General features: G+C 37.5%; 1 protein-coding gene across 1 annotated transcript; it reads left to right on the forward strand.

The window, feature by feature from the left end:
• The first annotated feature begins 7805 nt into the window (after nt 1-7805).
• Nucleotides 7806-38720, forward strand: FH (fumarate hydratase). The gene is made up of 10 exons (XM_036756176.1): nt 7806-8004; nt 13248-13382; nt 18233-18343; nt 19450-19626; nt 21664-21846; nt 24495-24660; nt 25810-26013; nt 27227-27354; nt 29724-29877; nt 38512-38720. The coding sequence occupies exons 1-10, from the start codon at nt 7891-7893 to the stop codon at nt 38652-38654; spliced, it is 1515 nt and encodes a 504-aa protein (XP_036612071.1). The 5' UTR covers nt 7806-7890; the 3' UTR covers nt 38655-38720.
• Nucleotides 38721-72089: the final 33369 nt, after the last annotated feature.

Consider the following 72089-nt stretch of genomic DNA (forward strand, 5'->3'; position numbering starts at 1 on the left):
AAATACCAGAGAGCCTATGCTGCATAAGAGAGGTATGTTCTGCTAGGCTCCAGAAAGCAGAACTAGGAACAAAGGGGAAAGGTTGCAGAGATGCAGCTTGATGTAAGGAAAAAAATCACCTAACAATTGCAAAGTGGAATGAGCTTACTTAGGATGAAGGTGGTATGATCTCCTCTACCTGTAGGTTTTCAAGAGGAAGTTAGATGACACCTGCCAAAAGTGTTGTAGACAGAATTACAGGTTTTGTGATTCTGTGAGCAACGTTTTTAAGGGAGAGTATATAGAAAGTGATGAGAAGACAGCCAGATAGATCCTTTCAGAATATCCAATCTTTGTTGTTGTTCAATTGTGGCCAACCCTTTGAGACCCCATTTGGGGTTTTCTTGGCAGAGATACTGGAGTGGTTTGCCATTTCCTTCTCCAGCTCATTTTACAGATGAGGAAATGAGATAAACAGGGTTAAGTGACTTGCCCAGGGCCACACAGCTAGTGTCTGAGGCCAGATTTGAACTCACAAAAATGAATCTTTTTGATTCCAGGCCCAGCACCCTACCCACTCACTGTGCCACTTAACTGCCACAATTAATGTCTTAGGTAGAGGATAAGGAACCTATAAGTTGAAAAAGAGGAGCACTTCAAGAGATAAGAGAGCCAAGAGAGTATGGTTTCTCTGAAATTAAAGAAGAAAATACCTAGTAGGAGCAGGTAGCAAAATATTGTCACAATTTTTAATTTTTTTATAATTTTAGACTTAAATACACAATAAGGAAAGAAGAAAAGCATTGCCATGTGCACAGTAGAACATAAGAGGATTCAAAATATATAGCAATAAATTTCCATTTCAAGAAAGACTATGTAATAAAACTACACATTGTGTTGAGAGCTTTCCTTTGCTTCCTTGTTTAAGCCACCTTTTGTTCTCAGCTGCGCGTTACTGTCGCAATTTGTAGAGAAGTCAAGGAAGATGAGGATTGAAGAAAAGGTCACTGGATGTATTGATTGTGATTTCAGTGGTGACTTTTAAGAAAGCAGTTTAAGTCAATGACAGAAACAAAGATGCTTCATGTGACAAAATATCCATAGTAGTCACTGGTAGCAAAAAATTGGAAAGAAAATGGTTGCCTATCAATTGAGGAAATGGCTAAAAAAATTATGACATGAATTAATTGAATGAATATTATAGCACCCTAAGAAACAACAAAGAGGAGAAATTCAAAGGAACATGGGAAAACTTACAAAACAATTCAGAAGGAAGAAAGCAAAACCAAGGGAACAATATCCATGATGTCTACAATAATGTAAATGAAAATAACAGTAAGAAAATGTAAATCTTGGTTCCGGAGAACATAGGACAAGACACACTTTGCTTCTCTCAGAAGAAAGGTAAAGGACTACAGCAGCAGAATGCTGAATCAGCATATGTCAGACCTGGACAGAGTTAAGGAGACAGCGAGGAGTGAGAAGGAGATTTATTGGGTACAGACAGCTTGGGCAAGAAATTTAGGTATAAAGAGCAAGAAAAAGAAAAATAGCTAAAAATGTACATTGTGGAAAGGCTTTTATTTTTTCCCCAGGATTGGAAAGGTCTGAGCATGTGAGTAAGCACTTGTATTAAAAAACGAGACCTCAATAAAGAGCCAGTGGAAGAGAGACTTAAAATGTTAGGCAAAGTCCAGTGTACAGTGGCTAGGATGGAGGGAGTCAGATAGGTAGATTAGATTTATTGAGGGGCAAGAACATCTTTTCTGTTGTTAAAGAAAAGGAGAGAATGGATGATGATCTCAAAGAGCCAATACGGCTTCAGCAAGAATAGGTCACATCAGATGAATTTTAGTTCCTTTTTTTGATAGTTGTTACTAAACTGGTAAATCAGAAGAATGCTATAGATGTGGTTTACCCATATTCAGCAAAATGTTATATAAATTATACCATGCTTTTCTAAAAAATGAAAAAAAAATGAAAAAAAATGTGGACTAAGGTAGTGCAATTGGGTGTATCTGGAAATATTTAAATGGCCTGACTCAAAGAATATTCATTAATGGTTTGATATAAACTTGGAAGGAGATCTCTGGCAATACGCCATCTGGGATCTATGCTTGACTCTTTGCTTTTTTATCAATGATTTGGATCACCTCAGAGATAGATATCCTTATCAAATTGTCAGATGACACACAGCTAGTAAGGATAAGTAGTAACACACTAGTTGACATCGGGATCCCAAAAGACCTCAAAAGTTGAGAACATTGGACTGAATCCAGTTGTGAGTTGCAATAGGTATAAATTTAAAGTTTTACAATTTACAAATACAAGATGAGGAAGGAATAGTTAGATAAAAATTTGTTTGAAAAAAAAAGTTGGAGGGAGTTGGATGGTTAATGGATTTACAAACACAATGAGTTCACAGGCTTCTAGGTGGCAAAGTTGGTAGAATAGGACTTGGAGTCAGGAAGACCAAGTTTAAACCTTGTTTCAGACACTGACTGGCTATGAGATCCTGAGCAAGCAAACTTTCTGTGCTTCGGTTTACTCATCTGTAAAATGGAGATAGAGTTCTGACTTCATAGGGTTGCTATGAGGATTAAATGAGTTGATAGATGTAGAGAAATTTGCAAATCTTAAAGTACTATATAAATACTAGCTATTGATTTTATTATAGAATATAATATGATTTGGAATATTCTATAATCATTATAGAATAGAATGTCCTATTACAACCCATAATATAATTGTAGTATATTCTAAATTATATTATATTTGCTATATATTATAATATAGAACATGCATATTATATACAATAATATGATTTAGTATGTAAGTTAAAAAAACGAATGTGATCTTGGGCTGCAATGAGAGATATAGTTTCCAGTAACGAAGGAGTGAAAGACTGACCGTGCTTGACTGAGTGACTCTGATCCTGAGCTTTAAAGAATGGAGGAAGGGAGCCTAAGGAAGCCCATGTCAGATGGCCTTATTCTTTTCAGGATAGGTCATGTTAGCAAAAGATCATAGGGTCAGACTTAACATTGCTGTTGGATGTCATCTAGTCCCACTCATCTTAACAGATGAGGAAAAGAAAACTGAAATTAAATAACTTTCCCCAAATCACATATCCCAGATTTTCTGATGACAAATCTAAGGCTATTTCACCATGATATGTAAAAGGAGGTGGTTCATATGTGAGCAAAAGGAGAAAAGAAAGGTTTTGGAACAGTCATTGGGGACTGAGATAGGAAGCCACAAGGTAGAAAGAAACAATTGTCACATAGGCATCTTGGAGGCAGCTAGGTGGGGTAGCACAGTGTACATAGAATGCTGGACCTGGAGTCAGGAAGATCTGAGTTCAAATGTGACCTCACATAATTATAGCTATGGGCAAGTCATTTAAGTTTGCCTCAGTTTCCTCATCTGTAAAATGGAGATGATAAGAGCACCTACCTTGCCGGTTGTGAAAATCAAATGAGATAATATTAGTAAAGTGCCCGGCACATAGCAGATGCCATCTAAATGCTAGCTATCATGGAGGCTCAAAGGAGGCAAGGTACTACAAATTTATAGTAGATGTATTCACTTTGATTTCATAACTTTCTTCAGCAATGTTCAATAGCTTTGTGGTAGGAATTGAGAGTGTAAGATAGTAAGGTGGACAGCTGGAGTTTCTTGAGGATGGGGATTCTCCAAATTCTAGGGGAGTCACTACTGAAACACTAAAGTGGCTGATCATGAGGTCAAGTATAAGTATGGAGGAAAATGACATCAGAGTGGGAGAGATGGACTGGGAGAACAGGGATGGTTCAACAGACCAGAGTTTGAAATAATGGCAAAGAGTAAGTTTAATGTAAGTGAGATAGTGAAAGAGGTGGAAAGATAAGAGTTTGTACTTAGATAATAGAACTTCAAAGTTGTTGTTGGTCCTTTATGTTTGAAGAAGAATAGATTTGATAAGTAACACAGTTCCAAGAGAGAGTGAAGCATGAAGTGTGACAATACTAGTGTATGCCTAAAATGGGTTGAAGAAGGATATAATCCAAGTTGAAATGTAGGACTTTCAAGAGAGATATCATCAACATGAATACTGGAGTCCCAGAGGATTACTGCAGGGCATAGCTGGAGACAATAAATGGTGAGCTAAATACATAAATTCCATATCTACATTATAATTAAGATGAACAGGATAAAATTCAGTATATATTCATCAAAATCTTTTATACGATTGACCAGTTCAGTATTTTGCTTCTTTAAAAAAAGGGAGGGGAGTAACCCTAAGAGTCAAGTCAATACCACATGTCAATAAAAGATAGCTGTGTCTGACAGGGTTCACTATACTCCAAGAGAACTGTTAAACATTAAATAATGACGTCAACTGATGAAGTCAAAAGACTCAATATTGCAATGTAGTAAGCTAATTCCTAACTACTTAGAAGGCCATGGTACTAGCTATTCCAACCAAGATTTCTGGAGTTCATCTACTACCATGGGTAAGAAGGAAAGATCCAGAAACAACCTGGCCATCAAAGTAGGCACACATTTATTGTTGCACTTACTGCATTAATCTGAAATGATTGAAATAGATTGTCAGCCCAGACATATACAGTAATAGGTGTTCCCTAAAATTCTCAGCTTTATACACATCTATTTTAAATCACCACATTCCAAAATAATCTACTTCCTGCCTTCATTTATCTCTTCATGTCACTTGGCAAATCCAATGACCCGAATTATTTGCTTGGCTCCAAAGCATCAGCCATGGTGTCTTACTCATTTCCAGGGCTAAGATTTTGGTATTCCGCCTTTCTTTCTGAACTAGGATAAATGATTTGGCAGTACCTCCTCAGAATATGGAAAAATATAAGCATTGAAACAATCTCCTTCCCTCACCCCACAACAAGCACTACAAGTGTGCTAAGTACTACAACAAGAAACTACAAACTACTGCTGGATTATCCTATTTAACACCTGCTGACTCTCTATTCCATTTCCCATGACAACCATTCTAAATTTGTTCTCTCCTCAAGCTCCCAATTACACCCTTGCCTTGAATACTCACAGCAAATGATCTTGCTTCTTAATTCACAGAGAAGTTTGAGACCATGTTGTAGAAGCTCCCTCATTTTTCTTCCTAAATACTTTAAAATATCTTAAGGTCTATTTTCTGCTCTTTCCCTCTGTTCTCAGAGGAAAATGTATTGCTACTACTTGTCAAGGCTAATCTTTTTACATTACTCTTGATCCTCCTGCTTCCTCAAGGAACTTGCTCCATTAAATATCCTCTCTCTGTCATGCATCTCCAATCTCTCCAATCCACTTGCTCTTTTCCCTCAGCCTACAAACATACATACACGTACCCAGTCTTCAAGTTACCAGTGGCATTTTAATTGCCAAATCTCAAGGCCTTTTCTCACTTCTAATCCTTCTTGACCTCTCTATAGCATCTGACAGTTTACTACCTTCTCCTCCTGGAGTCTTAATCTCTACTCTCTGGCTTGATGAAAACAATGTTAAGTTTGTCACATATAATAACTCATATTTGCACACTTACAGAACTTGGAAACATACATTTTAATCTATTTAATAATCTTCCAAATGAAGAATTTTGGTGGGTTTTGAACCTATTTGTTAAAAATATAAAAATGCAACACCTGCTGAAGTTTATAGGAACAATTGATAGACATCAGGGAAGAAAGAAATTTGCAACAAATTTACAACAAAAACCTTTACATAATGGAAGGGAAAAAATTGAGTATCATGATTTAGTAAGTGCACTTATTCCAAAGATCTGTGTATCTTTGTGAGGCATATTTTTCAACTATTATTAACCAATAAGATCAAAAATAAAAATAAACTGAAATTTGAATCAGACCTTTGGATCACTATACCATAAAGTATTAAACCAAGATTTTAAAAAGTAATGAATGAATAAAAAAGCATATATTAGGTGCTTATTATATATCAAGTAATATGCTAGGCATTAGGGATACAAATACAAAAAGGCAGTCCCTGCTCTCAAGGAACTCATACTCTAATTTGTGAAGACAACACACTTAGGAGAGTTCAGATGCAGGGTGGATGAGAGGGACACAACGTCTTGTGGATGCAGCTACTGGACCACTGACGAGGCACTTAGGTATCAGGATGTCTGGCCCCCAGGAGTTGCCTACCACCATTGGGAGTGGGGAGGAAGAATATATCTAGGGGTCAGAGTGCAGAAGGAAGGCATTTTCTATCACACTGTATCCACTAAAAATATCATCATAAACAACATTTTAGTGAGATCAAAATGCTTTTGCATCATTAAAAATTATTTTCTTATACTTTTAAATTCTATTTTTGTGTGCTTTATAATGCACATAATTATTACTATAGTAGTATGTATTTGGGTCATGTACTCGAAAACATCTTGCTGATAGGAGTGCATGATCAAAAAAATTTCGAGATCACAACTCTAAAGTTCCTTCTGGCTTTTAAAGTCCACCATCCTTTGATCTAAAGGGTTGAAGTGCAGAAGTCACAAACAAGGGGAAAAAAGGCTGTCAATGGATTATTAACAGCTGGCCCAGACCCAAGGTTAGTTTTGGAACCTGCTCTCGGTAGATGTGGCTGTCTAGTCTTGTTTTTTTCAAGCATTTTATGTCAGGAAATAGTTGCTGCTGAGAAAAATTCTTAGAGCCAAGATATAAACAAGACTCACTGGAGAGCAACAAAAGGAGAATCATACCTTTGAAGCTCACAGGAATGCCAAACTATTTGGACAGGTCAAGATAAGACAGTCAAAAGGCAAGACCAGAAAGACACAAGAGTCTACTACTCCAAATTTATCTGGGTACATGTATGATTATACCTTTGTGCTTTCATATATACATATGTACATATATATGTACATGCACACTACATGTATATCATATATACTTCTCCCCACACACACACACACACACACCCCTCTACCAGATAGATCAGCAACTCCTCTGCTGAACTGCCTAGAACACTGAGAGGTTAACAATGTTATGAGAGTAAAGGGTATCCTGGACCCTTGCTGGATAGGCACTGGGGAGGGGGACCGGGAAAAGAGATGATTCTAAGGTTCACAGGGTTGGAAGGAAGGTTCTTTAGTAAAAATAAAGTCCTGTACTTCTGGAAGAACTTGGAATTTTAGCTGTGCTGGGCACTGGGAGCTTGTTCTTTAGATCTACCTCCTGTAAACAGCATTAAGATAAATACAGGTTTCCTCTTTTTCCCAACAGTGGCCAGGTCTGATCAGGGACGAGGACAAAACAGTCTTCTTCGAAAGGGCAATTTTAGGTAGGTTTGTATTTTCCCGCATCCCCAACAACGATCACAGTTTAAAAGTTTCAATACAACAAGGCATTTTCATCAACTTCCAGTCAAACAATAAACATTCATTAAGCACCTACTATATGTCAGACACTGTGCTAAACGCTGGGGAGTGTCAAAGACGCTCTCCCCTCACCCCCCAAAAAGCATCCTTTTTCTTAAGAGGAAAACAAAAAGGAAAATGAAAAAGACCATAGATAAAATCCAGTAATAAAAGCAACGAACTGAACAAATTTCCTGAATGACAGGCACCACTTCTAGAGCTCCACCTCTAGTTAGAACTTTCTTCTCCCCTCCCCTCCCCTCCCTTCTCCAACACTACATTTTCCAACTCCCACAATTCCTAGGGCTACTACAGACGCAAATTAGAGGAGGGGAGGGGAAATGCCACTAAACCCGCCCTCTCTCTCAATTGGTCAATAAGAATTAGTCCAGCCTCCCGGCCTGAGACGGGGTTCCGTATTGGGTGACAAGAAGAACAGAGGCGGTGTGGGCGGAGCAGGACGGGCCAGTGGGAGGCGTGGTCCTGGTTCTCTGAAATCGTCCCCTTGCGCGCCCGGCACCATGTACCGTTCTCTCCGGATCTTCGTGCTGCCTAGCAGGCTCTTGCAGCCCTCTCCTCTGGGCCCCGCTTGCGCTGCCTGCGCCCTGCGGCGGCCTCCTATCGCCGCTCGAATGGTGAGGGTCGTCGTCTTCTTTTGTGCTCCGTTCGCTGTCCTCGGGCTTAGCCCGCAGTGACCTTCACCCACTCCCTCGACCCATGGGCTAAGCCGAGCCGAGCCGGGCCGGGCTAGGCCAGGCCGGGCCGGAGTCCTGGGTTTGGCGCTACGAGCTAAGGGAGAGGGTTAGGGTTTCTCTCTGCATGCCTTTCTCACGACCACAGCTGGGGGCCGGTGGGGTCGTTTTTCTCTCGGACACCTTCCGGTCCATGGTCCGAGAGGCCTTAGCAGCGAGGAGTGTGTGCGCATGCGTCGGCGTGTAGGGCCCGCTGCTAGTAGGGCGCGTTAGTGTAGATAGACAGACTCTCGCTGTGCTCTGTCTTTCCTCATCTGTAAAATGGGGATAGATTTAATAATGATGATAACAGCGCTCACCTCCCAGATGTGTTGTGAGAATCAAATGAGATATCCGTAAAGGGCTTTGTGGTCCTATGTAAATGCTAGCCATCCGTATTATTGTTTCTACCAGACTTTTTGCTATTCTCTTAGGGTTTTCTCTTTCCTGCCCAGGCTTGCACACGTCCTTATGCTTTTTCCTGAAAAACCTGAGCTTTTATCTGGATGATGCACAACCAGTTGTGGTGGTTAGGGTTAAGGTGTCCACAGCCCAGGGTCCCTAATTGATGAGAAGAGGATCTGAGAGTCAGAGCCCCTGGTTTGCATCATGGCACTTTAGGGAACTAGTGTGTGATGTTATTACTATTTCGTGCCCTCAATTTTTCTGATCTGAAGAAGGAGGTAAAAAAAAAAAAAAACAACTAAAGGGCTTCATCACTCACCATGCTATGACCTGGATTTAAACCCAAGGATATGTAGAAAAAAAGTATTTTGTGGCCCCTGGTTTCATGTACTCATTAGCTGTGTGATCCTGGACAGGTCACTTAACCTCTGTGCTTCAGTTTCCTCATCTGCAAAATAGGTGTAATAATAGCACTTACTAAGGTCATATTTGTCAAGGGCTACATAAATGCTAGCTCCTGTTGTTTTGACTTTCACAGTATTGCTAAATTTAAAGGAACTTGACTACAATAGTTTTGACTGCTTGAAAGAACTAGTTGTAATTCATAGTGGTCATGTCATGATAGTGTTGTTTTGATCTGTGAGATCATGGAATATGTTTTGTAGTTGTAAAGTTTCATAGGAACGTAAAAGCTGTTACTATTTGGAAGAAAATTCAGTGGAAGAGTATAAAGCTCCAAGTGCAAGCTATAGCTACTTCTGATTTGTTCCAGTGAGTCCTTTTCATTTTTTAAACATACAGAAAGTCCACATCTAATAATTTTGCTGACATTATTATTAGCTTTAAGAAACATAAAACTTTTTAGAGCTGGAAAGGACCTTAGAAATTGTCTACTTGATGTCCTTCTTCATTACGTTTTATACACCTAGAATTTTTATGGGTATTCAAGTATTCAGAGAACACTTATATTTTCCCAGTTTTGAATTTGGAAAACTTATGTGAATGCATACGTGTTTCATTTGTACTATTGAGATCCTATTTTGCATTAGAGTATGTGGATGCTGTTGAACCCCAAAGCACTCAATTTGGACCAGTATAAAACTATGTATGATAAAACATTTGCCCAGTGTTCCAATCCAGCAGTTGTCAGACCTTTTGACCTCAGGACCCCTGTATACTTTTAAAAATTTTTGAAGAGCCCAAAGAGTTTTTGTTTATGTGGATTATATGTACTGATATTTACCACAATATAAATTAAGATGGATCATTTAAAAATATTCATTAAAATAATAAACTCTTTGTATGTTAACATAAAATATTTTTAAGTAATTATTTTAAAACAAAAACTTAATGAGAAGACAGGGTTTTTTTACATATTTTTACATATTTTTGCGAATGTCTAGCATAATACTAAAATTGTTGTATTCGCATATCTACTTCTTCATTGAATCTTTTGCAAATATTGTTTTTTTATAACTTTTTTATTTTTATTTTTTGAAGGGGGGAAGGCAGGGCAATTGGGGTTAAGCGACTTGCCCAAAGTCATACAGCTAGTAAGTGTGTCAAGTGTCTGAGGTGGATTTTGAACTCAGGTCCTCCTGACTCCAGGGCCAGTGCTCTACTCACTGCGCCACCTAGCGCAGTGTTATTTTTTAATAGTATTTTATTTTTTCATGTCAAGACAACTTTTTGCATTCATTTTTACAAGATTTTGAGTTCCAAATCTTTCTCCCTCCCTTCACCTCTTCCTGAAATGGTAGGAATTTTGATATAGGTTATACATGTGCTATCATGTAAAACATTTCCATATTAGTCATGGTTGTGAAAGAAGAAACTGATCAAAAAGAAATAAGCCATGAAAAAGAATAAAGTAAGTGAAAAAAGTATGCTTCCACTCCATTCAGAGTCCATCAGTTCTTTATCTGGATGTGGATAGCATTTCCCATTGTGAAGCCTTTGTACTTGTCTTGGATCATTGTGTTGCTGAGAAGAGCTAAGTCATTCAGAGTTGATCATCACACAGTATTGCTGATACTATATACAGATGTTCCCCTGGTTCTACTCATTTCAATTTGCATCAGTTTATATAAGTCTTTCCAGGTTTTTCTGAAATCTGCCTGCACATTATTTCTTATCACACAATAGTATTCAATTACATTTATATACTGCCGCTTGTTCAGCCAATCCCTAATTTACAGGCATCCCCTCAATTTCCACTATTTTGCCACCACAAAAACGGCTGCTGTAAGTATTTTTGTACATTTAGGTCCTTTTCCTTTTTTTAAAATCTCTTTGGGATACAGACCTAGTAGTGGTATTGTTGGATCAAAGATTATGCACATTATGGTTGCCCTTTGGGCATATGTTCAAATGGCTCTCCAGAATGACTAGTTCGGTTCACAACTCTACCAACAGCACATTAGTGTCCCAATTTTCCCACATCCTCTCCAACATTTACGTTTTCCTTTTTTGTCATATTAGCCAGTCTGATAGGTATGAGGTGTTCCCTGAGAGTAGTTTTAATTTGCATTTTTCTAATTAAAAGTGATTTAGAGTACTTCTTCATATGCTTATAGGTAGCTTTGATTTTTTCATCTGAAAACTTCCTGTCCATATCCTTTGACCATTTATCAGTTGGGGAGTAGCTTTTATTCTTATAAATTTGACTCAGTTCTCCATACATTTGAGAAATGAGGCCTTAATCAGAGATTGCTGTAAAGATTGTTTCCCAGCTTTCTGCTTTCTTTCTAATCTTGGTTGCATTTGGTTTGTTTGTGCTAAAGCTTTTTAATGTAATCAAAATTATATATTTTACATTTTGTAATGCCCTCTATGTCTTGATTGGTCATGAGTTCTTTCCTTTTCCATAGATCCAACAAGTGGACTGTTCCTTGCTCTTTTAATTTCTTATGGTTAATCATTTATCCGGTTTGAACTTTTCTTGATATATGGTATAGTTTGTGTCACAGTGTACTTCTCTTTCTCTTCCCTTAATTATTTTTTATGTCATTCCCTCAAATTCAAAATTCCCTTATACCTGTGCCCTTTGTCTATTTACATGCCTTCTAGCTGCACTATTAATGGTACAATTTTTAAGAATTACAAGTATCATCTTCCTTATGGAGGGATGTAAACAGTTTGGCTCTATTGAATCCCTTATATTTTCTTTTCTCTTTTTAGGCTTCTCTTGGATCTTAATGGAGATCAGTTTTTTTGTTTAGTTCTGGTCTCCTTATGAAAACTTGAAATCCTTCAATTTCATTGAATTGTTGTTTTTCAGTCATGTCCAGCTCTTCGTAACTGCACTTGGGGTTTTCTTAACAAAGATACTGGAATGGTTTGCCATTTTCTTCTTGCAGATGAGGAAACTGAGGCAAGCAGGGTTAAGTGACTTGCCCTGGTCATACAGCTAGTAAGTGTCTGAGGCTGGTTTTGAAGTCAGGTGTTCTTGACTTTAGGCCCAGGGCTTTACCTGATGCCTCTGTGTAGCTCATAAATTTTAAGGCCCTGGAAGTGAAATTATTTTTCTTGTTAAAAGTTACTTTGATAGTCACTGAATCACGTCATCAGATTTATAAACATTAATTATAGACAAGTATGGTCAAGTCAAACATTTATTAAGTTCTTAGTATAAGAAGGGCTTTACAAGTCAAACAGGATTTTATATTTGCTTGTTGGGGCAATAGAAAGATTCACATAGTCAAATCTGAGCTTTAGAAATATCATTTTGGCAGCTGAGTTTCACCTCCTGCCTAGAATGGAAACTAGTATCATATCTGGATTCCAGATTTGTAATTGGAGTCAGAGAGGTGGTATAGTAGATAGAGTGCTGGACTTGGAGTCCCAAAGATCTTAGTTCAAATCCTGCCTCAGAAGCTTAATAGATGAGCCACCCTGGTCAGGTTACTTAATTGGCCTCAGCTTCAGTTGCTTCATTTGTAAAATGGGAATGATAATATTCCTTCTTCCTTTCCTTTTAATTCATATACCTTAGTCCTTAGGAATTTGTGTTGCTTTCTCCCTTGCCTATTCTACCCTCCCTCTCTATTCCCCCACCTCCTTCCCTGCCTGTTTCCCTGTTGGGTTTATTGTATTTCTCTGTGCGTGTGTGTGTGTGTGTGTGTGTGTGTATGTGTATGTGTATTTTCAACCTCCTTTTATCCAATTCATGTGAAATTGGGTTCATGGGATGCCCACTTCTCTCATCCCTTCTCCACATCTGAAAATTCTTCATTTCTATCCTTACTCTGGGAGATGTTGATTTCTCTTCCCTTCTTCCTTTCCTCTGAATTGGAATAATAATGGCACTTCCCTCTCAGGGATAGACTACAACTACACTTTGTTTAAATTCTTAGGAATTTTTTCTGTTTGGGTTTTTTTTTGAAAGAAATAAAGTAGAATGAGAGTCATTTCTCTTCATAACAATTGGTCAAAGCACAATTGATAAGCAGGCTGCTGAAATAAAGAAGTTGACCTTTTTTTTTCCAAAGTGCTTATGCATCTTGTTCTTATTTTATTTTGACATAAATAGTCTGAATGTGAACTTTGAAATGTAAGAAATAGGTCTGAAATTATTCACAAAATGGTAGGCTAGGTGTAAGAGCAAACAAGACAGAATTTAAATGTAATTTCAAGCCTTTTCTGACTTGTAAAAGTGATGTCTTTACTCCTAACAGCTTTATTTTATTATATACAATATTAATCGTGTGCTAACCATTATATCTGATAATTTTGTTCTTCAGGCAAGCCAAGACTCATTCCGGATTGAATATGATACCTTTGGCGAACTCAAAGTCCCAAGTGATAAGTATTATGGCGCCCAGACGGTGAGATCTACGTTGAATTTTAAAATTGGAGGTGTAACAGAAAGGATGCCAGTGAGTAACTTTTGTTGGAAGATTATTATCATAATTTGAACTGAAAAACTATTAGGATTGTTAAGCTTAAGATGATTAAGATCTGTTTCTCTCTGTTCAAATAAAAGAGGTTCGAGCTTTCTAAAATGTAAGATGGTGGTGTTTTTTACATATATGTAATGATGTCAAGATTTATAGAATCTCAAAATTGGAAGAGACCTCAGAGCCTTAGAGGTGAGAATGCATCACAGCATTGGGCCAGCCTGTGCAGAGGCACATTGGCAGGAGATGGCATACCTGCCAAGGTGATACAAATAAAATGGAAAGCGAGTGAAGGATGTTAAGGTAAAATAAGACTGGGAAGGGGCAGCTACATGGCGCAATGAGCAGAGCACTGGCCCTGGAGTCAGGAGGACCTGAGTTCAAATCCAGCCTCAGACACTTGGCACACTTACTTAGCTGTGTGACCTTAAGCAAGTCACTTAACCCCAATTGCCCTGCCTTCCCCCATCCAAAAAAAGAAAAAAAAAATAAGACTGGGAAGATAGATGGGATCCCAATTAAGGAAGTGGAGTTTGTATATTATACTGGAGATAACAAGGAACCACTATAAAGACTTGGTTAAGGGAGTGACAGGGTCAGATCTGTGCTTTGGACATATCAGTATGTTAGCTCTGTGAAGAGTGAATTGGAGGAAAGAAACTTGAATACTGAGGACCCATTAGGAAGCTACAATAGTATAATAAGAGGTAATGACTACTATGAGGTTTTCTGAAGTCTTGACCTTGATTGGCAAGCTGTGTGAGGGAATGGATGTGAGAGTTACTTAGAGATAAAGTTAACAAGACTTTGCAAATGATTTGAGGAGTAAGAAAGGCAAAAGAATCAAAATAACTAAAGTGGCAAACCTCATTGGAAAGATCATGGCACCCTTAACAGATACAGGGAAATTGAGAGGAGGGATAGATTTAGGGGAAAGTATCAGTTCTTTGACATGTTGAGTTTAAAATGCACATGGGACATCAAAATGCTATGGAAGGAGCACTGGGTCTGGAGTTAGAGGAATTGGGCTGAAATCCCAAGTTTGCTACTTACTGTCTAGATGACCTTGGAAAGATAACTTCTCTGGGCCTCAGTTTCCTGATCTATAAAATAAGGAGTTGGCCTAGATGACCTCCACAGTTCCTTCCAGCTCTAAATCTGTGGCCCTAGAAAAAATACACCTAAGTGAAGATGTTAAGCAGGCACTTGGTAATGGGGGACCACTGGATAATGTAAAATTTAAATGATGAACCACATTATAAATGAAACAGGAAGCCAAAGAAGTTGCAGCTGAATGGAAGGATCGCTTACAGGTGTTCTTTGCAGAGGCATGTAAAAGAGTTGGAAAATTTGGTTTCATCATGTGCCCCAGGACAACAAGAAATATTTCCTGAGATACTTGGAATCTTCATGATAAGCCTAAGAGACAAGACCACCAAGAAGCTTGTATGAATGTCTCTTGCAGAGGATAAGAGGTTTAGAAATTCCATGTAGAACTTGACAGTATCTTCCAAAACATGTCAGTACATACATTAATATTCAATGTGTGCTTTGATGGTTTTAAGAGAGGTTACTGTTGGAAGGTAATGTTCGTTGTTAAGAGGAAAAGAGAAACTAAAAACTAGTAGAGTTCTGTTACAATAGCCTTGAGTCTACATGTAACGAATACTCTCTTTTAGAATAGAAATGGAAAGCATTGGATAGAGTGAGCAACAAACCTAACCACAAAACGTGAAATTGACTTATGAAATGACTGAGTAAATGTCAGAATCACTTCTGTGCAAGTCCTGCACCAGTCCTTTGTAGCCATCCACCTAGGCTATCTTGCTATCTGCCCTGCTCTTCTTCTCCCATCTTTACACCTCTTACTGTAGGCATAGTAATCATATAAATTGTAGCATTGCTTCATGTAAAAGTGTGCTAATTGACCACCTGTGGATTACCTCACTACTGCTCTACCCGTATAGACCAAAACTCTTGGCCACCAGTCCTCTGGATATTTTGTCTCTCTTAGTAGATTCTAAGTTCCTTGAGGGCAGAAACTATCTTACTTTTCTGTATTTTATCCCCAGCACATAATATGGTGCTGGGCTCTTAATAAATGCCTTTAAATTTATCCAGCCTATTAAAAAAAACTACCAACACTGAAAAATGAGAAAGAAGTAAGGGAAAAGACATTGCCACTGCTTATCACTATTTCCTACAGAAATTTCACAGATACAAAAGTAATCACCACAACAGGGAAAACAAAACAGCAACAAAACCACCTCAGCTAGCAAATAGTCTCCTCATTGAGAGGAGACATATAGCAGCAAAGGGAACAGTAATTTAGATTGCAGGTTCATTTGTAAAACATGAAAGAGGATTTTTAGATTATAGTTAATGCTGCCTCAAAAAACAATACTCAACATGAAGGAAAAAAAATGAGTCTGTAGAGAGCTTAGTTTGAGGACAAATTAAATCAGATCATTCCAAGACAAAAGTAAAGACTAATAATAAATAGAAAATTTGAAAACAAATCTGTTATGGTCCTTACAGTGGTCTGTTTTCATCATCATGACAATAGAACTGCCCCAAACTAATAGGAATAGTCTAAAAGTATTTGGCCTAATATCAAGGTCCTAAATAATGCTGTATGATGTAACAATAACAATAATAATGACAGCTAGCATTTATGTAGTGCTTTAAAGTTGCGAAGTGCTTTACAAATATTACCTCATTTGATCCTCGCAACAATCTTGGGAGTTAGGGTCTGTTATTAGCCACATTTCACAGATGAGGAAACTAAGGCAGATATGAGGAAATAGAAATGACATTTAGAAAAAAAATTATATCCACAGTTAGCTAGAAGAGATGTCTTCTGGCAACAACAGGCTTTGAAAACATTTTGAAGGATTGATTTTCAACATACTTGAGAAAAGGAACAAGAGGAAAAAAATCAGATTTACCCCACCCCACTGATAGAGAAGGTAACGTCTATCCCATATGTCTTGTTTCTTATCTAGATAAAATTTCATGAGGATGACCATGGGAACATATGCAAAAAGAACAGTCAGACTTTCACAAACAATTTTATGTAGCAGACTACTTCTTCAGTCACACAGTTTACTAAATGTTATAGAAGTTTACAAGATCCTACCATGTGATATTTTTAATGACCAATAACAATAACAAAAAAATTATTTGACTTGGTAGAATAAAATGTATCTCTCCTCCAACAAAGTGTCTCTTGGTCATGTTATGATAACACAAGAGTCATTCATAGGTATGAATAGAGGAAACTTAGTTCAAAGACCCTTTGACTATCATTATCAAATGAGATATAAAATACAAATATATTTTTTGAGATATTTGTCTCTGTAATTGCTGTCTTAAGTGGAGACCATGTGGGCAAAGGGTAAACGTTGAAGTCATTCATATGCTCTAATGGATAGTCTGTTGATTGTACCAAGAACCAGAATGACACAGGATCTCAAAAAAAAAATTAACTACTGCTCAAACTTGGTCAAGGAATAAGGAAAGCCTATTGTATATACTACGACATGGAATTAGGAGTGCAGTCGGTTGAATTTGCTTATCAATACCTTTGTCTCAGACAGACACTGCACGTGGACACTGACATGGACACCAAACTGAATAAAATAAAGAGAAGTGAGCTCTTTCATTTTGGACATTATGCAGTTCTTCCCATTGTGGGATGCTTCTCAAAACAAACCAAAAATAAATACCAGAATTTTCCTGGTAGTGGAAACCAAGAAAAAGTACTCAGAAAGGGTTAAGGCCAATAGTATCAGAAGTTACCAAGAAGTCAAGAAAGATAAGGATGGAGAAAAGACCATAGAATTTAGAAATTAAGAAATTTTTACCTTGGAAAGAGCCATTACAGTGTAGAGGTATCAAAAACCAGATTTTAGGCTGTTGAGAAGTGAGTAGGAGGTGAGGGAGTAGAGACAATAAGTATAGATGGCTTTTTTAAGGACTCCGTCTATGAAAAGGAAGATGAGATACAGGATCATAGCTTAAGGGGATGGTAAGAAACACCATTTTCAAAATCAAAACTGTAGCTCAATAAAGAGATACATAGTGAGCATGAAAAACTATAGTATATTTCTTTTTTTTGAGGGGGGAAGGCAGGGCAATTGGGATTAAGTGACTTGCCCAAGGTCACACAGCTAGTAAGTGTGTCAAGTGTCTGAGGTTGGATTTGAACTCAGGTCCTCCTGACTCCAGGGTGTTCTACTCACTGCGCCATCTAGCTGCCCCCCTATAGTATATTTCCAACAGGGACCTCTTCATAAAAAGTGGCATAGAAGGTGTCATCTGGGAAATGTGTGATCAGGAACTGAAGTGGGTCATGTCATGAGAGACAAGGGTAACAGATGGATAGCCAAAATGTTCCCAAAATATTGAAAGATCTAATAGATCTAATAGATCTAAAAGATCTAGTGTGTTTGGTATGCTTTTTCTGGAGGACTTATGTGAGGATATAGACAAGAATCACCCAGGATGAGAAGGAATGAATGAGTTGAGTTGTGCATTGTTGTGGGCAATAAGTAGTTTGATAGAATCAGCTATTGAAATGTTCAAACAAGTTTTGGGGGAAGCACGTATATTAAATTCTTTTTTAAAAAGCAATCATATTTTGCATACCCTACAAATAAGCTCATTATGATTGATATATCATTGATTATATACCAACTATACTCTTTATCTTCCGAATATATTTGAAATTATCTTGATACCAGTTTTATTACTGGCCTCAGTTTTTAAACCTGCATAACCAATAAACATAATGTGTATTTTGAGAAATATTCTAACTGTAATTACAGGTCCCAGTCATAAAAGCCTTTGGCATCTTCAAGCGGGCAGCTGCTGAAGTAAACCAGGATTATGGCCTTGATCCAAAGATTGCTGGTGCAATTATAAAAGCAGCAGATGAGGTAGGAGGTGCTAAATATGTTCCTTTTATATCAGAAGACCTATACCAGACTCTGTGAATGATTTTTTTTTTAATCTGAATAGATTGGGTGGAGATTGGTGGAAGGCCACTATAGAGCATTAGAGTTTTTTTTTTAAAACGGCATGACTTGTTTTCCTGGGTTAGGACATGGTTTTGCTCTTTTATTTTTGCTTTTTTTTTTTTGTTTCCCAATGGTAGTTTTCCCGAATGTTGTGGTTAAGCTTTTATTTTTTAGCCTCCAGACCTTCATTCTTTAACTTTAAGATCTTAGTGACTATGAAAAAATTTACCTGGATATTGTGCTTTTAATAACAGGTCACATCACATGATATTTTGCAAAAATGCTTTCCTCACAGCAGTGATTTAATGCCATTGTTATCATCTCTTTTACAGATGAGAAAACTAAGGTTCAGAGAGTTTTCTTAGATTGAGTCAGAAAGGTTAAGTGATTGGCCCAGTCACATGGCTAGTAAGTGTTTGGGTGGGGATTGGAGCCCAAGGTTTTCTCAAGTTCAGTGTATTTTTCACTGATAATTTCTTTTTCCTTGTATTTTCTTATCTAAAGACCTGATTGCCTTAAGTAATAAACTTCTCCAATTATTGGTGTTTTTTAAACTAGGAGTGTATAATGTTAAAAATATATGCCAACTCAAATTAATCTCAAGCATGAAATTAAGCTTCTTTGTTTAATGGGCTTATGGTAATTTAAAACACACACACACGCACACACACTTTAAAACGCGCACACACACACACACACACACATACACACATACATTTCTTGTGGTCAAGAAAAAAGATGCATACCTCCAGCTTCCAGCATAGGTAGCTGCCAAATGCTGGGCATCTGTTAAGTGACCCATGAGATGAAGAAATACCGATCCATGAATTACCACTCAAATTACTAGTCCACTTTATGCTGACCCTAATTGATCTATCCATTGGGTTTCAACCTAGCTTACTTATAGTAAATAAGAAAAATTATTATGAATTGTAGTTAACAGCCACAGAATGAAAGATAGGTAAAATATTTGGCATTTAATTTTATTTTTTAAAATTAATCTTTTTTTTTTTAACTTTTTACAGGTAATAGAAGGTAAATTAAATGACCATTTTCCTCTTGTGGTGTGGCAGACTGGGTCTGGAACCCAAACAAACATGAATGTCAATGAAGTTATTAGCAATAGAGCAATTGAAATATTAGGAGGAAAACTGGGGAGCAAGGATCCTGTGCATCCTAACGATCATGTCAATAAAAGCCAGGTTAGTATATAGTTTCAGCTTTTCTCCTTTATTGTAAGATGAAAGGAACAGCACAAATTCTTTGGGAAGCAAAAATTAAGCCTTTTTTAAAAACAAGCTAGGCTATATTACTTTTCTTTTAATAAGATTTCTCATAGGTATCTTTTTTTTTTTCAAACAATAGTCTTGATTGTATTTTTGTATTTTTCTCAGATTTCCTAGAAATCAATTTTAGGAGGGGATGATGCATCTTGCATACAAATCCACCCTCTTGAAGGTGTTCTAAACACAATGAAAAGGAAATTAGTCTTTTAAATCGGTGACAGCCAAAGTGATAGTCAGCCTTGGGAACCCTGGAATTTGTGAGTTCAAGTTATGCTTTTGACCCTTGGTTGCTGTGTGATTCTGTGAATCACTTAGCATTCTTTGCTGTTGCAAGGAAAGGTGCTAACTTCCTCTGGAAGAGGGAGTTCTCTGTGTCAGTGAAACCATAGGTCCAGTCCCTATCCCTTTTTAAATTGTCATTTAAGCAGTTCTTTTCAAATTCCTTACTTTATAGAACTCTACAAAGGAAGCTGTTGTGTTTCTTTTGCAACGGATATAAAATTTAGAAAGGGATGTGGGAGAAGGGGAGGGAGGATAGAAGGAAGGTATGACATTGTCCCTCTTCTCCCTTCCCTTTCTGTTTCAGTATTTTCTGTCTTAGAGTTCTTTGGTTTAAGGGGTTAGGAAGCTGCTATTTTAGGTAAATTGAGTACACTTTAGGGGCAGAACATATTTTCCAAAGCACATGTGGTTTTTTTTGTTAATTTTTTTTCATTTTAAATTTAAATAGAAAATAAGAAAAGATAAAAGAAACAAACGTAAATACTACAACTAAAATAATAAAGAATGAGAAAAAACAAAAGTATTGCCATGTGCACAGCAGAATGTGAGAGAGGATTCAAAATATACGGCAATAAATTTCCATTTCAAGGAAGCCTATATATATAATAAATACTCTGTGTTGTGTTGAGAACTTTTCATCTTTGTTTCCTTGTAAGTTTTCCTTTGTCCTCTGTTGTGCACTTTTTACTTTGGTTTTTTCCCCCTTCCTCCCCCCCCACATGTATTTTTTTTGTTTTTTCATGTATTGTTGCTGATATAAAATTGGTAAAATATTTAATGGGGTTTTAAAATAGAATACCAGTTAAAATGGAAAATGTTATAAAATGGCTAAAAGGCATATACACACTCACCGTCACCCATACATGCATATTAAGGAACACAAGTTTGTTTGGATCAAAAAAGGCAGACCTGTTAAAGTTTAAATATATATACATACATTTCCTTTTCTTAGCTTCTTTTGGTAAAGTACCAGTACAAGAGGCTATGATATAGGTTGGGAAGATTTTCTAAAGTCAGCACTTAGAAACCACCACTTTAGTGAAGACTGTATTGAAGTTAACATATCCCTTGATGAAGGAGCTGGGCACATCAGGTGTATTAAATTGCAAAGCCAGCTCTTCCTTTATCTCAGCTTTGCTTTGGGTAGGTATGGAGATTATTGCTTCCCTGGTGTCGTGATTTTTAATATTCTTTGGATACTTGTAGGATATTTAAAAGAAATCTTTAAATTAAATGTCATAGCTCTAATTTTTAAAATTTAAGATTTGTGTTTGGTATTTTTGAAATAGAATTAATACACAGCGACATCAGCTACTCTTTGTTTCTTTGGTATTGTCTGTTAAATACTTCATTGTGAACTTATCTCACATCTTTCCATTTTACACTTAATTCTAGAGCAGGTAAGTCTTAAGAAGTTGAATTACATAGAAATATAAAAGAAATAGAATCATGTGACCCAAGAAGTTGATAGTGAGTGGTACATGGAAGGAAAAGCACACCAGATTATTCCTTATGTGTTGATCTCCCACCATTGGTAGATGGTTAGTGAAATGTGAATAAATTTTTAGGTGGGCTTAGATTTGTGTAGTGATATATTGCATTTCCTTAGTAACTCAATACTTCAAGTATTTTTTTTTCTCTACTTCTGATTTTAACTTTTTTTTTTAACAGAGCTCAAATGACAGTTTCCCCACAGCAATGCATATTGCTGCTGCAACAGAAGTCCACAAAGTATTATTACCTGGATTGCAGAAGCTTCATGATGCTCTAGATGCCAAGTCCAAAGAGTTTGCCCAAATAATTAAAATTGGCCGTACTCACACACAGGATGCTGTTCCACTTACTCTTGGGCAGGTAAGAAATCATTAACAACCAAAAATGTATTCAAGTTAAGAAGATTTGTAAATGCATCATGCTACTAAGTTATTTTGTACCACTTAGTTATCGCTGTATTTAAGTTAACACTATTTCAGAGGCTTAGTTTATAGCACTTTTTACAATTCATTAGCAAAGAGCCCTGCTTTTGCATTTATAGTCAGTAAGAAGTTCTTAGATATTAATCCATTTGCTACTTGGGACATTTCCATGATCTCTTCCTTCACTGAATAGGTTAAAAATAGGGATACATTTAATGTATATCCTAGCTAAATCTTACTGTGTATTATTCTGGCCACATGTGGAAGGATAAGTTCTTTTTAATTTGCTCAGTTATTATCATATATCTACAAATATTTACTGAATACCTATTGGATATGAGGGATATGAAAGTATAAAGCATGAGCTTCTAAGCTTAAAGATAATTTAGAGGTTAGAATCCTGGTTTGGATGGGCAAGATACTTAACCTCTTTTCCCCCATATTTCCTCATCTGTAAAATGAAAAGTCTTGACAAGACAATCTCTCTTAGATGTCTTTATTTTCATATATCTACAAATATTTACTGAATACCTATTGGATGTGAGGGATATGAAAGTATAAAGCATGAGCTTCTAAGCTTAAAGATAATTTAGGGGTTAGAATCCTGGTTTGGATGGGCAAGATAGTTAACTGCTTTGCCTCCATATTTCCTCATCTGTAAAATGAAAAGTCTTGACAAGACAATCTCTCTAAGATGTCTTCCTGTTCTGTGTTCCATGATTCTTTGATTCTGAAAAACTGCTCTCAGAAGGCTTATAATCTAATTTGGGAAAGAATATAAATATATATACACACACACATTTCACCATATAGTCACATATGTCATCTGAATAACTGGCATTATAAGCTACTATTAGAAGTTCAGAGGATAAAAGGAACAGGAAGGAAAGGAGTGGATGCTAATTGTGAAAGTTTCTAAAAGTATTTCTTTCTCGCCTTCCAGATGGTGCTAAGGAATAGTATATATGAGAGAGACAGAGACAGAGAGAGAGACAGAGAGAGAGATCTCTAAGGAGTTATTTCTGTGCCTAATCATGGCATGGTGCCTGGCAAACAGTGGTCACTTAATAAATGCTTGCAGACTGACTAAAATTACCCTGAGTTCTCAAAGGCTGCACCAGCAGAATGGCAGCTCTGGTAAATCCTACCTACTAGAAAGATTTTGAATATAGGTAGGTTTGTTGCCTTAGGACTAGCTTAGCTAACTGCATAGAGACTCCTTATCCAAAGGTTGGCCACCAGGTGATGAATTTTTAACTGCAGGTGCTTATAAAGATTATTTCCTAAGATATGTAAACAATATTGTTAGAGGATATACCCATGCCAGTGAAATTATGGATCACTGAAGTTTTGAAGTTGTTCTTAATCTTATTAAGTTGAGATTCAGTTCAAGTGGCCTGTGAAGGAACATGTTTTTCTTGTATGTGTCAGATATTGGAGATGCCTATATTAAGAACTCTTCCATTAGGCCATTATTCTGCTTTTTTTGTTTTTTATTAATAATCATCATCCATGTTACAGATTGTACACTACTGTGTATTTGCTGGAATTCTTATTATCAACAGTCTTTCTGTAAATGATTGTGCTTATAATACCTTCTGCTTTTTTTTGAAATACTGTGTATATTATTACTGTGAAAAATAAAATGAAATTGGCAGATGTGCACCAGAAATGAGAGAGTTAAAGTGGCTACCACCTTTACCATACAGATCTGGAACTTACCTCTCCCCACCCCATCTTGTTATATTTTTTATGTCAATTATAGCACTAATTGAGTATTCATACTTGTCTGTGTTTGTTTGAAGATAGAAACATTTGAAAGGAATATGATGGGGGTAACTTTTAGTAGGTAGAGAAAAAGATTGCAAATTCAGGCTGTTTTTCCTCTAATACCAATTTGTGGTGTTGGCCTAGTTATTAAATAGCCTCTCTTTTAACTATAAAAATGTTCCAAGATTCACCAGTTACTTTTTGCTAGTATATATCTCCTGTGCCTAGCAGAGTGCCTGACACATTGTAAATGCTTAAATGGTTTCTTATTGATTGATTTGTTTAACCTAATAGATTTGAATTAAAAATTGAAATGTAGTTTTGTAGATATAAAGAAAAAGATTATAATTTAGTGAAAAGAGCATTGGATTTGCAATTAGTTGACCTCAGTTTATTTTCAATGCCTCATTTTCCTAATCTGCAAAATGAATGGGTTGAAATAGATGATTTCTAAAATTTCTCCCTGCTCAAAATCATATAAACTATTAGCTTATTCGTTTTATTTTTAGTTTCCTATGTCAAGTTTATTTTTGTTCTCTATTCTTTGGACTATGAACTATTTTATAATTTTAGCAGTGAATTTGTTCCACAATATAAGAATTCTTGCACTTCCTCTCTTCCTCATTAAAAAAAAAAAATCTTTACTGATCGAAGTAACCAGAATAGCCTAACTAAGATTTGGCTAGGTAAATTCTGTAAAGTTTGTTTGAAAGCCAAATCTACATATATTACATACTGCATATATCAGGGTGGACTACCGAACGGATTTGGCGTTTATCTTACGTTGTTTCCACCTTGATCTCTCTGTCTTCAAAGGAATTTAGTGCTTATGTTCAACAACTGAAATATGGAATGGCAAGAATCAAAGCAGCTTTGCCAGGAGTATACGAGTTAGCTGCTGGAGGCACTGCAGTTGGTACAGGACTAAACACTAGAATTGGCTTTGCAGAAAAGGTGGCTGCAAAGGTGGCCACCCTTACAGGTGAGGGAATGAATGTGGGAATGAGTATTGGCGTATGTTGTGCCAGTCTGGGTGGCTGTTACTTTTGCTTAGTACATTATATTATTAGTATATCAGTTTTTATCATTTTTTCTTGAATGCTTCCTAATTTCAAGTTCTAATAAATGTATTAAAGACATATCAGCCACCTCAGAAGATATTAATGAGAATCCTCTTCATTTTTAATCTTCTCTTTATGAGTACTTAGAAAATTTAATTAACATCTACTTGTGAAAACCACATTAACTCTATTATAATAGTTATTCAGTCATATTTCCCATGAGGATTTTTTTCCCCAAGTTTCAAAGGATAGCAGGATGATGGGGGAACTTGGAATTCCATTTATATTATAAATGTGGTACTTTAGATGCTAGTTAGTAATTGCTTAGTTTCTTTTCCATATTTTCATCTCATATCTTTAATTTCCTTTACAATGTTATACCCACCCTTGTTAAAGAAAAGAAGGCACTATCAATTAATTTATGCTCCAAAACTCTCTGTGTTCTATCGTTGCTTGTTACTATACTATTCTGTGACAGGCAACATTAAATTCAAAGCCAGCGTCATAAATAAAAGGAATAAAGAGTAGCCATGTGGTACATTTTGCTTTACAGCAAATATTTTCCCCTACTGGCCTTCCTACACTTGTCTTTTTATCAATAGCAGTCTCCAGAGAACCTTTTTTAAAATGCAGGTAGTATTTGGTGGGTTGGGGAAGTATGGAGCATGATAACTCAGGAACCATTATTACCCTTAACAGATGCATTTATCAGATTAGTAGAGTGTAGAGTGGAATTCTGAGGGAAGGACATTTAGTTCAGTTCAGTTTTGAGGGAGGAAAAAGTTAGCAGAAAAGGATTAATTCCAAGGTGAACCCTGGACCTCATCATTCTGATAGATATACCTAGGGTGGTACCAAGCACCTGAGGTATACCTATAACCAACACTGGTTGAAACATATCTCTTTACCACTTGTGTAGCTGTTTGAAATGAGATAATTCTCTAGTATTTTGACATCTTAGTTCTGGTCAGATTTTGACTTTTAAAAGAGAAATTACATTTTGATTTAGCTTGTCTATACTGATTAAAAAGATATTCCATCTTAAATCATTCTTTTTTTCTTCTTCTTAGGTTTGCCTTTTGTTACTGCTCCAAATAAATTTGAAGCATTGGCTGCTCACGATGCTCTAGTTGAACTCAGTGGCGCCATGAACACTATTGCCTGTAGTCTAATGAAGATAGCAAATGATATTCGTTTTCTGGGTTCTGGTCCTCGTTCAGGCCTCGGAGAGCTGATCTTACCCGAGAATGAACCAGGAAGCAGTATCATGCCAGGTAACAAACTAGTGGCAAAATTTCAGTTCAGTTTTTTAATTTGTCTTTTTAGTGGCCCAGATTATTTTTAGAAGCATTAACCATGTTAATTCAAAAGTGGGGAGGCAAGAGATGCTTAAAGTTTCTATTAGGATGTTGTAAGGGTATGAAACTTTGAAAGTAGGCTGTTTGAAGGATTTACTCATTTATTTTGTCATTATGGAAAGATCTTCCAAAAGTGCTGTAAGCCAAGCCTCCCACTGCCTCATGGTGCAATTTATCAAGATACTGTGTAAGTTACTGTTGGAGATTTGTGCATCACCTATAAGTGCAACAGTCTTCACAGGGCTGTGGCAGCTAGGAAACACTGGCTTGTAAATGTCTAAGCTACTGTGCCCCTTAGCCATAGAGTAATACCCTGGACTGATTTCTTGTCCCACAGAGAAGTACTGTTTAAAGCCATTGGCTATTTTCATTGTGTTATTGATTCTACACTAATATGAGGGTCTCATCTTTATTATATATTGTAGAAGTTTTTTTGAAATATGTCTACATTTTACATTTTAAATTACTTTAAAAAAAATCTCTCAACAAATATCAAATAACTGTCCATTGAAAGGTATTATGTGCTATGCCCAGCCCCCAGCCCTCAAGGAATGGAGTACAATCTAGTGAGAAAGGACACAATATGGTACAAGGCATTGTGTAATGGCAGCTAGGTGGCACAGTGGATAGAGAACCAGGCTTGGACACTTGCTGGTTATATGACCCTGGGCAAGTCATTTAACCCTGTTTGCCTCAGTTTCCTCATCTGTAAAATGAGCTGGAGAAGGAAATGGCAAAACCACTTTAGTGTCTTTGCCAAGAAAACCCCAAATAGGGTCATGAAGAGTCAGACGTGACTGAAATGACTCAGCAACAACATGCTGTAATGGGGGCAAAGTAGAACTAGGCGAGTTACTCTAATAAATTTTAGGGAGGAAGATTCAGGGAAGGCTTCATGTAGGAGGTAGCATCTGAGTTGGGCCATGAAGGGGAAGGGGATTTCAACAGACAGTTGGGTCAGGGAAGCTCTTTGAAACATAAAGGAGGAATATGACAAGAGCAAAGGCATAATGAGTTAGGAGAGAGCAAGATAAGAATGGGAATAGCAAAGGAGATAACAAGTAACATAATTATTGTTGTGTTAGAAATTACTCTTTCATTGGCAGCATTTTTCTTTTTCTTTTCAAAGGAAAGGTGAATCCTACCCAGTGTGAGGCTGTTACCATGGTTGCAGCACAAGTAATGGGAAATCATGTTGCTGTTACAGTTGGAGGCAGCAATGGACACTTTGAGTTGAATGTTTTCAAACCAATGATAGTAAGTGTTAAGTTTAATCTTTAATGTATCTTTACTTTAAAGGGCATGTATCTTGGTGTACATCTTTCATAGATTATTCCTGAAATGGCATATTTGTAACTCGGGAAACAAAGACAGCTTGGAGACTAAAAGAGTGTTACCGTTAAACAATTAGTCCTAACTATCAGTGTTGGTGTTTTGTACATAATTCAAGTGATTTGATGATATTTTAATGCCTTGGAAAATGTTCCGGTGCTTCCAGTTAGCATAATTATATTTAGTATAATTTAAAAATATTTTAGATGAGTCATATTCACATCTAAGTTCTTTAAATATTTAGTGCTTTGTATGTTGTATGTGTTCTGTAAAAATGCAGCTCACATTTAAAAGTCTAGTTGATATAAAGATAATTGGCCATTTACATAGCACTTAAGGGTTGCAAATCAGTTTATATATATTTTCTTTTTTGATCTTTACAACAACTTGGTATGTTTGGTCTTATGAGTATTTTCCCCATTTTATGAGGAAGAAACTGAGGCTCAGAGGTCCTGACTCTTATCTCCCTCTTCTGCTGTTGACTTGCTTTGTGATCCCGTACAAGCTATTTCATCCCCTATACCCGGGCTGTCCAACCTTAGGTTTTTATTGAAACAATAGACATTATATTTTGATTTGCCATTTAAGTGAGAGCTCTGCCATAGCTCAGCTTTGTTTACTAAAGCATTTATGTAAATTCCTATGCTTGTAGGCAGGCCATATTTTGGACAGCCCTGCCCTGTACTATTCAATTTATAAAGTGAAAGGATGTTAATGCCAGTCACTACAAGATAATCATGGGACATATCAAATAATATCTCAAGAACCTCACAAACATAAAATAACCTGATATGTTCACATTCTCATCTGCCAGATAACTTGAATTTTCTGCCATAAAGACTTGTATTTGTTAGATATAGAAAAAGTTTTCAATTGAATTACATTGGGAAGCATATGTTCATGGTCTCTCATCAGAGAAGGTAATAACTCAATAGTTTTTCTGCCCTATGTAAAATACTTCAAAAAAGTAAATCACTAAGGGTTTGCCATTAACTCTTTAATTATTCTTTTAGTCTCTGAAAGTGCCCGTATTCAATGCAGTATTCTTTCAAACCATACCTTCTAATAAAGGTTGCTCAGAAAAAAATATTTCGCATACCTGATCTGGGCAAAAAAAGAAAATCATGATCTGTAAGTTTACAGTAGCAAATAGGGATCTGGTGACAAAATCTCAAGTCTTGTTTGACTATTTAGGACTATAATTGCTGTGCATCACTCATTCACTTTTAATCTATAAGACATTCTAAGGTATTTTGTGAAATTCAGTATTTTAAAGATCTATGATTTCATCCATGTGGGTTTTCCTTCTACCATTACAGATTGCAACCCTTCCATATGTAGCAGACAATTTTCTTGAATTTCTGTGGTCAAAACTTTATCATCTTGGGCCTTAGGCAACAGATGTAAATCTGTTATAGGACCTTTAGTAAGACTAAAACTTAGGAGCACTTACCAGGGCTTATGTTTCACTGACATAGCATTTGAAAACCCAGGGGTGCTTTGATACCATGAAGTGGAACTGTAGTAGAATGCTGAAGATTTGTGAAAGATACCATTGTATAAACAGCGTAGTAGTTCTGTTATGTGAATCTGGCTTGGGCCAATCATAGGATGTATTTGACCTGATTTTTTCCAAAAGATTCTGTCAAGGTTTGGCAGCTGGATCCTTAGCTAACAGCACCCAGACACAATCCAGGAGAAAAAGATTTTGACCAAATTCATTCATATAGTCCATTTATGCCTCAGTATAAATTTCATAGCAGAATACATTAAAAACTCCCTTCCTCTCCTAATAATTCAATCAGGTGCACCTCCCCCCGCCAAAAAAAATTTTAATCCAAAGTAAGTCTTTTACTTTGATTCCTTTCTTCTGTCGTGTTTTCTGTTTATTTTGTTTGCCTGCAGTTATGAGGAAACAACAGCCTTTCTGAGTTAGGATTCAGTTGTTTCTGGTCCTTTACAACTTGAAACTGTTTAGGTATCTTTTCAGTATGTGTGTGCCACCTTAAAGAAAAAACATAGTTCTTTAGTTCCCTGAAGGCTTTATATTGCGTCTCTCCCACCAAGGCTACATCTTCTCATGGAGTATATTTTATTAGCCGTTGCCGAATCTCTACCGGAGAAAGCAGAATTTATGAGGCAAAGTAGGATTTCTACTGAAAAATTGCTGTTAGGATTTTATGAAATGAGCATGTGTGTAATATAAACACATATATACACATATATGTATGTATGTATAAAATACTGTTTATGAACATATACTTTAGGCACTTAATTATTCCTCTCTTTTATAGATTAAAAATGTCTTAAATTCAGTGAGGCTTCTGGGGGATGTATCAGTTTCCTTTGCTGATAACTGTGTGGTTGGAATTCAGGCTAACACAGAAAGGATCAACAAACTAATGAATGAATCTTTGATGTTGGTGACAGCTCTTAATCCTCATATAGGTAAGTATAGAGGGAAGAAATGTGTGACTGTAACATTTAGGCCATGATTTAAAAAAGAAAGAAAACAAAGCAGCAAATGACTTTTGAACATTAGATACTTCAGTAAACACAAAATTTTTTGTGCTTAAATAATGAATGCTAAGAATTTATATATAGTATTTTGAAAATGGCATATTTATTGGTCAAAATTCCATTGTTTTCAATCAGATTTTTTTTATGGAACAGCTTACTGAAATTGGTTAAAAACTTTTTATGATTATTTTGTCATAGTTGAATTCATATGGCTGACATTTATGGAAGGATGATTCAGAATAATACCCAGTTGGAAATGTCACTAGGTGGCACTTGTTCTCCATTAATTAATAACTAGATTATTGGCAATATGTGTTTTGTTTGATATTCCTGCTCTTCTCTATTATTTTGATCTTTTCAAAATGTGCTAGTTTTTGTCTAAACTCATTTTCTTCAGAAATTGAATTTTAAAATACTTTCTCCTTTCCTTATTAGGAATAAAAATATGTAAAACATGGTACATGGACAAGCCATATAATTCTTACTAGATACTTGTATTTTGACTTTTATGGGTTTTGTGGATCAGGAGAGAATGTGTTTTCACCCTGATGTGTTGTGGTTGTTAGGGGAATTTAGAAATTTTTTTCTTAGTAATGAGTCTGATCTTAATACATTTTGTTGTGAAAATTAGTATCTAGACTATTTGTTAATATTCTCACCTTTATATATAATACTAAATGAGCTAAGCAGACTATATATTCCATTGATGTCAACTTAAAACTAATTTTGCAGAAATAGGGTAATCTGGCTTAGGCATCTCAACCTAATCTTGTCCTACTTTATTTAAGCTGTTACAGTGGTGATTTTTATCATTTTTAATATTTTCTAACAACTGATATTTTGTTCCTGATCTCACAATCATTAGAAGAATTTAGCATTTTGATGGGTATGTTGTATTTTTATAAGTCTCTCACAGTTTATTTTCTTGAAAGCCTTAGGGTTATCTTTTAAACATTTGACTTTTAGAATCCATGCATTCCAGACTTTTAGGGTTATCATCCCTATATAAGTGACTCCAAAATACAGCCCTAATCTCTCTCCTGATCACTCCATTCCTACCTCATTAACCACCTGTCAGATATCTCCTCTTGAATGTTTCATAGAACTTTCAAACTCAAAATATAAACGACTCAACCCATTCAATCCTCCTCTCCCCCTACTCCCACCCTGCAACCTATGACTCCTCTCAGATCTTTTGATAACAGGCTCATCCTCTTAGTCAATCAGTTTCTTTACCTCAAGACTCTTCCTTTTTCTTTGGTATCTGGTCACTTATCAAGTCGTATACACTTCAATTCTCAAATCCCTCCCTATCTCTCCATTTATGTGGCCCGGCACGCTAGTTTATTACCTCATTGCTTCTTGCCTAGACCACCTCCTGATTGGATTCCCAGTCTCCAGTCTTTTCTGTCATCAATCCATCTTCCACAAGTCTTGTCAAAGCAGTCCTCCTCGTATCTAACCATGGCATCCCCTTGCTGAAAACCTTCAGTGGCTGTTCATTGCCTATAAGGTTAGGGACAGGACTTGTGATTTCACTGCTTCAGAAGAACTCCAGATAAGGAAATTACCTCTACCAGTACCAGTCAGCACCTTTTTTGCAACTTACTGTCTTTGTTGAGGGGCTTCAAGGTAACAGTCAATATGTGTTGACTTGATATAATATACGTTGACAGGACCTTAATCCAGGTCTTTCAGTCTTTGAAGCTGGCTGTCTTTGTATTCTATGTTGCCTGTAGGATAAAATACAAATTTAGCCTGGGCCTTAGTACCCTTCCCTATATGACTCCCACTTGCCTTTCCAGGCTTATTTCATACTACTACTCCCCTTCATGAACTCAAGTTGGAATGAATGACAAAAATATTACTGTGTGCTAAACTCTATATTAAAAACTAGGGGTACAAATAAAAAAGTGAGACAATCCTGTCTCTCAAGGAGCTTATCTTCTAGTTGGCAGAGATAATAAATATTTATAAAGGCATGATGACCTAGGGAGTTTTGGTTTAGGAAGTTACAAGGATGGTGAGTGGAGCCTGAGGACAATGAAACTGGCCTACTCGTTGTTCCCCAAACTCGATATTCCATCCCATACCTCTGCTCAGTTTCATAGGCATTGTCTGTAACTAGAATCCTTTTCTACTTTCAAGACTGACATCATGGGCTCCCTCTTCCATACAGCCTTTTCCTTCTTCTGATCCTTCTGCTGCACTTTCTTGTGTGCCTCGTGTATTATATATGTCACAAAAGATTTGCTAGCTGGTGCCTGTTTTCTTTGTTCTGCATACCCCTGTATCTCTTATTTCTTTGTAAAAATAATGATGGCTAGCATATAAATGGCCCCTGTAAAGTTTGTAAATCTCTCTATATAAGTAGTTGAAGCCAACTGGGAAACAAAGGTCTTTCCTGCTCCAAATTGCACACTGCATGTTGCCTTAAGAAATGGTACAAATTGACATACACTAGCTAAGGATGTATAATGATGGCACAGTTTAATTTAGTATCTCTCACGACCACATTGATCTAGTCTTCTTAAGCCTTTCTTGCTTTTCTCTTTATATTGTTCCTAACATTAAGTAGAAACAAGTCATATCATAGAATGTCAGCATAAATTGCTTATTGTCAGCTTTTTAAAAGGGGGAAAAATCCTAGCTTTTAGAATATTCAATATACAGTATTACCTTTCTTTTACTACTTTATAGCCTATACTTATGTCTGGAAAGATGTGAGTAAATGAAAGAATCATCTCAAAAAAGCATTTATTAAGTGCTTATTACTATATGCTAGGCAGTGTGCTAAGGACTACAAATAGAAATACAAGCAGAAAGAAAGACTGTTTGTACCTTTAAGAAGTTTTCATTCTAATAAGAGAAAACAACACTTTACATGGAAGCCTAAAAGAGGGGAGTGAAGTGGGAAGGTGAGGTGATGTGGTAGAGAAAGTCCAGATAGTCAAAAGTGAAGTCCAGAGAGGAAGTAAAACATGGCTGGTATGGGCATTTTACTTAAAATGGCGGTTCTAGAAGGAATCAGCCAATAACAGAAAGGATCTCCTGGGGTGAAAACCACTTCCACACCCATTGGGGAATGGCTTTTGGTCTTATTTATTTCTATTAGTTGTCTCTGCATCTTAGATAGCATACCTTTACAAGAGAGATTTGATACAAAGGGGTTTTTTTCCCCTTGTTGAACTTCTCTTAACCAAGTATCCATTTTGTTCATGCAAAAGCTTTTCAGTTTCATGTAATACCTCTTGCTCTTGTTTGGTTCTTACCCATAGCTATGAAAATTAATGTGTTCTGCTTCTTTTTTATGGCATAATCTTTAATAAATGTATCCATGTCATGTATCCATTTTGAATTTATTGTAGAGTATCTGGTATGATTTTAATATAAACCTATTTCTTTCCATAACTTTTTCAGTTTTTGCAGAAATTCTTGTCCAATAAAGTTTTTTCCTAGTTAAGTCTTGAAGTTTATCAAAAACTCGATTATGAGTTAAATTATTTTTAATTCTTTGTTGTTTATTCTGTTCCACTGATCTTACTAGTACCAAGTGTTTTTCATGATTACTGCTTTATAATATAGTTATAAGTGTTATTTCCACCTCCTTCATTGCTACCTTTTTCCCCCATTGTTTTCCTTTAATATTCTAGAAATTTTGTCCTTCCAAGTGATTTTTTTTTTGGTTTTGTGTAACACTGTAAAATATCCCTTTGGTAATTTTATTGGTTTAGCATTGACTCTGTAAATAGTTCAGCCAACTAAATATCCCTCTAGTTATTTTGTTTTGTTTTTTCATTGTAAAGGGAATTTTAATCACATTAATGAATCCCAACTTTAGGCCAAAGATGGACTGGTTGCTATGTGGGATAAAAATATAAATATCCCTGCCCTAAGGAACTTACACTCTCATTGAAAAGAAGTAATAAAACTAGTTCTAGATTGTGTGATACAAATATGTACTTTTAGAAATGCTGAGATTTTAGATATCACTGTGGGTGGGGGTGATTGAAAAAACTTTATGAAGGAAGAAAAGACTTGAGCTGAATTTGGAAAGAAAGAAGTATAGAATTTGGATTGGTGAATTTCAGCAGGGATGTGGTGGGGGGCAGAAACAGTATTTTTAAACTATCAAGTCAGGAATTAAATGATGAAGGCCTGTGTATGGGTCCACAATCCACCCATATCAGAGCAGAGCAGCCCTGAGTTAGATGTGGATATTGAGACCCATCAACAGAGTGAAGATAATTGGTACCTTGAGAATCTGAGAATCTCCAGGGTTGGAAAGGAGCTCAGAAACCAAGGACTCCAAGGGGTACTGAAAGAGACTCCCCTCTTTAGCTACCCAAAAATGGTCTTCCAGCTTTTCGTTGAAGATCTTGCATAATGAAGTCCCCTGCCTTCTAAAGTAAATTGGTCCATTTTGGGAGAGTTCTAATCTTTACCAGGTTTTCCCTGACTTGAAATCAAAATTTGTCTCTTTGTGGCTTCCACCTATGGTTCCTATTTCTACCCTCTGGGGCCAGGCAGAACAAGTCTTCCAAAAGCCCTTCAGTGATATAAAAATGTTAAATATTATTTTTTCCTTCCTAGTTCTTCTTCAGCCTAAGCATATCCATGTCCTTATATGGCATGGTGTTGAGGCCCTTTGCTACTCTGATGGCCGTCCTGTGGACACTCATATCTGTTTGCTTCTCTACAGTTGCCCTGGGGAGATGGAAAGACAGTAGCAGCTTCAGTGACTTAGGTCAAAGAGAAATGTTGGCTATAAACTCTGTCTAGAAAGGCACCGATCCTCAGAGCCAGCAGGGAGCTATGCCTAAGGAGAACTTCATAAGGACTCCACAGTTGGAGGAGGAAGACTTTAAGGGCATGTGCTGACAGTTACCCCTTGGCCACATGTGTTTTCTATGAATGTGCTTCAAGTCTGAATGCATTCTCCCCAGGGACCCTGTGTTCAAGTGGAGATTATTTTCTAACTCCTGTTCTTGCTATAACTTTTCAATAAATCTCTTTTCTAAAAGCAGATGGAATTCAACTGGTTGATAGTTTTTCATTCTTTTGATTTTGTTCTATTGCTTCTTTATGTCTCATGGAGTCATTAGCTTCCACTTGTGGGATTCTAATTTCTAAGCGATTATTTTCTTCATTGAGTTTTTGTACTTCCTTTTCCATTCGGCCAATTCTACTTTTTAGGGCGTTCTTTTCATCAGTGAATTTTTAACCATATTTTCCACTTGGCCAATTCTGTTTTTTAAGGCACTTTTTTCTTCAATGGATTTTTGTGCCCAACTTGTCCATCTGATTATGCATCAAGAGAATGAGCCTCGGGCTGTATTCCCTACTCCAATGTCTCATTCCATCAAATCTCAGTGATATATACAGGGAAACAGTTGCCTTCTTGCATTAGAACTTTTAAGTTCTTCTTGCTAATTGATTAACTTGAGTGGTTCCCTATTTCCTCTTAAGAAAACTATTTTAAACTATTCATAATCCGGCTGCAGTTACCATTGGAGGTTGGCTATATATTGCTCCCTGTCACAAATTCTGTCTTCCACCTAAGCAGGTGTGCTTGGCTACTCTAGATAAGACGTGTTATCTCCTGACTTTCAACTCTCACACAAACTATCTCCCATGTCTGAAGTGTTCTTACTCCTTCCCTTTGTCTCCTGCAAGCCCTTATTGTTTGTTTTTTCATTCATGCCAGACTCTTCATGACCCCATTTGGGGTTTTCTTAGCAGAGGTACTGGAGTGGTTTCCCATTTCCTTCTCCATCTCATTTTACAGATTAGAATACTGAGGCAAATAGAGTTAAGTGACTTGCCCAGGGTCTGGATTTGAACTCAGGTCTTCCTGACTCCAGGCCTGGCACTCTATCCCTTGTGCCACCTAGATGCCCCATTTTCTTAAATTCTCAAATCTAAATTTGCTTTTACAACATCCTCCCTTGTTCCAAGTTCTTCCTTGTGGGGCCAAAGTCCTCCTCCTCAGGTCCTTCACCTTCTATTTCTGCTCTTGGCCAGGCCCTTTTCCTCCTCCATCTTCATTTTGCTCAAGTCATACTCCCATGGAAGTCAGAAGTATTTGGGAAAACTTGTATCTGATCAAGTGGTAAAGAAGTTTTAGTCTAGGTGAATTAATGAATTTCTGCCCATTGTGTTTTAGTCAGACCACTTCTAGTTATTTTGGTGGTTCTTTATTTACAGAGAACTAAATTTCCATTTAGTCATTTTAGTTATTCTTTATTTTTTTAAGGAGCATTTTGTAATTGGATATAGATAGGTATTGAATGTTCTTTATTAGACTGACTTGATATACTTTATTGATTTTGTAGTTATCTTGAATGTGATTTTTCTTTATTATTATTGCCCTGTGGATTTGGTTATTGTTTTATAGTAAGTAACACTTTTAATCTTTGTGGGTTTATTTTACAGTAACGAACTTTATTAAAGCTATTAATTGCCTTAGTTGGTTTCTTTGCTGATTCCCCAGGATTTTCTAAATAAACTATTAAGTCTTAAGCAAATAGGGATGGTTTTGTCTCCTCTTTCCCTATTTACGAGTATAATTTCTTTTGTTATATTTCTATTATTCGCATTTCTAGGACTATGTCAGAGGTTGGTGGTAAAGGATTATGCTTGCTTTACTTCTGTATTTTCTGGGAAGGCTTTTAGTGTTTCCCTATTGCATATAGTGCTAGCTTTTGGTTTTAGATAGATGTTTTTTATTTTACTAAAAAAGATGCTATGCCTATATTTTAGGGGGATTAGCATAAATGTTAAAATTATTTAAAGGCTTTTCTATATCGATATAATCATATGATTTGGTATTTTTTTTTAATTTAGTGATTAATTATTCTAATGAATCATCGTTTCATCCCCTGGTATAAATCTAATTTGGTCATACTAATGTTTTGCTGCTGTTTTTGTTTTGAGTTTTTTTTTTTAATATAAAGTACTCTGATTAACTAGCATCTATCTCTCTCACTGTTCTCCCCCACCCCATTAAGCAGTTTTTAAAATGAAAAATAAAACCCTCATAACCAGTGTATTTGTACACAAAACAAATTCCCACATTGGCCATGCCCAAAAATGGATAGATAATTCTGCATCTTAGGTCCATCACTTCTGACAGGAGATGGGTGACATGCTTCAAATGTTCAGTGAAGTGCTCTGGACTCTCGGTTTATCATTGCATCAATCATTTCCTCTCAGAATTGTTTTTCTCTACAACATTGTCATTGTATAAATGGTACTTCTAGTTCTGCTCACTTTACTCTGCATCAGTTCATAGTTACTTCTGAAATTGTACACTTTGTCATTTCTTATAGCACACAAATATTCCAGTATACTCATGTTCCAAATTCTGTCTTTCCCTAACAGGTAGGCACTCCCTTAGTTTCCAGCTTGGGGCTGTGAAAAGAGCTCCTACAAATATTTTTACATATTTAAGTCCTTTTCGTCTTTCTTTGATTGCTTTGGAGGTATTGTCCTAGTAGTGGCATAGCTAAAGGGTGTACACAGTTTAACAACTTTTGCAACATAGTTCCAAATTGTTTTCCAGAATGGCCAGACCAATTCACCACTCCAGTGTACACCAGAATGACAGTTTTCCTGCATGCCTTCCAACATTTTTCATTTTACACTTTTGTTGTTTTTGCCACTCTGAAGAGTGCTGCTATGTTATTTTTGCCAGGATTTTCTTTGAAAATTTCTAACTGATATTCATTAGATTATTCTACTGTTGTTTCCTTGTCTTTATCCTTCCTTGGTTAAGGTATGAGGACTATGTTTGCCTTTTTTTTTTTAAGGGAAAAGACAAAGTTTATTAAGGGTTTGCCATAATAGATTATCTTAAGAAATCCCACCCTTTGTGATGCCTGTTTTCAGAAGCGGGCCAGATTCAATCTGAGCTGAGGTAGATTGAATCTGAGCCTATGTTTGCCTTTTAAAGGAGTTTAGTATAATGCTTATTTTCTTATATTGTGAGAATCATTTGTATAGTATAGGTATTATTTCTTCCTTAAAAGCTGCGGGGAACTGAAAAGAGGAGAGTTGTTCAAAACAGCTTTTAATACATTATTTCCAAAAGCCCTGGGTGAACTTAAGAGTGTGAGGCTTGGACAGAAGCAGGCGAAAGAGAGGCCTTTTGGCACAGCTTATCCAAGAACTTGGATATGGATCTGAGTCCTGGTTCCATTGTTTATCAGCTGTGTATTAAGCTTCCATGAACCTGAATTTCTTCATCTTTAAAACAGGAATGGCAGTATTTGTATTTTCTACCTCACAGTGTTGTTGTGAGAATACAAGATAATATGTGTAAAACACATTGTAAATTGTAAAATATATCTAGAAGCTAATCACCAGTGTCTGGTACTTTGCAACACTGTTAATATAGAATTTGACTTGTGGGTTATTAAAGACTTTATTAAAAAAGTTATTGTGTTTATTTTTTAGATTTACTTTGCTGCATTCTTAAATAGACATTTTTATGATGCCTTGTAGCTGCATTATTTTTTGTGTGGAAACAGCTCTTTATTTCCTCTTTATTTTTTCCTTCAGGATATGACAAGGCTGCAAAGATTGCCAAGACAGCACACAAAAATGGATCAACGTTGAAAGAAACAGCTATTGAACTTGGATATCTCACAGCAGAACAGTTTGATGAGTGGGTGAAACCCAAGGACATGTTGGGTCCTAAGTAATATATTTAAATAAGCATTTGTAAAAAAATATAACAGTAATTAAACTGTGTTGTATTTTGAAAGAAATCTAGCAGCCTCTTTTCTTTGTTGTAACCATCATTTGTCTTTATATCTAGTTAAAATTGTGTGTATTTGTGACTTTAAAAAATATATGCAACCCTTTAAAAAGTTGTAAGTCACCTTTACCACCCCAAAAATATTGGATCCAGATGTACCCCTTTCATTCCCTTCCTACACACTGGGCTATAAGATTGAGTAAACATATTACTCACTTCTCTTTGCCACTTTCAGACCCTCACTCTGCCACCATCATTCAATACTCTCTCTAACTCTTCCTTTGCATGTCCATCAGTATCCTGATAGTGATTATTTACCAATAGAGGTCATTTTTTTTTCTTCCACAAGATTTATTTAGAGAATTGTTATGTTGAATTAATGAACTGTGACTTCAGCCTTATAGATATTAGTAACTTCTAGCATTTTGTATTGAAGATTGCTATTGGCCCAATTTCACTACTTTCAAAAGGAATTTACCACAGTATTGTTTACATACACTCTTTTCTTCTGCCCCAATTGCTACATTGGAGACTTCAGACTTCCAGCCGTGATAGCTGCATGAATGGAGATAGACAGCCTACTTCCCACAGAGCTACTCAGCACAAACCTGAAATTCACAGCATGCCAAATACTTACCAAGAAATCCAGTGAAAAATTGGATGACTTATACCCCTAAAATGCACCAAAAAATCAGCCAGAAGCCCATGGGCAACAGGAAAGGGAGAACTTCAGGGGGAATATAGACCCGAGTGTAGAAAGGTGGTAGAATAGAGGTTTTATATAAATTTATTCAACTGGAAATCTAAAATAGTAATAATTTAAAAAAAAAATTATGCACTAGAGAACCAAAGATGAATAACTGTAGCTTATTTCACAAACACCTAAGTTCATCTTGTATGGTGAACACAAGAAAATATACAAGGTTTTGACTGGAGGCCCAGCTATAGGGCCTCTAGCTGTAGTGACTCGATGTTTTTCATCCTTCAGTTTTGAAGGAGAACAATGACGTCACAATGTTGGAATCAAGGTACGGTGTGTTTGGCTGTGGATGATCTGACCAATATGAGTTTGGAAGGTCCTACAACAAATCAGGCACAAGTGGTGGTTCATTATGACATTTTAGGGGGGAGGTGACTGAATTTGCTTAGCTTGTGTTTCCTTTGTGCTTTGGGGTTCTGCTTTGTTCATGGAGTACAGAGCCTTTTTTGATGCGAGCATGCCATGCTTGGATGGTCCTGTACCAGCATTTCCCATGTCTTATAATCAATACTAAAGTTCTTCAGAGTTACCTTGAGAGTGTCCTTATACTGCTTCTTCTGATCACCATGTGAGCAGTTACATTGTGCAAGTTCTCCATAAAATAGTCTTTTGGACAAGTGTGTGTTTGGCGTTTGAACTACATGGCCTGTCCTAAAGCATAGACCAGACCATGTCACTACCCTCCCCACATAGTTAATAAACAACAGTGGCTCCCTATTACCTCCAGGATCAAATATAAAATTCTTTGTTTAACATTCAAAGCCCTTTATAATCCAACCCCTGCCTATTTTTCCAGTGTCTTTACTCCTTACCCTCATGGCTTACAGACTCAGAGATCCACTAATTCTGGCTGCTTGCTATTCCTCAAATAAGATACCTTATCTCCAGATGGCATTTTCACTTTGCTCTCCCCTGTTCCTGAGACACTCCCCTCATCTCTGTCTCTTGACTTCTTTGGCTAAGTCCTAGCTAAAATCTCACATTCTGTAGGAAGCCTTTCCCAAACCCCTGTAATTTTAGTGCTTTTCTTCTGTTAATTATGGCAAATTTTTTCCTATACACGTAGTTTGACTACACATAATTGTTTACATGTTGTCTTCCCTGTTATACTGTGAGATTCTTGAGAGCAGAGATTATCTTTAACCCTTCTTTGCACCCCCAGCACTTAACATAATGCCTGGTAGTATTAGATGCTTGATACATGTTTGTTTGAATACTAGTGTGATCTTAGGTGTGTCATTTCCCCTTTCTAGGTCTCAGTTTCCTCTTCTGTAAAATTGAGCTATATGATATTAAGATTCCTTCTAATTCTAAATTTATGATCCCATGAGAATATGTTGGGGATGGAGATTCCTACTCAGTTATGAATTATATTGCTTGGGTGGGACATAGGGGGCGGAGGAAATTTCTCTCAATTATGAGACTTTCTGATGCCCAGCCAGCCAATACAATAAGATGACATTTATTAGTCTTTACGTACATATCTCCTTTGGTCTTCACAATAATGCCATGAATTTAGTATTTCAGAGATTATTATCCCCATTTTACACATGAGGAAACTGAAGATTGAGAACAGATAGTATTTTTCCATGGTCACAGATCTGTTAAATATTAGAGGCAGGATTTGAATTCAGTTCTCTCCTGCCTCCAAACAAATCCAGTTCTTTTCCTGTCATTGTTCCTGCAGAAACAAGTTTGGGAATGTGTTTCCTAGCCAGCATCGGAACATGGAAAGTAATTTTACAAATTGAGGGTGTGAACCCCATAAGAAACAATGTATTTTGACAAGAAAAATTGGTTGGCAAATGCTAAGGTTATTATGAGTAATCGTGATGATTTTTTAAATTATTCTAATTTGTTCTGTGCTCTTGCCAGTTTTGATCTAAGGATTTCATCAGTCAGTGAAGTTATTTATTTGTCCTTATTTTTAGTAAGGGATTCTCAGTATTAAATATTTCAAATACCACTGATGTTAGTCTTTGAAATTCTTTCCCTTGCAACTTCTGAGTCACTAGATTAAGATTCTGTCCTAGGAATATTATAATGACATAAGACTTAGTCATAAAACAACTTCCATAGGGTTTGGGGAAAGGAGAGAAAAATTCAGTTGAATCCCAAGATCCAAATCACCAATTGGATATTAAAGCAATTTTAAAAATAAATCATTTTAAATAATCTACAGATGCTTCCAATGACTTATACCCACTCTGTCTTCCAAATCACTTAGGTCTCAGTGTTACAGCTTTTCAGTGTAGAGGTTATTTTTATAATTTATAAGTTATTCATCAGCTAAGGTTTTTTTTTTTTTTACTTAAAATATAAGTGGGGGAAATGAACTAGCACAAGGAAAATTAGATAATGACATATGGCGTAAACACCAAACTACTTTACTATAGAAATGTGAGGGAGGTAGCTTTCCTTCCTATCTATGTCAGTGTAATCTCTGAATGTCTGAAATTCATCATGGGATGTGAAATATTTGTTAAAGAATTTTCCTGTAACACTAAAACCACAATGACAATTGTCAAGGGGTTGTGGGTGGCTTGTTAAAAATGAAGCTTAGCCATTGTGGCCTCTTGATAAATGGACTGGGGTCACTTTATGACCTCATACTGGTAACTGATGCTATGTTGTATCACGGTATCAGAAAAATAAAAAGGCTAAATCTCTATTCTCATTATTATTATTATTAACAACAATACAATACTAACTAGTATTCATATAGTGCTTTAAAGTTTGCAAAACCCTTTATAAATATTACCTCGTTTGATCCTCACAATAAGCCTGGCTTAAGGTGGGTGCTATCATTATCCCCATTTTACAGATGAGTAAGTTGAGGCAGGCAAAGTAAGTGACTTGCCACAGCTAGCCAGTGTCTGAGTCCATATTTGAACTCATACCTTCCTGACTCAGAGGTCCAGCTTCCTACTTCTACCTCCTGGCTGCCTCTTTAAGAAATTCATTGTCTTTTGAGCCCCTCACTTCTTGCTTAGACTTCAGTTAACACTGGAAATTCTCCAGCTTGTACTCTCTTGTGAAAACTCTGTCTCTCTTGACCTTGGTTCTGAATTACTCCTGAACATCTTGAGAATTAAATTGATAAGGTGCTGACAGGAAACTGAAAAATGAGATCCAGAGCTTTCTCCAGCCCCCGTCTTCCAAAGTCCTGACTTTAGGTTCCGAAGAACATTACTGATGAGGAGGTTGCCTCGATTTTCCTTACCCTGGTCAGCCAGCCCCCACCCAAGCTCCCTAGTAATTTAATCTAAGGTAGGAAAGTCCCATCGAGTTTTGCTCTGGCTTGGGTAGAGACAGATTCTTTTGTTTAGATAACCCAAGGCTGGGAGTGGTCTGGTATGGAGATGTTTTCTCTGTCCAGAGGTGATGGGGTGACATCAGCACCTGTTGGAAGAGTATCTGCACTGTGCAGCCTGACCCCCAAAATCAGCCCAGTTCTAAACTGGCTCTCATGCATGCATGCCTCCTGCTTTGAGAGAAATAAACAATGGATACAACCTAATCCTGTTTGTGTTTCTTAAACCAAACTCTGTGTAAGGTTGACAACTATCATAATGAGAGCTTGTCTTAACCCCTCCAGAGGTTCAGAATCCCCAACTATACTTATTAATGACATTTCTATATTGTGAGTTGTTGTCAGAGAGCAGGGATGTGTTGGGGGAACAGGTAGTTTTCCAATTGGCTGGAAGATTGATTTTTGTGATAGTAATCAATTAATGTAGAATGAAGCCAGAAAGATAGGCAGGAGTCATTCCCACCCCCACCCCCGCAACTTACCCTGCTTTTGGATTTCTTTGGCCTTCTCTACCAATGCCTTTCTTCCCCAGGAAACTCATCTCTGAGTAATCTCATGCTGCAAGATCGAATCTGCCTGGTCCTCACTTCTCACCAGTATCCTCTATTCTTCTGATTGGATTCCTTGATTAGAGAGCTGGGCCATGGGCTCTAGGGCCTCCATTTAAAGAGGTGGCTCAGCACAGGTTTCATTTCCCACCAGCTATACTGCTTTTAGACTTCTTTAGAATTTTCCATCATGCCCCTGAATCAGACACCTTTCCCCAGCCCCTTTCACTTTTTCAGCTTCTTTTTGTGTATTGTCTTCTCGAGTTAGATTGTTAACTCCTTGAGTACTCGGACTTTATTTGTATTTGTATCCTCAGCACTCTTGTACAGTGACTGGCATATAAATAGGTGATTAATAAATGTTAATAGATTGACATTGTGGAGAGTCTTAAATGTCTGGCTGAGGAATTTTATTTTTTCTTTGAAGCAGTGGGGAAACACTGAAGGTTTCTTGTGCTGAGTCAGACCTTGTCTGAGGAAGATTATTTTGATAAATTTGGGGAGGATAGATTGAAGAAGGAAGACATTTGAAGCAGGAAAACTATCTAGCAGGATATTAAAATAATACCCTATTATATGGAGGGAAGAAAAAGGTATCTTTGTATTAAGCAATGTATATAGCCTGGAGTCAGGAAGACATGAGTTCAAATATGACCTCAGTTCCTTACAGGCTGTTTACCCTGGGCAAGTCACTTAACCTCAACTGCAAAATGGGGATGATAACAGCACCTACCTCCCAGAGTTGTTGTGAAGATCAGATGAGAAAATATTGGTAGTACTTAGCACGATGCTTGCCACATAATACATACTATATAAATACTCATCTCCCCATCCTTTATATTTTTTTCTATCAATTTTCACAACAACTCAGTGAGATGTTGAAATCTGAATAACTTTCTGGAGAGAAAAGACCACAATTTCAGGTTGTTTTATAAATATTTTCTGTAGCGTTGAACAGATATTAACTTGTCTATCTGAGTTTTACTTTTAAAAAAAGATGACAGAGAGACAAAGGAAAGTGATGGGAAAAAGTACAAAGTTAAAGTAGGAGTATTTTAAATTATGAAAATATGTTTTAAAATTTAAGAACCGGGTACAAATCAGAAGTCTTTCCCCATTGATTGGAATTTAGTCTTTTCAATTATACCAAATCATTGTTGTTAATATACTAAAAAGAAAAAAAAAGTATTGTATTATTTGATGTACAATTTCCATTTTTTAAGCCACACTTCTGCCCCTTCTCTCCCCATTCAACTAAATCAAATGATTTCCCTTAACAAAAACAGTTACTAAAATAGATACATTTAATTTTATAATATTGGTAAACATTTTTAACATGTTGATCAGAAATTTTTATTTTCTCTTTTTATATGGGTAGAAAGTTAAGGTTTAGCATTTCACTAGTGTAAGAGGGGAAGATTTGGTTCTCCAACCACAGGATATAATTATATATGTGTTTAGCTGAAGAAGAAAACTAGAAGCTGCTCTTGGATGGCCCCCACCCCTCCTGTGGGTAGAGCCATTCTTTTCCAGATATCTCCCTCATTCTTCTATTGGGAGAGATTCTTTCTAGTAACTGTCCTCAGCTTGACCCCAAATAGGGGAGTCTCTTTTGAGCATATCTGAATAAAGGGAAGTTTTCACATGCTTGGAGTAGATGTCCCCCCACTCACCCACAGAGGTTTGAGGCCTCTTGGTTTAGCCCATTTGCCAAGACAGTTTTACCAGGATGTGGCTGGCTGTGCATGCTACAGCTTCTTGGAACCACAAGCATGTGAAGACTTCCTCCAGAAGAATGAATGAATGGGTGGATAAGAGCAATTTGTCACAATGGCTGTGAAGACAGCTAAAGCAGGTGCTGTGGAGTGCTTAGAGATTGGTCTGACATGGAAGACTCCAAGGTCATCCACTGCATCCTGAGACATCGCCAGGTGTCTTGACCTATGTTATGCCACTGGACTTTGATGACTCTGGAAGAGAGAGTGAGGCTGATGACTTTGTGTGACTCTGTCTCATTTAATCCAATTCATGCTGGAATCAAGACATCACCCCATGATGTCATTGGTTCTCTTTGAAATGAAGGATGAACAACAATCTGAATAAAGACAACAAACAAAATTTGTCCACAAGGGAATTTACTTTACAAAATTTCAAAGATCAAGAAACCTTTGGATGTCACATAAACTCTTCTGAACAGGGGAAGTGGAGAGGAGAGCCTGACCAGTATCCCTCACCTGTATACTTCTGTGGAAGAGGGAGTAAAAGATGGGATTCACTGGCATAACTTAGAAATTGCACAATAATATAAAGACTTCTTGATTTCAATATTTCACTTGTGAGCTTCATCTGAATTACACTTATTGATGAGAGAAAACTGGCAAAGTCCCTGTGACATCTTCTAACCCTCCATCTGCTTGCTCACTCCCATGGCTCCCCAATTCCTTCTACTGTCCAACTCTACATGCTTTTATAATATTAATAGGTCACAAGTCATAGAGATCTGAACAAAACCCTAGATAGCACTCCCTTATCTCCTTTGTCCAGGCTTTTCCTCAGGGGCCTTTTTTTTTCTTTCAGGCTTTTTTCTATAAAATTAGCTCATGCCCCATTCTTCTAAATAACTCCCAGTGTAAATGTAATGAATACAACCACACTTAGACTCACAGCCAATTTCACAAACCAATGCATTGCATTTCGACATGGTTTTCACATTGTTAATTTCATGACTCTGACAGATGTGATTGGTGAAAAAGTTCACTTGTCTAGAGGGACCATTAGCTTGCCATAGTTGCTTTTTACAAAGACATTATTATTAGGATGTGCATACATAATAATAATGATAATCGTATAGTAGTAGTAAAAATGTTTCAGTTTCCTAAGTCATTCTTTCAAAGGCATTTAGACACTTCATTGCATTACTTAAATAACCAGAGGTATTTGCATCTATTAATAGCACCTACTCAGAGAAACCTCCCAACTGTGTGAATGAAACAGACCAGCTGCTTATTGTTTTTGAGATTCATCTTTGTACAGACGCTACAGATTCAGATTCTACAAGGAATGAAAATAAGATGGAGACCCAAATGGGAAAATGTAGGGTAACAAATTAAAATCATTTTTCTTTATGGATTCACTTGTTTACCTGTGAGGCAATAAAAAAAGAATTGTGTAATTTTTAAGTATTTCAGTCAAAAAAGCAATAGAAAAGGTTTTTTTCAGGACTTCGACATAGGTAACCTTGCTTTTTTTCTCAGTTGTATGTGTGTGTGTGTGAAGATTCTTGGAAAGTTGTTGGAAAGGAGGTAGTGAGCCTGAGGATCACAGTGGAGTACTGATAGAATTCAGCCCTTTTTCCCCCAGAACACGTTTGTATCATGTGGAACAAGTAGGATTCTTAGTAACTGATATGGTATAGACTTAAAGGAACATACAGTAGCACATTCAGAAAGGTTGAAGACATACATACGGGTTCAGATAGTAGTAAATAAGCTGGGTCTGCAAGGTTTATTATTGCTGTTATTAGCTGACATTTATATAGCACTTTAAGGTTTGCAAAGCATTTTACATATGGCATTTCATTTGATTGTCCCAACAATCCCACGAAGCAGGTGCTATTATTTTCCTTATTTTACAGATGAATAAACTGAGATTGAAAGAGGTTAAATGACTTGGCCTGAGTCACACGATTAGTAAGCGTGTGAAGCAGGATTCAAACCTCCATCTTTCCTATGTCCAGGTTCAACGCTCTACCACAGTGCTACCCATCTGTCTCAGTAGCATAGGAACAGTCAGGGGCAGAGTCATAAAGTAGGTGAGAGTATCACAAGTCATAGCAATAGCATGGACCAAATGAGAAACAAGGACATTGGCAGCCAGAATCCATAAGGTTTGTAAGGCATGGCATAGAAGGTGGTTCAGAAGGACTCATGTGATGGCACCCATGATAACCAGTCCTAGGAGAGCCGCGATGGTGGCTGTAGCCTTCTGACATCTAAAAATAAATAGGAGGACTCTTGATTTGGCCCTTCTCCTTAAAGAAGGGCTATGGGGGCCTTATCCCTTTAAAAGTAAGCTTTGCTTCTTTGTGAGACAGGGACTTGTCTTCATCAGTATGTCAAGGACAGAGATGAATTGCTTATAGTATCCATGTCTGAAGGTCTCCAGGAAATTTCACAATATCACAGACAATATCATAAAACAAGCCAACAAACAAAAGAACATCTGGGATACCATCTAATAATAGATAGTCTTATTTTTACTCTTCATCCAGAGAACATAATTAGTTCAAAGCAAAGACTTAGTAAAAATAAACTAAAAAGGAGCAATAAAACACTCCCCCATAAACATAGGGCTCACTTTCTCACAAGTACACATATATTAAAGGGAAGAATAGACAGACCTAGGGAGGACAGATGTATGGGGCATGTGTAGTCAACATGTATACATGGAAGGACACACATGGAAGGGTCAAGACACATGTGCCTAGAGGTGCACACTTTGGAATGTTTGTGGTCAGGATACTTACGTAAGGGCGACACACACAAGGAATACACGTCCTGGGAATGCACATGGAAGGGCAACTTGTAGTTGCTGGACAGCTGTATATGTCTTCTGGTGAGTGAGTGCATTTTCTTCTCACACTGGACCTGTCTGGGTATTATCCTCTTCTGTCCTTACTAGGAATTGCATTTCTGTTCCTCCTGACTGCCCTGTGTCTATTGCTTGTTTCCCAGTCAGTTTCTTTGGGATACCTGCTTGTCATCCTGACTCTCATATAGCGACTAAAAAGTCTCTAACAGAGAAGGTTGGGCTGACACTATTTTGATAATATCTGAGGTTATACGTCATCATACTCAGCCAAAGGCTGCTAGGCAAAAGGCAGGCAAAGTGTCCCTAGCCTAATGTTAAACCTATTCTTTTACCTGCCTTTGTCTAGGACTCTATCATAGTCATTTGTCATAAGCAACTATCTGTCTTAGGGTTAGAAATTCATTTAATTCCTCATGGAGATTCCATGCTTCCAAAACCCATTTTAGGCAGTTCAGCCAAATTAAACCCATAGGAACTGAGTGGAAGCTGAGCTATGAAATCTAATTTGCTCCCAAGATCCTCTTAGGACTGGTATACAAATTAATCTGTGCAAGGCCAAAAACTAAGCTAAGAGGGCAAGGTCACTGTTTACCTTCCTGGCCAAAATTCCTTTCTTGGACATGAAAATGCCAGTAACAGACTGGCTTTGTGCTGCTACACAGTAAGGGCACAGATTGAGAGCTAGAAAGGATGTCAGGGATCATCTAGTCAAACCATTTCATTTTATAGATGAAGAAGCTAAGGTCTCAAATGTGTGACCTTGCTCAAAGTCACAGAAGTACCTGTGGTTGAAGCTCTAGCCTTCTCTTTATTGGAACTTTCCTCCCCTTATGCTTGAATGTTTGCATGTATAAGTACAGCCCAAATCTACATTCTGGATTCCACATTTCTTGAGCTAGTTTTTACTGAATGGTACTACTAAGAGAAATAGATGCCTGAAATGTAAATGAGTGGATAATTCCAAAGGGTGTATAATTGTCTTTTTCATGGTACTGTCCTAGGTCATGCGAGTGGCCCTGACCATGGAAAGTAATAACACTGTTAGGTGCTGCCCACTTGTCAGGAATGTATGGGTTGTGCTCAAGGGTCTGTTGAACCCAGCTTAAACTGGAGAATAGATTGTTAAATTTTCACTGTGAGCATTTGTATCTCAGAAATCAGCAAACACTACAAATTAGAGCTTTATTTGTTATTTTGTTGATTGTCTAGACTTAAGAATGTTATGGAGAAAATATTAATGATGCAGATTCATTGTGTCATGAGTACTTTTTTTTTCCCCTGGAAGGCCAGTTGTTAAGCACTTACTAGAATATCTCTGGTTGTATTTGATGATCTCTAAGGTCCTGGTCCAGTCCTGAGAATCTATAATTCACCACATTTTTGCTTCAGCTGTATTGTTGTTCCAATGAAAGCCCCAATGGATTAATTCATTTTTATCCCACTTCCAGAGAACAACAACATGATTCCCTGATGCCAGTAAAACCATGGGGAACTTCCAAACTACTGCATAGTTCAGAGGAGTTTGAAACCCTCACTTTGTCATCTCTCTCTCTTCCTCACTCCTTTCTCTCTTCCTCCCTCCCCCTCTCCCTCTCTCTCTCTCTCTCCCTTTCTCTCTCTCTCTCTCTCTGTGTGTCTCTCTCTCTCTGCCTCTCTCTCTCTGCCTCTGTCTGTCTGTCTCTGTGTCTATCTGTCTGTCTCTCCCTCTCTCTCTTTTCTGGGTGGTGTCCTTTGGCACTTAAAGTGCCTCACAACTTGGCCTCTTTCTATTTTTGTAATCTTTTCACATTCTACTCCCCTTCACGAACTTGATGGTTCAGAATACTGACTGTTTCTTGTTCATAACATTGTCAAGTCCTGAAATAAATCAGAGCCATAAGTTGAGGAATAAAGCATCTTTAATTGAGATAACAGGGTAGCAAACCTGCCAACCTGGGGGATATACCATGAATGCAGAGCACAATGGATTTCCCAACTCCAAGACCCATTCAAAAGCTTCTTATACCTTTTAGGAAGAGAGGAGGAGGAGGAGGTATGGAGGTAGCAAGGCCTGGTCATGAGACCCCAGTGGCCCTTGGCAATGTGGGCAAGGAAAACCCCTTCATTCTGGCTGTTTTGCCCTTCATGCCAGTGATCCCAAGGGAAGGGGGCAAAAACATTAGAAGCTGAGATCCAGCTTAAGCTAGGTTCCTTTATAAGGTAAAATCTCTGGGAGGGGGGACTTAGGGTGTGGTTCAGCTCAACCTAATCAAGAGTAAATATCTTAAAAGTAGGAACATAAGGACATTACTGGGATCATGTAAGGGAGTGGCTGGCAGTCCATATTACATTTGGTATTGTATTTGCAATTTTTTTCTGTCAACTCGCTATCTTGGGAATGCCCTGACAAATGTTTAACAATTGGTTCTCTAAGAAAAACAAAAGGATGCACAGCACATTTTAAAATTTAATCTGCATCATTAACATTTCTCTATCACTTTCTTAAGTCTAGACAACAAAACAATAAATCAAGCCTTCATTTGCTGATTTCTGAGGTGCATTTTTAAGGGGTCAATGCTCCCACTGAGAATTTTATCATTGGACTTTGGTTTCAGCTGGCTCCAGCACCATCCCCCTGTTTATCTCCTGTCCCCACCAACTTCAAACACTTAGAATCCTTGGCATCCTTTGAAATTCAGCTCGACTTGCTTTCTCCAGGAGACCTTTCCTTGTCCCTTCTGCTGCTACTGTCATTCCCTAAAGGTTACTTTCTAATTACTCTGTATCTCATATGCTCTGACTTTCATATGTCATCTCTTCCGACAGAATGGAAACTCCTTCAGGGCAGGGACTGGCTTTTTGCTTTTGCTTTTTCCTGGTATATCAAAACTTAGCCCACTTCCTGGCGCAGAGTAAGTGATTAACAAAAGCTTGTTAATTGATTCTCTGTATCCTGGGAAGTAAAGGGGTTTAGAGGTTATTTGAATGGGAAAATCAGAAAACTGGAAGAAAACATTCATATTGTTTTTCTTGGGCACTGTCAAACAGTATGATATAATACTAGTAGGGCAGAAGAAGAAATTGATTTCACTTATAAATCATTAAGTATGCCCCAAGAAAACTGGGAGCTCTTTGAAGAATTAAGTTTTGATATTTTCTCCCTTTTAAATAACTTGCTTTGGGAGCTGGCCTTGTTTGCTAAAACCCAGTTTGGCACTAAATCCTGGGATTCAGGCCTTATTAAAGTCATAAATCTTTTGTTTCCTAAAGTGTTTTTTTATTCCTATGAACTACTTTGTGCTGTTTTCATAATTCCAAGTGGTACAAGTCAAAATATTTTTCAATAAATATCTTAGTTTTTCATAGAGATAGAGATGTTTAAAGGAAGGGAGGATTTTTTTTTAAATATATTTTTATTCTGAGCAACAAACACCAAATAAAATGGACATTTTAATATATAATAAAACAAAAATATTGTGTATGAAGCTGCACATCTTTAGTATGTATGATTTGCTCATATCTTTTTTATACATTTTATTTTTTCCCCAATTACCTGTAAAAACAATTTTTAACATTTTTTTTTTTTTTAAGTTTTGAGTTCCAAATTCTTTCCCTCCCTCCCTCCCCTAACCCCTCCCTGAGATGGTAAGCAATTTGGCATAGGTTATACATGTGCAATCATGCAAAACGCGTTTCCATATCAATCATGTTGTGAAAGATAATATAAACCAAAGAAAGCTATGAAAAAAAATAAAGTAAAAAATAATATGCTTTGATCTGCATTCAGATTCCATAAGTTCTTTCTCTGGCAGTAGATAACATTTTTTTCCATCCTGAGTCTTGAATCACTGTATTTCTGACGATAGCTAAGTCATTTCCATTTGATCATCATGAAATATTGCTTTTACTGTTCACAATGTCCTCCTGGTTCTGTTCACTTCACTGTGCATCAGGTCATGTAAATCTTTCCAGGTTTTTTTCTGAAATCATTCTGCTTGTCATTTCTTATAGCATAACATTATTCCATTACAATTATATACCACAACTTGTTCAGCTACTCCCCATTTGAGGGACAGGAAATGAGTACTTTGACAGAGAGTCCACACATGGTCTACTGATGCCAAAAGGGAATTTTCCTGACCAAAAAAAATTCACTACTTGGGTTTCTAGTGCTTTTCTTGATCAATGGGGAAATGTCCATGTCAAAAAAGATAGAGGTTTGTCAGTTCATTATACCCATCTACCATCCTTTAACACTACATCTGTTATCAGATGTTGAGAACAGCAGAGTTGAGAAGGTAACTGAAGTAAGATTTAAAATAGTCTCACCTGTTAGCATGTAATATAAAGGCTGTCAACCAATCAACAAATACTTTGTTCTTGCTCAGTCATGTCCAACTCTTTGTGACCCCATTTTCTCGGTAAAGATACTAGAGTGATTTGCCGTTTCCTTCTCTGGCTTATTTTATAGAGGAGGAAACTGAGGCAAGCAGGGTTAAATTATTCACCCAGGGTCACACGGTTAGTATTTCAGGCCAGATTTGAACTCAGGAAAATGAGTCTTCCTGACTTCAGGGCCAGCGCTCTATCCACTGTACCACCTAACTGTTCCAACAGATACTAATTGAGTAACTGCTATGCATAAGGCACTCTGCTGGGCCCTGTAGAGGCACAATCAGGAGTAAAGATACCCTGGGATAGACAGAGAAGCAAAAAGGCAAAATGTTAACATTAAGTGAGTTCCAATGACATTCCCCTTGCTACCCCCTGCCCCACCTCCATACTCTACCACCACCACATTAACCTGGACATGAAATGTTAAATTGAAATTGGCAAAACATTTTACAAGAGTCTTACCTGGATGGGAATAAACCTCCATGAGCTGACTTTCTTTGTCTCCATATTACTGGAGGTTCATTAGGTTCATTGTATTTCCCATTGTCCTCACATTTATGCTTAAAGCATTAAGAATTTCAAATTGACTATAGAGAAGACCAATTTCTTTATGTTACTTCTGTATTCAACATTTTAAATCCTTTTGTAACCATATTGAAGGTTTAAAAAAATTGAATGGACATGACTTAAATAAACTACCCGGCTCCTGTGGAAATTCTCTACAAAAACATGAGTTTTTCCTTATTGCATACAATCCAACCTAGTGCAGTCTTAAACAAATTTATAGAGAAAATTAAAAGGTTAAAGTTATATGAAGCTACTTAGGACGTGGCTTCTGTGGAGAAAGAAGACATCCAGGTTCTGGAAGTGGCCTTTTGATGATGGAGTACCACAATCCAACCAGACTGTTCATTACTTGTTAAACTTAGTGATAAATAAATGTTGTAAAGGAGCTGGTTGTTTCATTGCTGTTCACTGTTCTGCAGATCCTGGGTAAGCTCCCTGATCTTTGCCCTTGTGTTAATTGAAGGAAGTATGAAGTATAATGCAGTATATAAGACTTAGGACAAAAATGTCTGGGAGCCTTTGTTTGGAAAAGTATCCTCCTAAAGTGCTGCTATATGTAAAGACTCACAAGAACACAGAAAGACGTTGTATTCAGTAAAGCTGGACTGCCTAACTATATTATTGCCTTGGAAACAGAAATTAGAGGAAAAAATCTAGGACAAAATTGTTCATTTTAACCAATGTGTAGGCTTGATGAACAAATCTAATGAAGCTTTTGTAGTATGAAGGTACTCTGCCTTTTTAAAATAAATGGAGCAGTGTAGTTATTGAAAGGGACAGAATCTTTTTTTGGGGGGGGGGTAAAGGAGGGATTTATATCATCAAAGGATGTGAGATATTGCCACTGTTGTGAATGAACATTTGGATACCCAATAGGATTAGAAAAAGAATATCCTTTTAAAATGCACTAATATATATGTTTGAAGAAACACAGCTTTCAACTGGCTTTTAGATAGTTTTGGAGAGGAAAAGGCCTGTGGTGCAAAACATAAAGACTCTTTGTGAATCTTTGTGAACAATATAGGAGTGATGCCTTGCTCATGGGAGAATAGTCTAATTTTATAAAGAAGCAGAGAAAGATCTTTTACTTATTAAAAACTAGAGAAATATAAATATAGAGAAACAGTTTAAATCACACCAAAGAAATAGAAGACCATATTGAACACTTCAGATCTGTAAATATGACAGGTATCATAGCTAATTTGTATGTAGTGTTTTATGTCAAAAAAGGATAAAACATTTTTTAAAAGAATCACATAAACATTTAGAGACTGCCTAATGATTTTAAAAGGATTATTGACTCCCAAAGGAGAAATTTGAGGCGTTGCGACTTTTTAAGTGAAAGATGAATCATAGACAGAAAGTCATTGAGGTAGAATGGATAAGAACAAGATAACACCGAGGAATGGAGGGGGAAACTCCACCCCTTCCACCAAACTCCCTCTCCCCCCAAACCTCAAAGACATAGCAGAGGGGCTGAAAAAAATACTCTTTCAAAACTGTTATCAGTTAGAAGCAGGTAGCCCACGGAAAGCTTCAGCTCAATGACTCCTGATTGGTCAGTGAGTGATTAGATGCCATCCCCCACCCCCCACTGGCCAAGAGCTCCTATGATATATGTTGCCCTTTAGCACCACCTAGAATTGGTGGAAGGTGGAAGCTTTACATAATGGCTTGTTGCTTTCTATTACCATCACATTTGGCTAGGGGAAGGAAAAGCAGAGGGGACTATGAAGCTTCTCTGGTATCCTGGTGAGTTGCTTTAAGGAACCAACCTGACCTGTATTCTATAGGCTTTCTTCTGATTGGACAGCACAACATCCACGGATGGATGAGTTGTTCTGGATAGCCCAGAAATAGATGTTTTGGTGAGCTTTGTAGTTCTTAAAGAGAATTGTTATTCACTCTAAGAGGTAAACTTTCTAAATGTTCTTTTAAGGATGATGGGTAATGAAAGAGTTTGTAAATACTACACTCAAATAGAGCTCAGGTTGACTTTTTTCTTTTTTTATTACATTAATACATATTTATGGACTAAAACAAGCATTTTCATAACATAGCACAATAAAAAAAGACAACTGTACACAAAACTGCAAATTTACTATGCACCACTTGCTATTCAACAATATACAACAAAATTATCGTGTAAATTTCTTTTTTCTTCTTTTCTTTTCTACCCTTCTCCCACCCTGCCCTAATGTGGCTACCATTAGACACAAATTGGGGTGTGTGTATATGTGTAAAATTATTCTATACTTATTTCTATTTGTCAGTTCAGGTTGATTCTTTAAGCTACACAACCAGGATACCAAAGCAGCTGAAGAGCTATGTGGATTAACACTCAAGCAGTGAGCAAAGAACTAGTTTTGTGTGGTACATATGATCTTGAGTGGAACAGTAGTGTTGAGCGCTGCAGTCCAGAGTGGTGTTTCAACAATCCAGCTAGCAGCTGTTGTGGGGGTGACAGCCCAGCAACAAGAACGCTACCTGCACGTTGCAAAAGCACAGGTTCTTTTGATCTGCTTAACTAAGGAAAGCTACGTGAAGGGGTTGACAAGCTTACTTTAATTCAACATACAAATATCATTCACTTAGTTAAGCGGAAAAAGCCAGCACCCTGAACAAACAAATTACAAACATCAACAGACAGACCTTGTCTGATTCAAATCCCAATACATAGTTGCCAGAGTTTAACAAAGTCTCAGCATCTGGGTTACAAGCTGCCTGGAGTCTCTGCATCAGCACACCAGCACAAGTCAGAGCCCTAAACAAATTACAAACAGACAGACCCAATACAATTCATAGTCACCAACATCTAGGTTCAGCCCGGGAACTCAGAACAAGGGCTGGCCCAGAGTCACTTGCGCCACCACTGCTGTGGGAAAGAGCTCCAGAGAAGAGAAAGCCAACCCTGGTTTTACATCTTTTTCAGCATCAGGGGTGAGTCACACATGCGACTCACCCATGTGACCTAGAATCGTCACAAAGAGGCAACTTAAATCCACGTGGTCTAAAAGCCTCTGCTGTCCCAGACATGTCACTCAAACTCATGTCTAAACTAAGCCCTCCCCTGAGGCAAGGAGGCACCAAGGACACCCAAATCTAATCAAGGAAACAAAGGCCAAACTCTCCAAGGGCATTTAGTTGAACTGAGTGCTAAGAGCCCATTTTGCTTACCAACACAAGTGGTAAGCTACTCTAAGCACATGAATTTTCCTTCTTCATGTGTTTCCCTCCCAGGCTCCTGACAGGTGCCTGTAAATGTGTGCCTACTCTTTATTTACCATAGATACTGAATGAATTGGTTGGAGAGTATTATCTGGTTTTGTATCTGTATTTTAATGTATTTTTACTTGTATGTTTGCTTTGTCATATTAGTCTTTGTAATAATTTTTGTGCTTTATTGTTAAGTAAATGGTTATGTTTAAGATCCAAAAGTGTCATTGTGAGGGTTTTGATATGTAAATAAAGGTTGTCCCTAAAGTTCTTGTGCAACTTTAAGCTTTAATACCTGGATAACTTTAATAGCTTAAAACTACACTAAGACTTTTAGAACATGTTGATTTATTCTTTGGGCAGCTTGGAATCAGGAAGACTCATTTTCCTCAGTTCAAATTTGGCCCCGGACACTTACTAGCTATGTGACCCTGGGCAAGTCACTTAATTCTGTTTGCTTCAGTTTCTTCGTCTGTAAAATGAGCTTGAGAAGGAAATGGCAAACCACTTCAGTGTCTTTGCCAAGAGAAACCCCAAATAGGGTCATGAAGCGTTGGACACGATTGAAACGACTGACCAAAAATCATTCGCTGTGTGGTTGTGTTATCTTGTGAATGGTTGGTTATTTAGATAAAAACATATTGGATAAGAGCTCAAGTGCCAGAGGGCTAAGTAGAACTGTATTTCCCATCCAAAATGTTACCCTTAGGACCCTAGAGAGTCTGAATGTAATAGTGATGTGGTACATGTTTCTGGGGACCCTAATCTGTTAGTGTGAGAAAGTTAGAATGAGCAAGCCAAAACAGAGAGAAGTGGTGTTGTTTTTAACAGACGTAGGTGAGAAGTATGACACAGTGTGGGTGCTGATTACTGTACTATAGTGACCACCCCAGGGAAGCACACATCTGTTTGTGTAGCCATTATAGAATCTGAGGTTCCTCTCCCCCGTTCCTACTCTTACTGATGAGTCAAGTCCCCCCCCCCCAAAAAAAAGGCTACATGTTCCCCTTATGATTGTAGAGGCCCTTCTGAGGGGCAAGGGGAAGGAAGGGTGTATTTTTCTCAATGTTATCGATTCAAACCCTTATTCTGGTGTGTTCTCCTCAATGTAAACCACCAATGATTAGTGCTCCAGTTTCATTTAACCAGTTAAAATCAATGAGCTTTTACAAAGGGGTATTTAATGTGAAGATACAGCAAGAACAGAAGTACCAATGTTTTCTCCCCAACACCTAGGGGGCATGCGCCTATATCACCTGTGTCTTAAATGTAACTCAGCTGCTACAAACATTCACCCCACTGAGTTCACTTCCAAATAAAGCCTAGCGGATGGATGAATCACAATCCTCTAGGCTGTCTTTAGTCTATACTGACCCAAACAGGTTGCTTGGCACTTCTATTTTCAGGGATGGCCATAAAATCTGGAATGGATTCTGGTTCCCTGAACTCTGGTGACTCATCATTTCGATCTTTGGAAGCTCACAAGGTCATAGCCATCTTTGGTACTTTAATTAAAAGCAGGAGAAAAATAGACAAAACAAAGACCGCAGCAGTTACAGGATTATGTAACAGGCCACATTATATTACAGGCCACATGATAGCAGCCCCAGAAGGAAAATAAAGGTCTGTGTCTTCTTCCTCTTTGAGGACTTTAGGCAGTCCTGGCTCTTCGTTTGAGTACAATTAGCCTGAAAGAACAAGGAAAGCCTTGCCTTGGCCAGTTAGCATCTTTCTGAATGCAGCCCAATTCCAGTTTGGCAGCCAATCAATACAACAATTCATCTCTTCATCACACTGCTAGTTATAATAATAACATTTGTGTAATGCTAACTACGTGCCAGGCACTTTACAGTTATCTTATTTAATTTTCGCAACAACCCTAGGAGGTAGATCCCATTATTGGCCTCGTTTTACAGATGAAGAAACTGAGACAGACAGAATATAAGTGACTTGCCCAGGGACACACAGCTAGGAAGTTTGAATTTGAACTCTGGTTTCCCGACTGAGGCACTACACCACCCAACTGCCCTTACTAGGGTTCTGTAAGTGGAATGAGTTAGAAAATATCTATCCATGCTCTAAATAAGGAATCAGGACAGCTAGGTAGTGCTGCTTGTCCTGGAGTCAGAAAGACCTGGGTTCAAATTCAGCTTCAGACATTTCCTAGGTGTGTGACCCTGGAGAAATCATAACCTCTGTTTGTCTCAGTTTCCTCAATGGCAAAATGTGGATTTTAATAGTGCCTACCTTCCAGTGTTGTGAGTATCAAATAACGCACTATTTGTCAAGTACTTAGTAAAGTATCTGGCATATAGTAGATGATTCATAAATGTTTATTTCCTTCCCCTTCCATTATACATCTTCAAGCCTTTCCAGAAGCAAGTTCTCCAGCCTCTTCCACATGGGCTGGTCATAGGTAAAGCACACTGTACATACTATGAAGGTGAGGCTCTATTGGCCAGGCCCCCAGCACATCATATGATAGGCTTGGCATAGCTTGGCAGAAGTGCAACTTTTGTCTTTTGTTTGCTAATAACGTTTCTGGACACAGTAAAAGATTCTTGCTATTCAGCCAGTGGAATTTCTTGTTTATCACTTCCATCAACTGGACTTTCCTGAAGTTATGAGGTGCTGAGTTCCAAATCCTATTCAAATCTTTTCCCCAATAACAGAATCTTATCAGCAAATAAGAAATTTAGAGAGAGTAGGTATCAAAACACTCAGCACATCCTGTAAACTTCAGAGAATAATCTGGACACTGTGTTTTTTTTCTTTCTTTCAGTATTAAAGAAAAGGCCTATGTAGCAATTGCCTTTCAGTGTGCATATGATTGTTACTTTAGTAAGTATTTTTTTTAAAAGTTAAAGATGTTTTATTGTTGTAGTCAAAACAATTCTTAGCCATATCATTTCTGAAAAGCTTGTGATTTGTTTTAATGTACCTGTTGGAAGTTGTGTATCAACTTTTGTCAGAAATGATTTGGTTTTTTTCATCTCTTTCTTCACTCTTCCCCTCTTGGGTAGCAGTGGGGAGGGGGGAGGAATGGGTTGCTGATATGAATTGAGCAGACCTCAGTACTTTGCATGCCTTTTGAGTTAGGTAACTTGTAATATTTGGATATGTGATAATTGGTTTTTATTACATAATTGATAAAATGGTGGCGTATCATTGAGTTCCATTATATTATTTGTACTCTTTTGGTAATATGTGGTTATAGCTCTGTGAGAGAAATAATTTGCTACTGTTCAACAGCTCATAAAATCTAATGTGAGTTTAAACATTAAAATAAATAAGTATAGAAATGAAAGAGAAAAAGTTACATGACAGTAATAGAAATGTTCAACGTCTAACATAATGTTTAAAAAATGAATTGCACTAAATTGTTGAAGACTGTCTAGGATAAGTTATGATGTGAGTACTGTGGATTTCCTTAATACATTGTTCTTCATTCATTTCAGTCATGTCCTACTCTTTGCGACCCCATTTGGGGTTTTCTAGGCAAAGATGCAGGAGTGGTTTGTCATTTCCTTCTCCAGCTTATTTTACAGATGAGGAAAGTAAGGGAAACAGGGTTAAGTGACTTGCCCAGGGTCACACTGCTAGTAAGTATCTGAGGCCTGATTTTAACTCAGCTCCTTCTGACTCCAGGCCCCAGATACCACATAGTTGCCCTATTGATTAACTATTGCCATTTCAAAGACAAGTACTAGGAAACATATTTATTCCAGCTACAGACCAATTCATCTTATTTCCCTGTCCTGGAAACCCTCTTTTTTCCTCAAGCCTCTCTATCTAAATCCTACTTATTTTTAAGATAGCCAGAAAAGTAGATGGGAATGATGGATATGATAGATGAGGCTCTAAGTAAGGAACAATTCAAATTATCCACAAGTGGACTAGGATGCCTCCAAAGAAGGTGACTTTCTGCCTTCCCACCTCTCTGGAGATCTTCAAGCAAAAGCCAGATGGTGACTGCTGGTTACGCTGTGGAGGGATTCCTCTTTATGTGCAGGTGGCCTCCAACATTATTTTCAACTCTGAGATTCAGTAATTCAATGATGTTCATTAGAATATGAGCTTCTTGAGGGCAGGGACTGTTTTTTGCCTCTTTTTGTATCTCCACCGCTTAGCACAGGGCTTGGCACATAGTAGACTTAATAAATGCTCATTGACTGATTCTATAAACTGACTGACTGTAAAGGCTCCCTGAGGAGGTACAGGAGACAAATGAGTATAAAAAGGACATATTTTTCTCTGAGAAATATAGCTAATTATTCTTTAAAAAAAAATTTAGAGCAGGGAAGTCAGGGCAATTGGGGTTAAGCGACTTGCCCAAGGTCACATAGCTAAGAAGTGTGTCAAGTGTCTGAGGTCAAATTTGAACTCAGGTCTTCCTGACTCCAGGGCCTGTGCTTTACTCACTGTACCACCTAGCTGCCCCACAGATAATGATTCTTGACCATCATCTTGAAGTAAGGAAGACCTGAGTTCAAATTCTACCTCAGACACTTAGTTGCTGTGTGTCCTTGGGTAAGTCACTTAACCTCTTTTTCTTAACCCTCAGTTTTCTTATCTGTAAATGGGTATAATAATAGCTCCTACCTAACAGTCATCGTGAAGATTAAATGATATATGTAAAGTGCTTTTCAAACCTTAAAGCACTATATAAGTACTAGCTACTGTATATATTATATGCATGCAATGTATATAAATGTGTGTATGCATATATACACACACATACATACAAAATTTACATGCATACACACATGTAACCAGCATAGGTTCGAAAAGTTCTTTTTAGGTAAAGACTTCAGACCAGACATATGAGGCCCAGACAATAAGTTAGTCAAATCATTGACAACATATCAAGCTGACAACTTGCATTTCAGTAGTATAGTGGACAGAGTGCCTGGCAGGAAAACGCCTCTGAGTTCAAATCTGGCCTCAGATACTGATTAGCTATGTGACCTTGGTCAAGTTAATTAACCTTGTTTGCCTCAGTTTCCTCATCTGTCAAATGAGGTGGAGAAGGAAATGGCAAACCACTCAAAATATCTTTGACAAGAAAACACTAAACGAGGTCTGACATGACTGAAAACAACTGAACAAGTTGACAACATGGAGCAGAGTACATCGATACTTGACTGAATGTTTCCTTTTTCAACCAACTGTGTTGCAGTCAGGCAGACACAGCCTAAAAGGCTCTGCAGATACCTCTAGCCATGAACTAAACAAAAGCAACAACAGGGTAAACTTTCCCATGTACAGTATGGAAATTTGGTTTGGGACAGTCTGGGACATTTGGTCCCAGTCTGTCCCAATTTGCAGTCACACCAATAGAAAGTAAAAGCCATCAGCCCAGCATCCTCAAAACTAGAAAGTCATTCATGCACCCATTTATTCATTCAGTAACATTTTCTTAAGTTTTCTTCTGTGTTTAAGGCATCAAGCTAAATCCATCCAGAGAGAGATACAAAGTTTAGACAAGATTCATTTCTTGCCTAGGTTAAAGTCTAACAAAAAGATAAGACATAAACAGTGAGTCAATAAACATTTATTAAGTACCTACTATGTGCCAGGCACTTTGCTAAGTGCACATTTTATTGCTATTATTATTATTGTAAAGAACTGTTACTTCTTCTGTAGAGAGAACTCCTGGTGTGGAAACTCCTTATATTAATGCACCTTATCACCTCTTCTCTAATTTACAGTTTCAAGAGAGTTCTCTGGGACACTGGGAAGTTAAGTGGCTTGCCCATGGTCATCCTGCTAGTAAACACAAGTCAGAACTTGAATCCCTGTCTTCCCACCTCCAACGCCAGCCTTCTATGCAGTGTCTCATGCTGTCTCTCTTAGATGGTTGTAAAACAAATTGCCAATAAAGGTCCTAGAGAAAATGTCACAGAATTTATAGTGCTTAATAGTATTTAGAAGTGCTTAATAAGACTACTATATTCTGTAGTTCTTAGATAATTAATTAAAAAAAACTTCTTCATCACTGAATTACTTATTTTAATTGCATATATCACCTGCAATTCCTTGGAAACTGCGAACCTTTCTCTTCAATCAGTGACTATTTATGGGCCTATATAATCTGCATAGTGAAGTTGTTTTATTAACAGATGTTGTGTTTGATTCTACATTTTTTTTAAAGGCATATCCATCTTCAAATTGAATAATTTAATCATCTCTGCACCAGAATGATTCTTAACTTCCAGTGATCCTGTAAGCTTGTAGTAATGTATGAAATACATTTTTTTTTAAAAAGTTCTTTAGTCATTCGAGAATTTACAGATTTAATTTAAATAGAGGAAGCATAGTGAAACAGAACAAATCCTGAAACTGGAATTAGAAGACCTGGCTCCACTATTAGTCAGCCATATGAGTATGGATGAGTCATTGTTATCCTTGAACCTTGTTTCTTCATTTATAAAATGGAGGTAATGATACTTGCATTTCTTAATTTTGCAAGATTGTTGTAAGGATCAAATAAGCCTTAAAGTACTAGCTAAAAATAAGCTATTATCATCGTCATTATTAATTGTGCTATCACCAGGGTGGTTTTTTGTTTTTGTATTTGTCATTTAATATGTTTAGTTAAATAATGAACTATCACTGTGTAGAAGACTGAAGAGAGGACAAATATGTAGTAAAGTCATCTAGGCTTTCTTGGCTAGAGTAGATGGTCTGATCTAAGGAAAACTGGTAGTTTGATCAAGTTACAGACCTCTGTCAAGAGTACTTGGAAATGCTTATACAGGGATTATGACTATTTCTTTGGGTGCTGTTACAGCTAGACACTGAAGAGAGGGACCTATTTACCTTTCAGGAGCTCAAAATACTTACATATAAAGTCAAAAGCTTTTCCAGTTTGAATCTGATTCAGCACAATTTAACAACATTTATATATACCATTAATTTTTTAGATTTCTACTTTAAATGTGTAAATAGACAATAAAAAGAATGACATCAGCTTTCAACTACTAGCGATTCAGCTGACTTAAAGAGTTACCTATGTTAGGCAAAATGTTAATGGCTATCACAAATCCATCCTCCCTTCCTCCTTCCCTTCCTTTTATTGGGTTTCTACCATGGGCAAGGCAAACATTCGAGAGTGTTATTATGTAAAAGAGGAAGTATAAATGGATTGTAACAACAATGCTGCTAGCAGCTGCTGGGGAGGTGTAAGACCAACAACAACAGCACACAGGAGGGCTGCTAGCACAAGTTCTTTGATCTGCTTTTCTAAGGAAAGCAACTTTAAGAGGTTCACAATCTTACTGTAATTAAACATACATATATCATTCACTTAGTTCAGGGGGAAAAGTCAGCACTCTGAACTTCAGAGAAAACACAAATAGAAATTATAAGCAGAAATTATATAAACAGGGCAAATAACACAAATCAGCAGACAGGGCTTCTAACTGTCTGTTCATAGCAATACATACATAGTTACCAGAGAGAAGCACCAACATCTGGATTTTCAAAGCTGGGGGGCTCCTTAACAGCTACCCAGAGTCTCACCTGGCCAAATCACAGGAACCTCTTCCAGTGAGTGAGCCCCAAGCAAAATACTAACCTCAGAGTATATATACACTTCTTCAAGGTCAGAGGGTGTCACAACAATGTGTGACTCAAACTCATGTGATTTAGGCTTTCTTGTGACTTAAGCAGGTCATCAAAGACTCTTGATTCAATTAAAGGCAAGGCTCAATTGAAGGTACTTGGTTGTCTTAGTGCTGAGAAGCACTCCAAAAGAAAAAAAACAGTGAAAAGTCCCACTTTGCTTGCCATTAAGTGGATGCAGAAAATATTGTAATACAAGGCAGCATATTAAGACTAGTAGGAGTGACACAAAAAAGAAATGTGCAAGAGTATGGGGAGGAAGAGAGAATTTCTGGCTAAGGTGACCAGGGAAAGTTTCTTGGAGGACTACTTTGATTTTGAATTGGACCTCAAAAGATGATGAAAATTTCAATCAGCAGAGATTAGGGTGAGGATGTGTAACAACAATGCTGCTTGCAGGTGTTGTGGGGTGTAAGACCCAACAAGACCAGCAACAAGAGCTGCCAGCACAAGTTCTTTGATCTGCTTTACTAAGGAAAGCCACTTTAAGGGGTTAACAATCTCAGTTAAACTAAATATACAAATATCATTAACTTAGTTCAGGAGGAAAAGCCAGCACACTGAACTTCAAAGCAAATACAAAAAAATTATAAACAGAGACAATATAAACTGACCAAATCACAATTCAGTTACCAGAGAAGAATAAAAAGTTATAAACAGAGACAATATAAACCAACCAAATCACAATTCAATTACCAGAGAAGAACCAATGGGTCTGGGTTAGCAAAGCCGGGGAGCAATTACAACGGCTTGCCCAGAGTGTCCTTCCATGAGTGAGCCCCAAAAGTCAAACACCAATCTCAGATCTTATATACTGGTCTCAGGGCCCTGGGGCACCTGATTACCTCAGTGCTGAGAAGCACTCAAACAAATAATGGTGAAAAATCCCATTTTGCTGGCCATTGCATTTGAAAGGCAAGACTCATCAAAAGTATTTAACTACCTCAGCATTCCAAAGGAGAAGACAACCAAAGGTCCTGCCCTGATTGCCATTACATTGTCTTAGTGCTGAGAAACACTCCAAGACAAAAAGATCCCATTTTACCTGCCCCATTCAAACAAAGGCCATAATCATTAAAGGCACTTAAGAGAAGAAGAGCAAAAAGTCCCACCTTAATTATTGATACAGGATGCAGGAGAAACTGTGTGAGTAAAGATAAGGAGGCAGGAAATCTATTTAACCTTTTTTATTTTATTTATGCCAATACAAATTTGGTATAGATAGCTAGACAGCTTAGGTAACTCAATCAAGGGATATATGGCACACCTATAACTGGAATGATATAACACTTTAAGTCTTAAAAAATTTGTGTTTCTGTATTAAGGTATATGATGGTAACTTTACTTCCCACATATGTCAATCTGTTTCTCAATATTTCAATACTTTGGTCACTGACTGCACCAATAGTCCAAGAGGCCATTTTATAAGTATGTACCATTTGCCTCCAGGGGGATTAGGTTAGAATGTGACCTGGTGTACAGTCATCAATACTTTTTGGACAATCAATTCAGAATACTTGGATAATCAATTCAGATATATCCTGCTCCTCTTTCCTACCTCAGATGAAGGGAAACAGGATAATGTAGAATCTTGAGATCATGCTGTATGAGGACTAGACGAAAGAGCTGAGGATGTTCCATCTGGGGAAGATTAGGTTTAAGGGGACCATGGTAGCTATCTTAGGATTCTATTTGTTTTGCTTGGTCTCAGAGAGCAGACTTAGGGGACATGAATGGAAGTTAGGAAATGCAGAATTTAGTGTGAAAAAATTTCTTACCACTTTGAGTTATCACACAATGAAATAAGCTTCTTTGTGAATCAGCAAGTTTCTCTTTACTATAGGTATATTTTCTTTCAAAAATGTATTCTGAACTTAAACACAAAATAAAAATAAATATTTCTATATACAAAAGAAAGCAAAGAGATTTTTATAAGAAACTGTAGAGCTTGATTATACACAGCTACTTTCCTCTTTCAGTATATAATAAATTCCACATATAGCTTCCAAAGCTCCTGAGTGTATGTTCCCTTCTGGCCTTCTTTGTATTCTTTTTATCCATGTAAAAATACCTTAATGACCCCTTTTCTCCCCTTTTTTCTATTGGCCATCTTATTGCTCTCCCTTGTAATTCCCTATCTCCCAGATTGGGATAAAAAAGAAAAACAAAATGCTTGTGTGAGAAACGTGGTTTTGGGGATTACTGGGCTTCCCCAAATTGTGAGAACACACAGCTTTGGGGATCATTGGACTTCCTAGGCAGGGCCAAAGTCCTGAGGAAGAACCCTGTGATAATCCCTAGGGAAGGCTGTACAGACCACAGGACTCCCAGAGGAAGACCATCCAGAGGTAGCCATCCCTTAATCTGTGGGGATCACAAGGCCTCCTAGGGGTCAGACCCTAAGGAGGACCCAAGTGATGGCCCCTTAGGATGGCAGTAAGATCACAAGGCTCCCGAGTAAGGGCTGGAAGTCCCAAGTGATGTCACCTTAAGAAGGCCGTGCAGACCACAGGGTTCTCCAAGGGAATCCAGAGTAGTAGCCCTCTTAATACTGCAGTGGGGATCACAGGACACCCCAAGACAAGATCCAGGAGTAAGCCTGGAGAGCTTCTGTTGTCTGTTGCTTCCCTTCACTTGACCTTAGGAAAATCCATGTGATGTGCCCATTCTCACCCAAAGAACTCAAGACTAGAGTGGGCAGAGGAAGGCATTTTATTATGCTCCTCAAGAGAACGGGTATGGTGCTCACGGGAACACTCACACTGATACAGCTGCAGGAGCAGGGGTAACCATTCCCTCCACTCCTGCTAGAGTCATGGTTAGTTTACAATCTTTGTTTTTTTACATAGTTTTCCTAGGTTATACAGTTTATATAAATAGGATAATAAAGATACAGAAGCAAAAGTGAAGTTAATTAGATTTTCCTTGTCTTAGTTTAGGGTTAAACTATATTCTTTTACTTCCCCTACTTTCCCTCTTTAACATATGCAAATTATGCAAATCAGTAGGCCTGGATTCTTGACCAAGACCAGACCTAGATAAGCTTGAACAGGTTCAAGTGGGTTTGGCCTCTCTAATTCTCTAGACTGCCTTCTCAAAAAGTACGCACATGGGTACAAGCCTCTGACCTCTCACCTGACCGACCTTGAGGCCTGGTCTCTGCTAAAGCTGGGGTGGGGGAGGGCAGGGAAGCACACCTTTAGTTCTGTGGAAACAAAACTCCTCCCATTTCTTACACTTGTAATAAAAAAGTCAAGCAAAACCAATTCCTACATTGCTGGATTTGAAAAATATATTTCATTATGTACCTTTAATCCATTACTTCTATGCAAGGGAAGAAGAAAGCATACTTTATTATAGAACCTCTGGAATAGTGGGTGTACATAGATTAGCTTTTTTAAGTCTTTCAAAGTTTTTTGGTTTTTTACAATGTTGTTATTATTAATTTTTCTCCTACTTTGGTTCATTTCACTCTGCATTATTTTGTGAGTCTCCTCAGCTTTCTCAGAAACTATTCCTTTCATCATTTCTTATGCTATAATAATGTTCAATTACATTTATATACCATATGTTTAACCATTTCCCAATTGATAGGCATCCCCATAATTTCCAGTTCTTTACTGTACTAAAAAGATCTTTTGTGAATATTTGTGTACAAAATGGGCCCTTTTCCTCTTTCTTTCATTTCTTTGAGAGTATTAGTAGTGGTATCTCTGGGTCAAAAGGTATACACATACTTTAGTGACTTTGTGGGGGGTTGTTCTAAACTGATTTCTTGAATAGCCGGACTAATTCACAGTACATGGATGCACTTGTTTTCCTGTGGCCCTTCTATCAATTGTTATTTCCCTTTTTGATGTATTTGACAATCTGATGGGGTATGAGTTGGAACATTATAAATGTTTTAGTTTTCATTTCTCTAATTAGTAGTAATTTGGAGAATTTTCTTTCATATGACTGTTGATAACAGACTTCTTCCTTTGGGAACTACTACCTGCTTATATCCTTTGAACATTTATCTATTTGGGAATGACTTTAGTAGAATTTTAGCAGAGTGAAAAAAAAGCACAGTGAAAAAAGCAGAGCTAGGTGAAAAATGTGCCAGTAAGTACAATAATGCAAACAAAAACAAATTGAAAAGAGATCAGATTTCAGATTCAATGTCTAATCTTGGTTCCAGAGATCTGCTGATGAAATACCTTTTCTGATCAACCTCCCCAAGATGGTAGAGTGAATGAGAGCAGATCTGATTTATCATGCAACTAACCCAGAAAGAACAGAAAAGAGTCACTAGATCAGTCAAAGATCAAGAAATCTATGGAAAAACCATGGCAAGTGTATTTTTCCAGCTTAGGTTCATGCTAAGAGACAGCCAGAAGTCTGTGGGCATTAGGAAAGAGGTCCAACAAAAGCCTAGCCCAAGATGGTGGAACACAGAGGCCTTAGAGTGAAGGGACCACAGATAAGTTGGGAAACCTGGAGTCTGAAGGTGGGTACTGTAGAGGTAGGGAGATAGAAGCTGGGAGGTGTAGAGCCTGCAGCAACCTGACCTAGGACTGGGAAGTCAGAAGTTTGTATAGACTAAGTGTATAACAAACAGGGAGCTTCTGGGATCAGATGATAACAGCCTAGCTTACTGGTCTGAACCACCTCTGAGGTCTTTGAAGAACACTTCCCTCAGAAAATAGAGGAAACAATGAAAGGATTCCATGCAATACTGAGTAGGACCAAACAAAGCCCTAGAATTACTTTCAGTTCCACAGAGCTTGGCCCTGATAAAAAGTCCAATACATAAAGTAGGGCTAGAAAAATTAATAACAAAGAAAACGGTGATGAAGAAATACTATGGATCCTGAGACACCCAACACACAAGCCCAGAATGATGATAATTCTACAATATCTACACATTAAGACTCAAACCCTAAGGAGCAAGAGAATTCTGCAATTTCAGCATCAAGGGATTGGAGGAAGCCCAATTGGGGAGTAAAGTTTTAAGAAGTAGGAGGCAGAAGCCATTGCCTATGTTAAATGGCCAGTGGGTACAGTGAAATTTAGTTATATTCTGGGAGTTTTAATTAGGTCCTATTTCTTTTAGCAGAAAATTTTACAATTCTTCTCCCTGTTGACACAGATTAAAGACAGTGCAGTTCAGCAGCATAGCTGTGTGACCAGTGGGCTTTGTAAAACATTTCTATCAAGGGAAACCTCACATAGTTTTGTAAAATTACTTTTGTCTTGAGGATGGAAGTTTATTAGTCTTCTGCACAGCTAGGAAATTGTTCTTTTTGGGTTATGGAGATCCTTGATTACCCCTTCCAAATTAGAACATTTCATGAGTACAGTCTGCCAGACAAAAGACCGTATATTCAGAAAGGGGAATATAGAAATACTTCTCAAATAACCTACTCTCAGAATTCCTCTCTTTCCTCTTTCTCACCAAAGAGAAAAGAAACAACCCAAAACGGCAATATTCTGACCAGGAGCTAGGCACTAAAGAATGAAAGGGTATGAAATGTACAACTAATTGAGGAGAAATTTCATAATTTATTAGAAACTAGATGTGAGGGTTCTGCTGTTGGTCAAAGACTATATAGTTGGCCATTCACAAGATGCAATTTGAAAGGATTCAAAATGCCCCTCACCCCACAGAGGAACTGTTGCTATCTGAAATTATTGTCATTCATTCACTCCTTCTAAAATGTCAATATGTAACCTGGAAAAAGTAACGCATTAAGTATCATCAGACTTTGACATTTTGGCATGCATTGATTCATAAGATTAATTAATCTCCTATCAAAGTCCTGTGAAACGTGACCAAGGAAAGGTGAGATTTCATAGATTAAAAAAAAATTGCAGACAGTAAGACTGAAGAGATCAGTAGAACGAGTTGCTTGGGCATTTGAATTCTGGTCCCCAATCTAGTGTCCTTGAATCTGCCCTTTGCCTTTATTGAGACCTATCTCAATTTCTTTATCTGTAAAATGAGAGGCTTAATCTTTTCAAGTCAAGTTGACAAATATTTATTATGTACTTACTACTAACCAAGAACTTCGTGAAGCAATGGGAATACAAAGTAAGACAAAAACATGGTCCTAACCCTCAAAGAGACAACATGCAAACCATAAGCATACAAGATATATGTAAGGCCAAAATGGAGGCAATCGTGGAGGGAAGATAATAGTATTAATTACCTCTTGCAGAAGGTAGGATTTGAGCTGAGATTCGAAGGAAGCCAGGAGGCAGAGTTGAGGAGGGAGAGCACAGCCAGTGAAGATGCCTAGACTTAGTGGACAGAGTTTCTTGTGAGAGGAATAGCAAAGATGCTAGAATGACTGGATTGGAAAGTACATGCAAAGTAAAAGAGGATTGGAAAGGTAGGAAAGGGCTAGACTGCGAAGGTCTTTAAAATCCAAGTAGAGCATTTTATATTTGATTCTGGAGGCAAGGGAGAGTCCCTGGAGTTTATTGAATAAAGGATGGTCAGACTTGTTCTTTAGGAAGAACAACTGAGGGGAGGATGATGTGGAGGGAGAGAGTCTTGAGTCAGAGAGACAAGCCAACAAGCTATTGCAATAGTCTAGGTGTGAGATGAGTCCACAGCGTTGCTATTGTTCACATTCACCTGTAGATCTCGTGTCTGAGTAAGCAGCAGACACAGGTCCCATCCTTTAGTTCTCTTTCTCTGTCTCTGTCTCTGTCTTTCTCTCTTCTGTCTCCTCCCTCTGTTTATCTCTGTCCCTGTCTCTCTGTTTCTGTGTCCCTGCCTCTCTTTGTCTCTCTGTCTCTGTCTTTCTCTCTCTCTCCTCAGCCTCCCCTAGGAACAGAGATTACAGGTGAGAGTCACCACTCTCAGCTCTACTCATTCTTTAAAACCTAGTGCAAGTTCCATCTTATCCATGGAGACCATCCTAATCTCTTCTCTTGGTAATGAGCTCCCTCCTTGTACCTTATACAGTGCTTAGTTTTGCAGACCTCTGTTGTACTTGTAAGAAGTGCTGAGTCCTTCAGAGGTAAGGATGTTTCCCTGGAAGTGTCAAGGGCAACACAGTCCAAGGGATGCAACAGTTGCTATGTGCTTCTCATGTAATATATATTATTGCTATCTGTGTTGGTGTCTTAACTCCCTAGCTTATCTGAACTTTGCATCGATCTTAGCATCTAGCATAAATAATTAGCAAACACTGGTTAAATGGATGAACCAAGAATGAAGTATGAAGGAGGACTAGAGCAGCATGAAGTTACTGCGTAGCTATGTGAAGATAGGAAAGGGGGTTAAGATGCTGAAAGGGGGATTGAAGACAGATCGTACTTACTTCACAATTGTGCCCTGGTCATGAATTTCCATTTCCTAGAATCTCGATCTATAAAGATAGTCACTATGTGAGTGATTTTCTGAGCTCTGGCAACAGTTGTTATTTCTGTTGAAATATTATGCATCTTTGTCAGTCCTTCCCTTATTTCACTTGATTTCTTTCAGATCCCTTAGCTAAATGCCATCTGGTTGTGATGCTTTACTAAGCTGGAGTTTCCCCAAATTGCACCATGTTCTTTTTTAGGGTCACATTTATTTCTCAGAGTTATTCATTTTGCTAAGAACGGGAGGCACAAAAAGACATTCAACCACTTCCTGCAGTGTCTAGAAATGGTCGACCAATGACTGAAGGAAAGAAAGAACCACAACTTTGAGTCAGGGGAGATGTTTTGTCGTAGAAAGACTGCTAGACTTGACATTATCAGTGACTTGGATTTATGATTTCAGAGGAATTATGATGATGAAGCATGCTACCTACCTTCTAATAGAGTGGTGATGGATGCAGGTAACACATGGAATGAGACCTGTCTTTTTTGAAAGTAGTCAACAGAAGAATTTGCCTTGCTTGACTATGCATATTTGGCATAAGGGTTTTGTTTCTCTTTTCTTCTTTCTTCAAGGTGGAGGGGGGGCGTGGTGGTGGATGGAAGAAAACATACAAACGTTTGAAAATTGAAAAAAAAATTTTAAAGAGACATACTGTATAGCATAAAAAAAACCACAGTGACCTGGGTCTAAGTTGTGGACTAAAAAAGTAAACATACAATGGCCAGGGTTTAAATCACATCTCTGGCACTTCCTAGCAATTGTCATAACCTCTCTGGAGTGTTAGTTTCCTCATTTATCAATTGTAGGGCTAATGATACCTGGGGCTCATACTTTACAGGATTGTTGGGATGAGCAAAGGAGATTATCTATGTAAAACTATATATAGGCATATACCATAATATATATTAAATATATGGATATGAAAGGATATTAAAAAGATAGTTCTCAAATGAAGAAATGCATGCTAGCAACAACCATAAGAAAAAATGTTCTGAATCACTAATGATGCAACAAATGCAAATTTA

This window comes from Trichosurus vulpecula, chromosome 4 (assembly GCF_011100635.1).
Source record: "Trichosurus vulpecula isolate mTriVul1 chromosome 4, mTriVul1.pri, whole genome shotgun sequence".
Taxonomy (NCBI): Eukaryota; Metazoa; Chordata; class Mammalia; order Diprotodontia; family Phalangeridae; genus Trichosurus; species Trichosurus vulpecula.

What these genes read in the sequence shown, in the direction of transcription:
- FH (XM_036756176.1), top strand. Translation starts at nt 7,891, where the DNA reads ATGTACCGTTCTCTCCGGATCTTCGTGCTGCCTAGCAGGCTCTTGCAG. An exon ending in AAAGGTGGCCACCCTTACAG is followed by an intron (nt 24,661 to 25,809) that starts GTGAGGGAATGA and finishes TCTTCTTCTTAG; the next exon opens with GTTTGCCTTTTGTTACTGCT. An exon ending in ATGTTTTCAAACCAATGATA is followed by an intron (nt 27,355 to 29,723) that starts GTAAGTGTTAAG and finishes TCTCTTTTATAG; the next exon opens with ATTAAAAATGTCTTAAATTC.